At 37.2% G+C, this 72,089-nt stretch overlaps 2 pseudogenes; both read right to left on the bottom strand.

The window, feature by feature from the left end:
* Window positions 1–50,036: 50,036 nt before the first annotated feature.
* LOC101429670 (DNA-directed RNA polymerases I, II, and III subunit RPABC3-like) lies at window positions 50,037–50,507 on the bottom strand (annotated as a pseudogene).
* Window positions 50,508–53,915: 3,408 nt separating this feature from the next.
* Window positions 53,916–54,873, bottom strand: LOC101430125 (protein O-glucosyltransferase 1 pseudogene; annotated as a pseudogene).
* Window positions 54,874–72,089: the final 17,216 nt, after the last annotated feature.

The following is a 72,089-nucleotide window of genomic DNA, read 5'->3' as shown; positions in this document are numbered from 1 at the left end:
TCATATTTTGTTTGTATTATTTTTTTTTCACTTCTATTTTTGTTGGTCTTACACTCTCCTCCAACTCTGTCTGTCCTGTTTTTTCCTTTCTTCCTGCAGAACTCCCTTTAGAATTTCTTGAAGGGGAGGTTTCTTGTTGGTATAATCTTTCAGTTTCTGTTTATCTGTGAATATTTTCAACTCTCCATCATTTTTGAATGCTAGTTTAGCTGGATAGAGTATTCTTGGTTGAAAATTTTTTTCCTTTAGTACCTTGACTATTCATACCACTGCCTTCTTGCCTCCATGGTTTCAGATGAGAAATCAGCACTTAATCTTATGGAGCTTCCCTTGTATGTGATGGTTTTCTTTTCTCTTGCTGGTTTTAGAACTTTCTCTTTGTCTTCAGCATTGGATAATTTGACAAGTATATGTCTTGGGGTGGGTCTGTTGGGGTTTATGACCAGTGGAGTGCGCTGTGCTTCTTGGATTTGTATATCTGTGTCTTTCAGTAGATTTGGGAATTTTTCAGCCATTATTTCCTGCAACACTCCTTCTGATCCCTTTCCCTTCTCTTCTCCTTCTGGGATGCCTATAATACATATGTTTGAGTGTTTTGCATTATCATTCAGGTCCCTAAGTCCTATCTGGATTTTTTCTATCTTTTTATTGACCACTTCTACTATCTGTTTGATTTCCAATGCACTGTCTTTCACATCACTAATTCTCTGCTCTGCCTCTTCTAGTCTGCTGGTATTTGCTGCAAGTGTGTTTTTGATTTCTTGAATTGTGGTGTTCATTTCCATCATATCTGTTACTTTTTTGCGTATGTCTGCAATTTCCCCTCCAAGTGTTGTCTTCATGTTGTTAACCTCTTCCATTACTTTATCAAATTTGTCGGTGATAAATGTTCTGAGATCTTTCATTGCTTGTGCGAAGTTTTGCTCCCCTTCCAGATTTTTAGTTTGTTGATTGGATTCAGCTATGTTTTCCTGATTACCGGTTTGGTTTGTAGATTTTTGTTGATGTCTGGTCATCATTTTTTTTTTCTTGACGGGTTTAATCAGTTCCTTAGCTTCTTTGTCTAGTCTTGGAGATTAATTAGCTGTTGTTTTTGTGTAAGTGGTATATCTTCTCTTTGTCACTTCGTTCTTCTTATTCTAATTTCTTATTGCTGGTTAAGTTCACTTTAAAGGAAAGTATTAGTGCTGGGGAGAGGCAATTGTGTAAGGAAGGAAAAAGTGTAAAGTAGTATTGGTGATATATGTTAACAAAGTAACAATATGAGTTCTGGGGGGATGAAGGTTAGATTCATGTACATTGTGTAGAGTTATAGCAGTAGGTAGAGTACCTATAAGGAGGTAGGTGACTGAATATGGGAGGAATATGGTATGTACTAAGAAGCTATTGTTTTCGTGAGAAAGGGAAAGAGAAAAGAAGGGTAATAGTTTCAAGAGTGGATACCAGACAGAAAACAAAACAAAGGTATTAGAAATTAAGAGTTAGACACTTTGTGGATCAAAGAAAGGGAGGTGGAATATAGGAGAAATAGTAAATGGTGGAGGTAATCAAGATGTAGGGGAAAGGGGATAGTGTAGATAGCCAAAATCTATTCACAGAGAAATGAGGCAGTGGAAGATGAGGAAACCCATCCAATGTGAGATGTTTCCTGCAGGACCTATTGTATTGTTAAGATAAAATAGAAGAAAAAGAAGATGGGGGACAAGAAAGAGAGGAAAAAAAAAAGAGACTTTGGGGGATACGCTGGGAGAAGAGACTAGGGGTTAATGCAATGCCAAGAATCAGAACATTAAAAAAATATAGAATAAAAAATAGAAATAGAATATCAATAGAAACACAACAAAACCAAACAAAAAAGAAAAAAACGCAAACGTTGAGGGCTAGGACATTTAAGGACCTCAGATGGACTTCAGGGCGTGATGGATTCAGGGATGGAAAGTCTGAGTTATTGAGGACTCAAGAAGTTTGAGTCCCTGGGGTGTGGGCCACCAGAGTCCAGGGAACTCGGACCTGGCAACCTCAAGTCTGGTTAACAGGATGCCTGGAAGCACCACAGTGCATCACAGCCTTCAAGGATCCCTGCAGCTGGGTGCCAGCCCTATGAGTGAGGTCCCATCCACAAGCTCTGTCTTGTGTTCTGTATCCTACAATTCACTCACTTACTAGGGACTATTGTGTGGGTATATCACCAATTGACTTCAGGAACTCTCTCACCCTTTGGTCCCCCAGAACAGCCACCTGGGGGCACCTCTAGGCTGCAGCCAATTTAATGACTCAGATCAATATCCAGGTCCAGGGAAGGGGCTCCAGCCCAAAACGCTAATTACTGAGTCCAAACCCGAAATTCCCACTCTTTGCAAAATATTCCCCTAATCAGCTTCCAAACATCTCCCACAGTATGAGACCCTGGTAGCGTCTGTTTGTTGCTATCACTTTAAGACTTCTGTAGGACAACAGCCAGGCTTGGGGGGGGGCATGGCTCTAGGTGGAAATGCTATTGTTTGTGTCCGCACTCAAAAATTCCCCGCTTTGCCATAAAATTCCCGTTTGTCTGCCCAAATCGGTCTGCAAGCACCTCCTGTCACACCAACCCCCCCAATAGGCCGCCCAGGGCCCAAGAACTCCCCAGTACTGCAGAGTCTCCAGAAAAAAGAAAAAAGAAAAAGAAAAAAACAAAAACAAAAAAACCCCTACCGCCCTGCGCCCGCCGCTGCAGGTCCCCGCGCCCGCCGCCACTGCTGCCGCTGCCGCTCCCCGCACCCGCCGCCGCCGCGGCTCCACCCACCCAAAGAGGGAATCTTCCACCGCAACTGGGATCTCCGTGTATATTTCACAGACTTATCCTCTCTGTTGCCTTCCCTCCAAATCGATGTCCAGACACCTCCCTACCAGCAAAAATCCCGAAACAGCCCGGTCCCAAAGAGCCTACAACACCGCCCAGCCGACTCCCTGCAGGAGATATTATCAGGGAAGTTCACTCAGCTGCCATCTTCCTCAATCCACCTGAAAACTTCTAAACATGGTTTTTTCTTTCCAGCCTCTATGGTTTTTTTCCTAGAAATCTCAGGTTTGGATTTATTTGCGTATAACTTTTTCATTATAAACTTTTCTCCCATTTCAATCAAATAAATATTTTTTGTACTTAAATCTTAGTGGAAAATAGTTCAAAATAAATACAACATAAAACACTTCAACAAATTGCAAAACATGTATTATCAAGTTTTAATAGTGTAATCACTGTAACACATTTAGGTAGTGACAACTTTTTAGGCTACAAGATTTTGAAAATGGCATTTCCATAAGACATCTCCATGACTTGATAAAATTTGATGGGACATGAAGAGGTATGTCAGAAATAATTTCATTTCTAAGCAAATGCAGTGAGACATTTAACTTGAATTTTAATAAAATGTACACATAGTCATTGTTGTTTTGCTAATTCACAAACATAGTGCCTATTTGGAGAAAGATTAATTGGTTTTAAATCACTGCTCTAAGGTCTGGTTACACAACAACATAACAGATTATCTGCTTTGAAAGTAGGAACAAAATGGAGTTAAAAGGCTGTATTGAATTACCAAACCCTTATACTCTTGATTCTATCTCATAAAACAGATGAAATATATGTAAACTTGAAAGTCTTTTTAAAAAGTAAATCATACTTATAAATTTAGTTCACTAGAGTCCAAAATTTCATGGAATCTATAGGGTTTTATTTCTTCAATTTTTTGAAGAAATCCATGATATTGAAAATAACTAGAATACATTATTTGGACTGAAAATTTTTATAAATTTTAGAAATTCAGTAAGCTTAAGATCGTGTTGACCAGTTCACTGGGAAAACTATAATTTAAAATATAATGTGTTAAAAGAAAGAAAAGAAACTACAACAGATATGAGCTTTCTTTCTGTTGGAGACGCTAAACCAGAGTTTCTTCAAATATAATCCTAGACAAGAATCATCAAGACCTGGGAACTTGTTATAAATGCAAAATAGTGAACCTTACTCTAATCTAACTACAATATTCAATCTAAGTTTGTGATAAGCCTTTTAGGTAATATTGATGTACATTAATATTTTTAGTACTCTATGTTTAAGATTATCAGATTTAGAAAATGGGATAAACTGTAGCCCAGAAATGGATGGTTAATTTAAGAGCTACATTTGGGATAGATGCTCTAGTTTGTCAAGAACACTCTTAAACATAGATTAACTGGTTCCATTATTTGTTCCACTACAGATCCCTGAGAACTGTTGCAATATTCAAAAATTCCAGTTACTTCATAACTGCTCCAGCACTCGGTTGTGTCTTTTTTGTTTTGTTTTTGTTTTTTCCCCCCACAGTCTAGTAGATGGTTCCTTTATGTTTTGATTTGCATTTAACTGGTGATTAATGATGATGAGCATCTTTTGTATGTGCTTTTGTATGTGTTTACCGTTTGTATAGATGCTTTGGTGAAATGGTTGTTCAAATCATTTGCCCAATTAAGTGTGTCCCCACAATTCAGTTGTGAGAATTTTTAATGTATTCTGGATAGAAATATTTTATCAAATGTGTTTTGAAAATGTTTTCTTCCATTCTTTCAATACTCTCTTCACTGTCTTAATAGGATCTTACAAAAAGAAGAAATTTTAATTTTGATTAGATTCAAAATAGAATTCTTTGATTTGGCCTACTTTTTGTGCCCTAAGAAATCTTTGTCTAACCAAACATAAAAATAAATCAGTTATTTTTTCCAGAAATATTACATTTTTTACATCTATCATCTTGGTCAAATACCCATTTTGAATTAAATATTTTTGCGTAGTGCAAAGGATGAGTCATGTTTATTTGTATATTGATGTCTAATTGTTTCAGCAATATGTCTCCATTGATTTGCTCCTGCAATCTGGATATTCTACTTTCTTTTCTTTTCCCACAGTAATTTTGTTTTGTATTGCATTAAATGTACATGTGAATTTAGGGAGAATGGACAGGTTTTTTTCTATATGCTCTTCTGACAATATGATTTCATTTCTCCTCTCTTCTAATTTGCTGATTTATTCTTTTATCTGCCTGGTGAAGTCTACTGTTTTATGTTTCTCCTGTATTGTTTTATATATATATATATATATACACATAACAGTGCCAGACAGAGATAATAGAGATGGAGGAGGGAAGGCAGTAACAGGCAGTAACTAACCCCCAAAAATCACAAGATATATCTTTAATGTTAGGTATATGAAGGCAATAGAGTATTGCAATGTATACATTGCCAAATGTAATGAATGAAAAATAAATCCACAAAATCTTTCCAGATTGCTCTAACTCAATTCTGTTTTTTTGATTGTAGATCTAAAGAATGCCAGAACTCTAGCTACGACATCCAATTCCCAATCAGTAGGAGAAGAAAATTTAAAAACAACAATCGAAAAAACACTTTTTTTTTTTTGCAGTCCCTAAAACAAATAAACACTTTTAAAGAAACATCCCTGAAGTTTATCACATGGCATTAGCCAGCGTTTAGGCTCATTAATATTTTAACAAAATTATTATTAATAAATATTTACTTTTAAGGAAGTATATTTTTGTAAAAATAAAGGGCAAGTGCAAAACACTAAATGAAAATTTGGAAATGCTTTCAATTTTTAAAAAAGTTAATTGGTGGGGAAATATGTATCATGCAAATGAATAATAACCAAAAGAGAATTATTGTGAATCATCCAACAGTTTTCTTTTTTCTATCTATTTATGACAGTGGTGTCAAGACGTCTCTATTAATATAGAGGGGGTCTCATTCTCTCTTCATTTTTGCTAGTGTTTGCCTTACGTATTTTGGTTAGGTGCATAAATATTTATGAATGTTATTTCTCCTTGTAGAGTACCCCTTTTCTTAATATATAGTGTTCTTGTCTCATAACAGCTTTTAATTTAGTCTATTTTATCTCATATTGCTATAGCAACCCTAGTTACTTTTGGTATAAAAAAATTTCCTGGAATATCTTTTTCTAACTTTTCACTTTCAACCAATTTTTGTCCTTGTGTCTAAGGTGAGTCTTTTATTTTTTTTATTTTTATTTTTATTTTTTTAAAGATTTATTTTTTATTTATTTCTCTCCCCTTCCTCCCCCAACCCCCCGGTTGTCTGCTCTTTGTGTCCATTTGCTGTGTGTTCTTCTTTGTCCGCTTCTGTTGTTGTCAGCGGCACGGGAATCTGTGTTTCTTTTTGTTGCGTCATCTTGCTGCATCAGCTCTCTGTGTGTGCGGCGCCATTCCTGGGCAGGCTGCATTTTCTTTTGTGCTGGACATCTCTCCTTACAGGGTGCACTCCTTGCACTTGGGGCTCCCCTATGCGGGGACACCCCTGCGTGGGACGGCACTCCTTGCACACATCAGCACTGCACATGGGCCAGCTCCACATAGGTCAAGGAGGCCCGGGGTTTGAACCGTGGACCTCCCATGTGGTAGGCGATGCCCTATCCACTGGGCCAAGTCCACTTCCTGGTGAGTCTCTTTTAAACTACAAATAGTTGGATTGTGCTTTTTGCCCATTCCACCAGTGTGTGTCTTTTGATTGGGGAGTTTAATCCATTATGTTCTGTGTTATTACTGTAAAGACAATACTGACATCAGCCATTTAGTCCTTTTGTTTATATCGGTTACATGTTTTTAGTCTCTTTTCCTTTACTGTAACCTCCTTTTCTATATAAATGATCTTTTGTGAAGTATCTGACTGATCTCTTTTTTATTTCTGTTTCTGCATATTTTTAAAATACTTTTTTTGTGGGAAAGCTGATGTAGCTCAGTGGTTAAGTGCCTGCTGCCCATGTATGAGCGGTTCCAGGTTCAATCCCTGGTACCTCCTAAAAACAAACAAACAAAAAACCCAACTCTTTAGAGAGCATATGTAGCTCAGTGGTTGAGTGCATGCTTCCCATAGATGAAGACCTGGTTGCATTCCCTGTTACCTCAAAAAACAACCACCACCATCACACACAAAAAAACTTACCTGGTTGCATTCCCTGTTACCTCAAAAAACAACCACCACCACCACACACAAAAAAACTTACTTTGTGCTTACCCAGGGTTTTATATTGTGCAACCTACCTCTATTACCTACTAATTTGAAAAGATACCAAATTAGCTGCAATAGTATTCATGTTCTCTGTTCTCATTTCCCTTTTTCCTATGTTATGCTGATTTTTCCTACTTTCCTACTTTATATGTTGAATGCCCATTAACCAAAAGTATGCCTTTATCTTGATGAACTGCATTCTGACTCTTATAATAAAGAGTAGGGTTGTATACTGAGGATATGGCACTATTGGGTTTTGCATTTACTCTCTTAATTACCTGCATTCACCCATTTAGTCATCCTTATTGATAATCTTCATTTCTTCCCATTACTTCAGGGTACTCTCTCCTGTCTTTTCCTTTCAACCTACAGAACTTCCTTTAGTTTTTCTTGTAGGGCATGCCTTTTGTTGACAAACTCTGTTTTGGTGAATATTTTCAATGCTTTCCATTTTTGAAGGTCTGTTTTGCCTGACAAAGTATTTTTAGCTGACAGTTTTTTATCTCTTTTAGTACCTAAATTATATATTTAGAAATATATCATATCACTGCCTTCTTGCCTCCATGTTTTCGATGAGAAATCAGAACTTAGTCTTATTGAGTGTCCCTTGTATGTGGTGAATTGCTATTCTCTTGCTGCTTTCAAATCTTTTTATATTTGGCATTTGACATTGTGATAAGTATGTGTCTCAGAAAAGGTCTATTAGTATTTATTCTATTTGGAGTATGTTGTGCTTCTTGGGCATGTATATTTTTTCTTAAGAGCTGGGAAAATTTCAACCATTATTTCTTCAAAAATTCTTTCTGCCCCTTTTCCCTTCTCTTCTTCTGGGACACCCATGATGCATATGTTTGTGCTCTATATGCTGACACTCAAATCCTTGAGACAATCCTCAATTTTATTTTCCATTTTTTCTCTATCTGCTCTTCTGACAATATGATTTCATTTATCCTTTCTTCTAATTTGCTGATTTATTCTTTCTCCTGCCTGGTCAAATCTACTGTTTTTTGTTTCTCCTATATTTTTAATCTCTACTATTATGCCTTCCATCCCATAATTTCTCTTATGTTTCTTTTTATACTTTCCAATATTTCTTTATGCTCACATATTAGCTTCTTTTATCTGAATTTTCAGGGGTTGTTTTATATTTCCATGTTTATGATGCCACCTATACCTGTGTCCTTTGTACAATTTCTGCCTCTTCCTTGATATTCTCTATTTGGTGAGCTATCATTCTCTTGGGTTTCCTTTACTTCCCTTCCCAAAATTTCCTTTAGCACTCTGAGCATATTTAAGATGGTTGACATAAAATCTTCATAGTATACCCCAGATCATAACTTTCTCAGGTACAGTTTCTGATAGTTTTGGCTAGCTATGTCATTACTTCAGGGGATGAACATGTCCTTGAATCTTCTCCACCATCTCAGTGATTCACTCTCCTCTCCTCTTCACTTTTATTTATTTATTTTTGAAAATTTTTATTAGAGAAGTTATGAACTTATAAAACAATCATGCACAAGTGTGGAATTCCCATAGAACATATCTCCACCAAACACTACATTGTTGTGGAATATTTGCTACAAATTATGAGGTATCATCAGACTACTAATTATCACTAACTATGGGCTATAGTGTACATTTTGTATATTTTTTCCATACCCCCATATTATTAATGCAGTATAACTTTGGCATTGATGCAAGAAGATTACAGTATTGCTGTTCACTATAGTCCATAGGCTGCATTATTTGTATTTTCCCATGCTTCTCCATATCTTACCATGTTGCAATAGTGCTGTAATTTGTTCTAGTTCATAGAAAGACACTCTTATATTTGTACTATTAACTAAAATTCTCATCCACCTCTGGGTTCGCTATGTTGTTCAATCCCTATATTATTCTCTAGCTTTCTTTCAGTTGACATTTGCATCCTTTGACTCCCCTTTCCAGACACAATCCCATTTGTAAATCAGCTGTGTTAATTCTACTGACTATAATTTGTTACCATCAATTCTATCCATTTACAACTTTTACAGTCAAGTTAGTTAAAACTTTTATGTACAGTAAGCATCAGTTCCCCTCCTGAGCCCTCTTCTTATCTCTTGATTACCTGTACTCTAGGTTTAACTCCATGCATTTATTCTTCATATGCAGTTCATATTAGTGAGACCATGAATTATTTGTCCTTTCGTGCCTGGCTTATTTCAGTAAGCATAATGTCTTCAGGGTTCATCCATGTTATCATGTGTCCTAATTTCATTTCTTCTTACAGCAGCATAGTATTCCATCCTATGTATATACAACATTTTGTTTATCCATTTGTCATTTTATGGGCATTTGGGTTGTTTCCTCCTTTGGCAATTGAAAATAATGCTGCTATGAATATCGGAGGGCAAATGTCTGTTTGTATCACAGTTTTCAGTTCTTTGGGATATATTCCTAGTAGAGAAATTGCTGGATCAAATGGCAGTTCTAAATTTAGCTTCCTAAGGAAGTGCTAAACTGTATTCCACGGAGGCTGCATCATTTTACATTCCCACCAACAGTGAAGGAGTGTTCTTATTTCTCCATATCCTCTCCAATACTCGTTTTCTATGTTTTTGGTAATGGCTATTCTGTGCAGTGTGAGATGATATCTTATTGTTGTTTTGATTTGCATTTCTCTAATAGTGATAGTGAACATTTTATCCTGTGATTTTTGGCCATTTGTATTTCCTCTTTGAAGAAATGTCTATTTAAGTCTTTTGCCCATTTTAAAATTGGATTGCTTGCTCTATTATTGCAGAGGTGTATGATCTCTTTATGTAGAATGGATATCCAACCCTTATTGGATATGCGCTTTACAAGTATTTTCTACCAATGAGTGGACTGCCTTTTAACCTTCTTGATGAAGTCCTTGAATCACAAGTGATTAAGATTGAGGAGGCCCCATTTATCTATGTTTTCTTTCATTGCCTGTGCTTTCAGTGTAAAGTTTAAAAATCAGCCACCTATTATGAGGTTTTGAAGATGTTTTCCTTCATTTTCTTCTAGGACCTTTACGGTTCTATTTTGTATTTAGGTCTTTGATCTATTTTGAGTTAATTTTTGTGTAAGGTGAGAGATAGGGTTTCTCTTTTTCTTTTGTATGTGGATATCTAGTTCTCCCAGTACCATTTGTTGAAAAGAGTGTTTTGACACAACTGGGAGTGATTGACAGCCTTCTGAAAAATCCATTGACCATTGATATAAGAGTCTGTTTTTGAACCATCAATTTGGTTCTATTGGTCTATGTGTCTATACGCCAGTAGCATCCTGTTTTTACCACTGTGGGTAGGTAGACGATTTAAAGTCTGAAAGTGAGTGTCCTCCAATGTTTTGCTCTTTTTAAGATCCTTTTGACTATTGGGGGCACCCTTTCAAATAAATTTGATAATGGTGTTTTCCATTTCTTTAAAAAATGCTGATGGAATTTTTATGAAGATTTCATTGAATCTGTGTATAAGTTTGGGTAGAATTGACATCTTAATGATATTTAGTCTTCCAATCCATGAGCATGGAATATTCTTCCATTTATTTATGTCTTTCTGATTTCTTTTAGCAATGTATTGTATTTTTCTGAATACAAGTTCTTTATATCATTGGTTAGGTTTTTTCCTAAATATTTGATTCTTTTAGTTGCTATTGTAAATGGATTTTTTTTCCTGATTTCCTTCTCAGATTATGCAATAATAGTGAATTAAAACACTACTGGTCTTGGGGTATTAGTCTTGTATCCTGCCACTACTGAAATGTTTATTAGCTCTAGCAACTTCTTTTTTGGGACTTCCTAGGTATAGGATCATATCTGCAATTAGGGAAAGTTTTACTTCTTCCTTATGATTTGGATGCCTTTTATTATTTTTTTTCTTGCCTGATTTCTGTACCTAGAGCCTCTAGCACCATATTGAACAGCAGTGGTGACAGTAGACATCCTTATCTGATTCTCAGTCTCAACAAGAATGCTTTCAGTCTTTCACCATTGAGTCCAATGTTTGCTGTGGGTTTTTCATTTTTGGCTTTTATCATGTTGAGAAATTTCCTTCAATTCCTATCATTTGTAGTATTTTTATCATGAAAGAGTGTGGTATTTTGTCAAATGCCTGTTCTGTGTGAATAAGATCATGTGATTTTTCTTCTTTGATTTATTAATGTGGTGTATTATGCTGATTGATTTTCTTTTGTTAGACCACACTTGCATGCCTGGTATAAAACCCACTTAATTATGATGAATAACTCTCTTCTAATGTGTTGTTGGATTCAAATAGCAAGTGTTTTGTGGAGGATTTTTGCATCTCTATTCATTTGGAAAATGTGTCCGTGTTTTACTTTTTTTAAAATATCATTTTCTAGCTTGGTATTATGGTGATATTGGTTTCATAGAATGACTTTGCTATTGCTCTTTCTTCAATTTCTTTTGGAAGAGTTTGAGTAAGCTTAGTATTACATATTCTTTGAATGCTTGGTGGAACGCACCAGTGAAACAATCTGGTCCTGTGCTCTTCATTTTGGGAAGTTATTCTATTCTTTTTGGTTTGTTGAGGTCTTCTATTTATTCTAGGGTCATTGTAAGCTGTTCGTACATTCCTAGGAATTTTTCCATTCCATTACATTGTCCAACTTGTTGGCATACAGTTGTTCATAATATCCACTAATGATCTGTTTTATTTTTGTGGGGTCAGTAGTAATGTCCCCTTTTTCATTTTTTATTTTATTTTATTTATTTACATAATATTTTATCAGTCTAGTTAAGGGTTCATTAATTTTGTTAATCTTGATGAACCAACTTTTGATGTTGATTTTCTCTACTGATTTTTTGTTCTCAATTTCAATTATTTCTGCTCTGACCTTTGTTATTTCATTTCTTCTCCTTGATTTGGGAATAGTTTGCTGTTCCTTTTCAAGTTTCTTCAGCTGAGTAGTTAGGTCATTGATTTTCATTGTTTATTCTTTCTTAATATAAGTATCGAGGGCTCTAATTTACCCTCAGCACTGCTTCTCTGCATCCCATAGATTCTGATATATTGCTTTCTCATTTTCATTCATCTTGAGATATTTATTGATTTCTCATAATTTCTTCTGTGTTGTTTCATCTCTATATATTGGTGAATTTTCCCTCTGCCTGTTGTTGATTTCCAACTTTATTCCATTATTATCAGGGAAGTGTTTTGTATAATTTTGTTCTTGTTCAATTTATTGAGATCAGCTTTGTGACCCAACATACGGTCTATCCTAGAGAAAGATCCATGAGAACTTATGAAGAATGAATATTTTGATGTTTTGGGGTATAATGTTCTATATATGTCTATTAGGTTTAGCCCGTTTATCATGTTATTCAAGCTCTGTTTCTTTATTGATCCTATGGTGAGAGTTGTATATTGAAATCTCCAACTATTATTGTAGAGACATCTATTTTTCCATTCAGTTTTGTCTGTGTTTGCCTCTAATTTCAGGCATCCTGGTTAGGTGCATATACATTTATGATTGCTATTTCTTTCTGGTGAATTGCCCATTTTATTAGCATATAATGTCCCCCCTTTTCTCTAATAGCTGTTTTTCTTTTAAAGTCTATTTCATCTGGTATAAATATATTTATTCCAGCTTATTTTTTATTATTGCACATGTTCAATATCTTTTTCCAGCCTCTCCCTTTCAATTTATTAGTATCCTTGTGTCTAAGGTGGGTATCTTTTAAATAGCTCATATTTTCTTATCCATTCCATCAGTCACTGTGTTGTGATTGGGGAATTTAATCCATTAACATTCAATTATATTGCTGTAAAAGCAGTTCTACTTCACCCATTTTGCACTTTGGGTTTTATCTACTGTATTTTATTTTCACCACTCTTTTTACAATTTTATTTACTTTTACTGATATTATCTTCATCTCTAGACTCTGTTCCAAGCCTCTCTCCCTGTCTATTTTTTCAGGCTGTGGCCTGAAACTCTCTCAGTTTGTTTATCTGTGAATAATCTAAACTTAGAAGTACTTTTTTTTTTGCATGTGTGTGTGTGTGTGTGTTTTGTATAAAATGTAATTTTATAGGAGAAAAGAATCAGTCACTATAACATGGCAAATATATGCAATAATCACAGAACAATTTTGTGAATTTTAGGAATTAAAGAATTTAAAAACTGAAAGTCAGCTTTCAATTATCGTGAGAGAAATGAATTATATCCTGTAATAATGCAATACTTTGTATAGGGAAAAACATAAAAGGGTGAACTTTCATCCATGATGTCTCAAAAAACATTTCTATTCATATATATTCACCCCGTTCTCGGCTTCTAAGATGGCTCACTCATCTGTTTGTTCATTGTTTCTTGCTCATTGTTTAGGCTCATTGTCTTTTTTTTTTTTAAGATTTACTTATTTCTCTCCCCTTTCCCCCCACCCCCCTCCCCCAGTTGTCTGTTCTCTGTATCTATTTGCTGTGTCTTCTTTGTCCGCTTCTGTTGTTGTCAGCAGCATGGGAATCTGTGTTTCTATTTTTTTGTTGTGTCATCTTGTTGTGTCAGTTCTCTGTGTGTGCGGCACCATTCCTGGGCAGGCTGCACATTCTTTCGCATTGGGTGGCTCTCCTTATGTGGCACGCTTCTTGTGCATGGGGCTCCCCTGCACGGGGGACACCCCTGCATGGCACAGCACTCCTTGAGCGCATCAGCACTGCGTATGGGCCAGCTCCACTCAGGTCAAGGAGGACCAGGGTTTGAACCGCGGACCTCCCATGTGGTAGACGGATGCCCTAACGACTGGGAGAAGTCTGCTGCCCCCTCATCGCCTTTTGTTCTTTCTTTAGGAGGCACTGGTAACTGAACCCAAGACCTCCCATGTGGCAGGCAGGTGTTTAACTGCTTGAGCCACATCTGTTCCCTGTTTCTTTATTAAATTTATTGGAGTATATCACTCACATAAACATACATAAACAACAAGTGTATAGTATTAGTTGTGAACTTACAAAACAAACATACATATCATCATACAAGACTCTAATAACTTACCCTACCACCAATACCCTGCATTGTTGTTAAACATTTTAAATTAATGATTAAAGAACATTGTCAAAATATTACAACTAACCAAAGTATTTTCCCCCAACTCACCCTATTATTATTATCTTTATATCATTTATATATGAACATACATAAACAATAAGTTATAGTAAAAGTTGTGAACTTACAAAGCAAACATGCATAACATTATACAGGGGTCCCATTCATCAAACCTCCACCAACACCTTGCATTGTCATGAGACATTACTTATGGATTATAAAAGAATATTGTCAAACTCTTACTACTATTTATAGTTCTTATCTTACTTTGGTGTATTTTCCCCCTAAACCACCCTACTATTATCTTTTAAATATGTTTTTTATGACAGAAGTTGTAAACTTACAAAACAATCATGCACATGTGCAGAATTCTCAAACAATGTCCATCTATCAGCACACCACACTGTGGTGGGACATTTGTTACAGAAAAAATAATATCCTCTGATTGTTACCACATCCATAATGTACATTTGGCATACATTCTCCATACTACCCCATTGTCAACCCAATATATCTTTGGCATAGATGCAAGCATATTACATTATTACTGCTAACCACAGTCCATAGGTCATTCCAGTTGTATTTTTCCCATGTTTCTCTGCATTCCCACCACCCTGCAGTAGTAATGTACATTTGCTCTATCTCAAAAAGGACACTCTTGCATTTGTACCATCAACCACGATTCTCATGCATCTCTTGGTTTACTGTGCTACTCAGTTTCTAAATTATTCTCTAGCATTCTGTCAATTGGCACTTACACCCCTAAACAACCATTTTCAGCCACATCCCCATTTATAAACTAACTGTTACTCACTATTTATTACCATGCACTCTATACTTTTCCACACTTTTACAGTAAAGCTGATTAAAACTTCTACATACATTAAGCATCAGTAGTCCATCTCAGTCCTCCTATTACTTTCTTTAAGAATCCACTATCTACCACCAGGGCTTGTAGGTATTTTCCTACAATTTTTTTCTAGAAGCCTTATGGTTCTTGCTTTTATATTTAGGTTTTGATCCATTTTGAGTTAATTTTTGGAGATGGTGTGAGATAGGGGTCCTCTTTCCTTCTTTCACCTATGGATATCCAATTTGTTGGCATCATTTGTTGAATGGATTTTTCTTCCCAAGCCAAGTGAGTTTGACAGGCTAGTCAAAAATCACTTGACCATACCTGTGAGGGTCTGTTTCTGAACCATAAATTTGGCTCCATTGGTCTGTTGTATCTGTCTTTAGGCCAGCACCATGCTGTTTTTGCCAATATAGGTAGGTATTATGATTTAAAGTCTGGAAATGAGGGTTTGCTTTTCCTTTTTATGATGTTTCTGGCTGTTTAGGATTCCTTACCCTTCCAAATAAATGTAATGACCAGGTTTTCAATTTTTTCTTTAATGCTGGTGGAATTTTTATTGGGATTGCTTTAAATCTGTATACCAATTTGAGTAGAATTGTCTTCTTTATAATATTTAGTCTTCCAATCCATGAGCATGGGAATGTTCTTCCAGTTATTTAGGACTTTTTTGATTTCTCTTAACACTGAGTTGCAGTTTTCTGAATACAAGTGCTTTATATCATTGGCTAAGTTTATTCCTATTTGAGTTTTATCTGTCATATTTTATTCTCCCCCTCTTTTGATGCTTTTGGTTACTTTTTTTGATATAATTTTCATTTCTCAACTCTCTTCCAGGTCTCTCCTGTCTTTTCTTTTCAGGCTCTAGCACATCCTTTAGTATTTCCTGAAAATCTGGTGTCTTGGGCAGAAATTCTCTCTATTTCTGTTTATCTGTGAATGTCTTAATATCACCCTCATTTTTGAAAGACAGTCTTGCCAAATAAAAGATTCTCGGCTGGAAGTTTTTCTCATATTGTATCTTAAATATGTCATACCACTCTTCTTGCCTTGGATTCTGGTGAGAAATCAGCACTTAATCTTTTTAGGTAACCCTTATATATTATGCATTGCTTTTCTCTTGCTGTTCTAAGAATTCTCTCTTTGACTTTGGTATTTGACATTCTAATTAGTATGTGTCTCGGAGTTGGTCTATTTGGATTTTTTCAGATAGGAGTATGTTGTGCTTCTTGGACATGAATATCAATGTCCTTCAATAGGGTTGGGAGATTTTCTACCATTATTTCTTCAAATATTCCTTCTTCCCCTTTTCCCTTCTCCTCTCTTTCTGGGATATCCATGGCATGTATATTTGCATGTCTTTTGCTGTCTTTAAATTCCCTGAAACCTTGTTTAATTTTTTCCATTCTTTTCTTCATCTGTTCTTTTGTATGTTAACTTTCAGGGCCCATTTCTTATGGCTTACCAATTCTTTCTTCTGCTTCCTCAAATCTGCCATTAAATGATTTCAATGTTTTTTAAATTTCATTTATTGTACATTTCATTCCCATAAGATCTGCTATTTTCTATGTATGCTTTCAAATTCTTCTTTGTGCTCATCCAATGTCTTCTTTTTTTATAAGAAAGTCTTTTTTTAAAATTAATTAATTTATTTCTCTCCCCCTTCCCCCCTCCCCAGGTTGTCTGTTCTCTATGTCTATTTGCTGCATCTTCTTTGTCCGCTTCTGTTGTTGTCAGTGGCATGGGAATCTGTGTTTCTTTTTGTTGCGTCATCTTGTTGTGTCAGCTCTCCATGTGTGTGGCAACATTCCTGGGAAGACTGAACTTTCTTTCATGCTGGGTGGCTCTCCTTATGGGGCGCACTCCTTGCGCGTGGGGCTCCCCCTATGCGAGGGACACCCCTGCATGTCACAGCACTCCTTTCACACATCAGTACTGCACGTGGGCCAGCTCCACATGGGTCAAGAAGGTCCGGGGTTTGAACCACGGACCTCCCATGTGGCAGGCAGATGCCCTAACCACTGGGCCAAGTTTGCCACCCCCAGTGTCTTCTTAATATCCTTAATCTCTTTAGGCATCTCATTGAATTTATTAAGGAGATTTATTTGAACATCTATGATTAGTTGTCTCAACTACTTTATGTCATCTGGAGCCTTATCTTGTTCTTGTTCTGTTAGCTGGGCCATAGCTTCCTGTTTCTTGGTGTGGATTGTAATTTTTTGTTGGTGTCTTTGCATCTAGCTTACTAGAGTATTCTAGGTGCAGTGTTTCTCTTTTTTTTAAGGGTTTCCTGCCATTTCTCCCTTACTGGTTGTGCAATAGAAGCCAAGGATGTAGTTGGTGCTATAAGCTGTGGAGGCTCAAGTTGCCCTCATTGCCCAGGGACTGATGAAGCTTCTCCCAACTTTCTCCTTTGCCAGGGTCAGGACAGATTCACAGCTGTATGGAATAATCCATGTCATGCAGGCCTAGACTTTAGTTGCCCAGAGAGACTGATGAGGCTTCACACCCCTTTCTCCCCTGCCTGGGGCAGGGATGGAGCTGCAGACATGGTCAGCAGTCTATGCAGTGTAGGTTCAAGATGACTGCATTTGCCCTAGCAGACTTCCAATTATTCAGTCTGTGCCAACCAAAGTTACCTGAATTTACCTGGATAGGCTGGTGTAGGGTCTGCCAGCCTCCTTCCTACCTGAGTTGGAACGGAAGTCTACACTAGGGCTGTAAGGAGATCTGGGTGAAAAAAAACAGTTCTTGGCATCACTGTGATTTTTGGTCAGCCTGGCTTCCCCTCAGGCTGGGGGTATATCACAATTGCAGTTCTCACTTGGACAGACACCCAAGCTGTTCCTAGGGCTATACCTTAACCAGCTAAGTCTACTAATCAGTAGCCAAAATCAGTGGCCAATCATCTCCTCTCCCCTGTTTTTGGGAAATGGAGCTTTGAATTCCAGCCACAGAATAGCTCCTGGGGCAGTTTGTGCTGCCAAAGTAGGACAATCACCAGCCTCTGCTGCTTGGCTGATAATTTCCCAGAGAGGCTGGTGCAGGTTCCCCCAGTTTCCTCCCTCCTAGAGGTGGGGCTGGGCTTAGACTAGACCTGCAATCTGATCTGGATGGTGAGAAGTCAGTCCCTACTAGCACTGTGATTTTCAATCCGCCCCGCTTCCCTTCATGCCAAGTGTGGAGTTAAGATGGTGGCTACTGGCCTTTTTCTGACTTGGATGGGTTCAAACTTTTGCTGTTCTCAGGATTATACTTTAGCCCACCAAATTTACTCATTAGTATCTGAAGTTGGTGCCCAACTGTTTCTTTCTTCCCCATTTTTGGGCAGTGGAGCTTTCAATTCCAGCTACAGAATAGCAACCAAGGTGGCTTGTGCCTCCAGTGAATGATCAGCACCAACCTCTATGGTGTGGAGTGCTCTACTTATGAATCTTCTCTAGAGATGGGCAGTCTCTTCCTTCCATTCCTTCAAGCATGTGGCAGGATGCTCTTCTGGTCTCCTGAAGCCCCCAAACAGGTGCTTCAGCTATCTCCAGATAGCTCTGGGTATTTACTAACTTCCCTGTAGCAGGAGCCTTCTCTAGGAGCTCCTTACTCTGCCACCATCTTGCTGGTTGTTGTCTACACATATGTTTGGAAGATAATCTTAGTGAATATAAGATTCTTGGCTGTAATTTTTTCTCTTGCAATATGTTAAATATATCATACCACTGCCTTCTTGCCTCCACGTTTCTGATGAGAAATTGGCACTTAATCTTACTGGGTATCCCTTATATTTTATATATCACGTTTCTTTTGCTGCTCTCAGAATTCTCTGTCTTTGGCTTTTGACATTCTGAATAGTATGTATCTCAGATTAGTCAGTGAAAAGGGGTGCTGATGCAAAATACCAGAAATTGGTTGGTTTTTATAAAGAGGATTTATTTGGGGTAGGAACTTACAGATACCAGGCCATAAAGCATAAGTTACTTCCCTCACCAAAGTCTATTTGGAGCAAGATGGCTGCTGATGTCTGTGAGGGTTCAGGCTTCCTGTGTTGGTACATTCCTGGTGCTTGCTCTTCTCTTGGTTCAAGTTTCCTTTCTTCCTGGGGCTGGCTTTTCTCTCCTCTGTGAGCTTACTTCCTGGGGCTCCAGCTTAAATCTTCCACCATCAAACTCCAACATCAAAACTGTAACATCAGAAGCCCCTCACCGCTGTTCTTCACCATGCCTTTTATCTGTGAGTCACAACCCACCAAGGGGTGGGGACTCAACGCCCTAATCATAACTCAATCCTGCCCAGGTACAGATCAGATTACAAGCATAATCCAATATTTCTTTTTGGAATTCATCAATTATATCAAACTGTTACAGGCATGTTCAGATTTATTCATATGGGAGTATACTGTACTGCTTGATCACAGTTATCTATGTCCTTCAATAGGGTTGGAAAATTTTCTACCATTATTTTTTTAAATATTCCTTTTGCCCCATTTTCTTTCTCATTTCCATCTGGCATTTCCTTGACACATATATTTACATGTCCCTTGCCATAATTTACATCCTTGAGTCCCTACTCATTTTTTTCCATTCTTTTCTCTTTTTTTGAATGTTTGCTTTTGGAAGCTATGTCCTCAGGCTCACTGATCCTTTCTTCTGCCTTATCAAATCTTCTGTTTTATGACTCCAGTGTATTTTTTATTTCATTTATTGTGCCTTTCATTCCTATAAGATCAGCTATTTTTCTATGTATGCTTTCAAATTCTTTGTGCTTATGCAGTGTCATCTTAATATCCTTAATCTCTTTAGTTGCCTCATTGAATTTATTAAGGAGATTTGTTTAAACATCTATGATTAGTTGCTGCAGCTCCTTTATGTCATCAAGGGATTTTTTTTTTCCCTTTGACTGGGCCATATCTTCCTATCTCTTGGTGAGGACTGTAATTTTTTGTTTGTCTCTTAGCCTCTGGCTTATTAGATGTATTTATTCTGGGTGCAGTTTTTCTCTATAGTTTAGGGCATTCTTTCCTTTCCTCCCTTCCCGATTGTATAGTTGGAACTGATAATGTAGTTGGTATTATAAGCTCTGGAGACTGAAGCACCCACCTTACCCCAGGAACTGATGAAGCATCTCCAGCCTTTATCCATTGCCCAGTGTAGGGATGGATCTCCATCTGTGTGTAGTAATCCAGGCCTTGCAGACAAATGCCATCTGTAGTTGCCTGGAGAGACTGATGAAACTTTATGCCCCTTCCTCTCCTGCCTGGGCAAGGATGGAGCTGCATGTGTGGACAGCAAACTTAATTGTACAGGTCAAAACTGACTACAGTTTACCAGGTAGACTAATGTATCTCCCATCTCCTCCTTCCCTGCCAGGTTAGGGATGGACCCTCTGGAGTGCCCAACAGTCTAGTCCATGTGGGTGAAAGTGCCTGTGGTTGCTTGGAGAGGCTGCGGAAACTCCTATCCTATGACAGTGGAAGTAGTGGAGCCTGGTACTCAACAAACCATTCTATGTGGGCTGAAAGTGCTTCCAGTTTTCCAGAGATGCTGGGAAAAACCACCTGCATCTTGCCTTTCAGGACTTTTGCCCAAAGAGTCTGAGGAAACACAACCCCCCTCCTGTCATCTTGGGGGCAGGGATGGAGCTATTAGTGTGCAAGTATCCGGTCTGTGTAGATTGAAAGGACTTGCAGTTGCCCAGAATGACTGAAGAAACACCAGCTGCCTCCTATCCTATGGGATGGGCAGGGGTGGCGCCCCAGTCATTCAGCAAACCTGTCCATGCAGGTTGAAAGCACTCACAGTTGCCCAGAGAAGCCAAGAAATCACAGTTCTCCTCCTATCCTATTGGGGGCAGGGATGGGGGCATTTGTCCAGCTATCCATTCTGTACTGGCTGAAAGCAGTTGCTTGGAGAGTCTGGTGCAGGTCCTGCCAGCTTCCAACCTGTGGTGGTAGGACTGAGGCCTATGCTAGGGCTTCAGTCTGATTTTGGTTGGAAAGAAGCATGGCCCTACCATCACAGTGATTTTTAGTCAGCCTTGCTTCCCCTCATGCTAGGGGCAGAGTTAAAATGGTGGCTACCAACCTCTTTCCAATTTAGATAGCTTCAAACTTTAGCTATTTTAAGGGTTATATTTGAGCTAGCCAAACGTACTAATCAGTAGCTGCAATAGGTGCTGTACTACTTCTTCCCCCATTTTTGGGAAATGGAGCTTCCAACTCCAGTCACAGAATAGCTCCTGAGTCAGCTTGTGCTGCCAGTGGAGGATGGGCACTGGCCTCTATGGCATGGCATGCTCTACCCATGAATATTCTCTGCAGATGGGTAGTCTCCTCTTTCCATTCTTCCAAGGATGTTGAAGATGCTGTCTTGGTCTCCTGGGCCCCCAAACAGGTGATTTAGATAACTCTGGGTGATTACTAACTGCCACTGCCACTACCCTGTAGGATGAGTTGACTCTAGGTGCTCCTTAGTCAGTCACCGTCTTGCCCCTCCCAACCCCACTTTAGGGCTTTTGTTTTGACTTAATCTGTGAGACATGACTCAGATTGAGTCCTCTGCCCCTTTGCTGAGCCTAATACAAATGGAGACACAGTGTCAGACAGATACAGGAAAAGAAAGCTGCCATGTTTGATCTTGCCACATAAGAGGAGGACTGTACTCTTCATTTTTTAACTCATCCTGAAGTTTGGTGAGTAAGGAGTAGGAAGAAATGGGAAGATTTGGAGGAGAACATTATCAAATACGGCATATATCAATATATTGCCACAATGAAGAGATAAGCATTATTTAGTGGCTTTCTTAAATCATTGTTTTCACTTTTAGCTGAATGGTCTTGAAACCCCTGCCTTAAACACTGAAGTATTATTCTTTACTATAAATCTATACACAGTAGTTATACCTTGAGTTCTCCCTAATTTCAGGATGAATATATCAGAAATTAGCAAAATTATACAGATCACATAAAGTAACTGTGGCAGTTTGATATTATTTATGAATTCCAAAAAGAGATATTGATTGTTTGTAAACTGGTCTGTTCCTCTGGGCATGATATCCTTTGATTGATATAAAAGCAAAGACTTTATATTTACTTGATTAACTCAAGTTTAGGGCATGCAGAGTTGAGTCCCCACCCTATTGGTGGGCTATATAAATGGACAATCACATAAAAGTAGATATACAGAGAAGATACAGAGTAATAGAGTTTGAAAGACACAGAAGAGGATAGAAATTTTCAACTTTGATGCTCCAGCCCTGGGAAGAGTGTTGAGCCATTCACGTTAAAGTTTACAGCTGACCTTGAGAAGAGACCAGAGCAGATGAGCCGAGAAAGACATAAGCCATCCAGCCTATAGCTGATATGGGAAGAAGCTGGGCCCACAGAGCCTTAAGAGGAAAGAGAAAGGCTAAACCCTTGCAGATATCAGCAGCCATGTTGCTTCAACATGTGGGAAGACATTTGGTGAGAAAGAACCTCTTATGGTACCATGAGTTGGACTCAGTGGTAATAACAATTGAGATTTATAATGTCCCCTCTCTCTTTGGTGATACCAAATATGTTCTCTAAAATTTCTATCTCTTCTCCAGGGATAGCTACATTTCAGCTCCTTTTCTTATTGCTACCAATCTGTCACTATGGATTTTCCTATTCTGGATATTTCATATAAATGGAATCATATAATATGTGACCTGTTGTGTCTGGTTCCTTTTAGCATAATGTTTTCCAGCTTAATTTTATTTTAAAGACAAGGGGGTAAGGTAAGTAGGTGTAGCTCAGTGGTGGAGCACGTGATTCCCATGTATGAGGTGCCAGGATTACTACCCAGTACCTCCTAAAATTTTTTTTTTAAAAGACAAAAGGTTCACTTAAAAGACTTTCTTTAAGAGAAAGAAAGCAAGGACTCAGTTGCTCTCTTGTGATTAGGCAGTATAGCATGATGATTAAGTAGTTGAAGTTGTGGAATTAGATGGGCCTGGATTAGAACAGATTTCTGTGTCTGCCACTTAGAGTATGACTTCAGGCATATCGTTTAACTTTTCATCTTCAAAATAGGAATGATACTGTTACTGATAGCAGTTTTTTTTTGCATGTGTTCAATGAGATAATTTATATATTAGATTGCATCTGGTACATGGTAAGTACAAATAAAAGTAGCTATTGTTTTCATCACCATCACAATAATTATATTTTTACTTTGGAAATATCACTTTGAATGCAATTCAGAGAATGCTTTGTAGAATAGCTAGATGGAGGAGGAGACCACTTTAGATGCCCTTGATATGTACAGATAAGAAATCAGGAAAACTTGAAAGAAGCCAATGATAGAAAGCATCTAGAAAGGGTCGAGATCAAGTGATAGTTGGTAAGTAGCTATGTTAGGTTTTATTGACTAAGCATATCAGGAAAAATGAAGGAAAGGGTTTCATTTTTCTGTATTTGAAAACTACTTGAATATATTAGTCACTGTTATATAAGCACAAGAATAAGAGCAGATTTATGATAGAATGTAGTAAATTCAGTTTTGAACTTATAAGACAGTTGAGTAAAATTATTCATCAGTGGTAGAATATATGGGACCACAGCTCAGAATAGAGGATGGAATGGGGCATGTAGATTTGAAAGTTAGCATGAATGTTGGGGGAGAAAGGAATTTCATTTCCATTGTACAGATTGGTGGGAAAGGGATTTCGTTTTCTGTGGAGGGAATCTATTTCTGCAACTCTGCTCCCCACAATCTGTCTACTCACTTGTGTTTGATTATCATTTGAAAGGAAAAACTGGGCATATGAAGCACAGCATCTTTTGCCTTTTATCTTGGGCACCAGCCTGTCTACAAAGAGCGTGATATGCTCTTGAGTGTTCTTTGCCATATGATATGCTTGGGAGGAAAACCATGTTTCCAAGGAGCAGCCTAATAGTGGACCAGTGCTGTCAATGAATAGATGGATAGCTCTCTGTAATTTGGGGCTTCATTGTTAGGTTTTCATCTTACCAAACAAGACAAACCAATGATATCAGAATTTTTCTAATTTTCCTCTCTCTTAGTGTTTGTCTTATTTCTCTAAGTAGATAAGAAATCAACTGGGGAGAAAGGTATCATTTATTGAACCATTTCTAGAGTTCTAAACAGCCTGTAGGGAGTAGAGCAGTCGAATTATTAGTATGAAAGGAGGAAAAACTTCCAGAAGTACATTAAAAGAGCAGAGGAGATAAAAAGGAGGTGTGCAGAGAGATGAGTTAAACTGAAGAAAAAAAGAGATGGCCCAATTCTCACGGAAATAAAACAGTGAAGAACCAGGACAGTAATATTAATATTAGGAGAAGGAAACCCCAAGATAGGATGGCTAGAGATGAGAGTTAGAAAGCAGTAGAGAAACAGGAACCATCCAGAGAGAACTCTCTCTCAAAAAAATTAAAATAAAATGACAAGAGTATAAAGAACAGCCAATACTACCAAATACTGAATAATCATATAGTTAAAGAAAATGTGTAGCCCTTCTCTTGTATAAGATTTGTAGATGCAATTGGTTACCTTAACAAGAGTGTTCAGGTGAAAACTAGGGTAGGATAAGGTGGGGCCAGGAGCAGTGGGCTGGCCCAGACTGTGGTGTTCTTGCAATACAATTATGTATACTTATTTGTGTTCATGTGTATGTAAACAAATAGATGTATGTCAATTATCATATTCTTCATTTTACATTTTTTTGAATGAGAGAAAAATCTTATGATTCTTGTTACAAGTCTTTTGGTTCAGGCTTTATATTTTCATCTAGTAGACAGTGATATAAAATGTATGTCTTCTCTCTTTTCCTATCACACTGATAGCTTTAACCTTAACCAGACATACTAATTCAATACCAATAAAGACAAAACATATTTCAGCTGATTTTAGCCAACCACAGAAATAAATTGTACAGGAAAAATACCAGTAAAATAGGAGATTGAAAAAACATGTTTTGTCATTTTTAGATATTAAAAGGTCTTTGCTTTGCTCAGGAATATTTTTGCTCGGAACCATTATGTGGAATAGCAGTTTCAAGCTGACCAAGATGGTGGCATGAAATCCTTCAGGGTGCTGTTCTCCCACAGAATCTTTGAACAACTAGCAAAAGCTGACAGAGGTTTAGGCCTATCTATTTGTAAACTTACTGATTTTAACTGACTAATGCAATGACCATAGACAGATGACTTATTCAACCTTCTACTCACATATATTGAAGTTTCGATATGTGTCCTGTGCTGTGGTAGCCTCTGCTAATACTTGTAGTACCAACTTTATTTATTTTTTTAAATTTCTCTCCCTTTCCCCTTCCCCTCCCCCTCTGTTGTCCGCTCTCTGTGTCCATTCGCTGTGTGTTCTTCTGTGACCGCTTCTATCCTTATCAGGGGCACCGGGAATCTGTGTTTCTTTTTGTTGCATCATCTTGTTGTGTCAGCTCTCCATGTGTGCAGCACCATTCCTGGGCAGGCTGCACTTTCTTTCGTACTGGGCAGCTTGCCTTACGGGGCACACTCCTTGCGCATGGGGCTCCCTTATGTAGGGGATACCCCTGTGTGGCACAGCACTCCTTGCGCGCATCAGCACTGCACATGGGCCAGCTCCACACAGGTCAAGGAGGCCCCAGGTGGTAGGTGGATGCCCTATCCATTGGGCCAAGTCTGCTTCCCTGTAGTACCAACTTTAAAAAGTCCAAGAAGCAAAGCTCTCATTACTGGTCTGACTTATTGTATATAATGGTGAACCTTTATATTTACTCAAAATAAAAAAAAAAAAGATAAATAGTGATAATAGGTTATCCTTCTAAAGAGTGTTGTTTCTGGAACACTGAGCCCACTGTTTCTCAAGGAGCACACGAATACAAATGCACATGGTTGGACCATAGTGTAATTTATGGGTGAGTCTAAAACAATTTTAAAAGCTTAACGCTGTAAAGGTCCTTTGGGGTATTCATCCTGTCAGCTTGATTGCAAATCAGAACATTGATAGCTTTATTATGAAGGCATGTGAAATATTAAATACAAGGATTGGATAGAATGCTTAACTCCTTTATTAGGTGACCAGAAACTGCTGACTGACTTGTAGGTTTAACTCCAGCTGAATTTGTCCCTTTAATTGCCTTAAGAATATTGTACTAAATAATTTAAAGGGACTAGGCCTAAAAGAAAGAAATACTTGAATGCAAATGGGTTGTATTTAAAAAAGAAAGTGATTCTGAGGCAGGACTTGATATAAAATGGATTAATATGTCAAACATACTTAAAAACTAAAACATGAAAACTGATTAAAAGAGAAGAGACAAATGAATTTTTAACTCAGAAATGTCCTATTCCTTTATCATTCAGATGATGCTCTATGTTTACAGTACATTTTTATCAAATCAAATCATTCTTAGCAAAGTATTAGGTACCTGGTGGCAAGTCAATAAAAAAGTTGTATAAAAAGTATGTATTTATTGAATATCAATGTGCCAGGCATTTTTTTAGATACTCAATATACTGCGGTGAATAAAAATAACAACCCCTGCTTAAAATAAGGTTACATATCTCAGATACAGAAATACTGAAATAAATGCATTTTGAGGATGTTTATAGATTTTTGTCATTTTATGATTTTTAAAGTAACTTTTCAAAAAGGACTTAAGACATGTAAATGCAAATCAAACATCAATATGAAGAAATTAAACAAAGGTAGTGATCTGCAATGAAGATAGGCATGAAGTTAGAACACCAAATACATGTTGCAAAATTCTTTAAACATGCTAGTGATGAACCATTAAATTGGCTTTAAGCTTTCTGGCATCATAATTTGTTGATATTTTGTAGACTAATTGTGGGCTTATTTTAGTAATCATCTTTAGCACTGAGTGTGATTTTTTAAATTAGAAAGAATTTATATTATGTCTTTAATATTTCTTCTCAATCTTTATGTTCTGTATTTATATTAGGAATTTGTTCTACTTTCTGGAACTCATCTTTGTATATCTTAAATTTTACTTTTGTTTTCCAATTCTGTTCTCCTTAAATTATCTGAAATTTCTTCCACCTTATATACGAATATTACTCTAGCCTTGAATGGTAACCAATGTTTCATTTTCACCTTTTCTATTCAAATATTTCAATCTAGGCAAGAATTTTCATTTTTATTTCCAACTGTTCATTTTAGCTTCTTCATATTTTACCAATATTTTATAATTTGAAATAATTGTTAATATGTGATGATAGATTATGCTGTGTTGAGGCAACATTCTAAGAGTTACTACTTGAGTTACTTCCTGCATCAACTCCATGAGCTAGCTTATTTTACAGATTGGGATCTTGAATGGGGAGGGGTTAAGTTAAATGCCTAAGGTGGTGCAGATAGTGGGTAATCTATACTCTTAAGTTTTCAAAACTGTTATACAAATTTTTCTCATCTGGCTTCCCATTTCTTTCTTTTGCTTTGTGGATGCTACTAGTCGCTTTATTTCTTTACACATCTCAAATATTTATTTCAATGTCTCTCTCAGGCTGCTCTTATATCTCTAATTCCCAAGCATAAATCCTCCCCAGTACTCAATTAATGATTGTCTTTCCTAGCACTTATCTTTTTCATATATCCACTGGTTATAAATATATCTGGTCTATGAGTTCAAATTCCATGGGGTTACATTCTTAGGAGTATCTGGTGACCATGGGTCATGGAAATCTTCCAGAGAATGGTTTACTGATTGACTCTGCTGCTCTCCAAATAACTTCACCAGTTCTGAAATAGGTGGTTTGTGAGATTTTTAGTCTTAGGATTTCTACACCATATGGTTTGTTCAAAGTTCAGCCACACAATTGTGTGTCTTATGCACAGAGTTTCACTTGTTTACAATTTCATTTTCCATTAATTTGAAAATATGACTCATATGACATTCATATATGGGGCTGCCATTTCCTGAAATCCAGCTCCATACTGGGAGCCTTGTTTTTACTATTTTATGCGCCCAGTGTTTACAGTTCTATACTCTACCCACATATCTCCCCACACAGTATGTCACAAGCTGCTTAGCTTCAGATCTTGGTTAGCAATATGGTTATTAGGTATTTTTTGATTGTTTTTATTTATATTGATTTGTTTTCAAGGTACCTAGGCATTTCATTTTCTTGTCTTCCTGCTAAGAGAAGTATTTTAAATATTTCAAATATAAGTCATCTGGATTTCTGAGATTGTAGCAGGACGATGTTTTCCAATCTGTTTAATATGACATCTTGGTAAGTCTATCCTTTTAAATTTAAATCTGCAGCACAGTAAACATTATCTAGACCCAGATCACCAAAACTTTCCTGTGTGAACAACTGTGATTTTGAGTGTGACAGAGCCTTCAAAATTTTCCTTTCTCCTGACACCAAGAGAAAAGATGCATCTTTTTTATGCAGTGTTTTAATATTTTTCTTTGCCATTTGAAATTTAAGCAGGAGCCAATGGCAGCTCAACCTAGACAATGGGAAAATACAGTACAATTGCTCATGTTATTATTTCATAGATATGAATTTTTTTAAGATTTATTTTTTATTTATCTCTCCCCTTCCCTCCCCCTCCCCCCTGCCCCAGTTGTTTGCTCTCTGTGTCTATTCGCTGCATGTTCTTCCATGTCTGTTTCCATTGTTGTATTGTTGTCAGCGGCACCAGGAATCTGTGTTTATTCTTGTTGTATCATCTTGTTATGTCAGCTCTTTCTGTGTGCAGTGCCATTCATAGAGAGGCTGCACTTTCTTTCACGCTGGGCGGCTCTCCTTATGGGGTGCACTCCTTGCATGTGGGGCTCCCCTATGCAGGGAGACACCCCTGCATGGCACAGCACTCCCTGTGCACATCAGCACTTTGCATGGGCCAGCTCCACATGGGTCAAGGAGACCCGGGGTTTGAACCGCGGACCTCCCATGTGGTAGGCGGATGCCCTATCCGTTGGGCCAAGTCTGCTTCCCGATATGAATATTTTTAATTCATTTTACTCCATTGACTTAGATACTATGGAATCGGACAAGATGCCTTACCCACAGAAATGCACACACAAATGGTTGGCTTTTAGTAAAATCTGTGTAGGGAGTGTTTATCTATACAAATGCTATCTGTGTCTCTAAAGGGTAAGAGCAGTTTCATTATGTCAGTCTGAATATGGGCCTTAGAAATTTGAAAAATATTTCCAGAAGTCTTTTTTTTTTTTTAGAAATTGATTCTTTTTTTTTTGTTTAAATTTATTTATTTATTTATCTCCCCTTCTCCCCCACCCTGGTTGTCTGTTCTCTGTGTCTATTTGCTGTGTCTTCTTTGTCCACTTCTGTTGTTGTCAACAGCACAGGAATCTGTGTTTCTTTTTGTTGCTCATCTTGTGTCAGCTCTCCATGTGCGGCACCATTCCTGGGCAGGCTGCACTTTCTTTCGCGCTGGGTGGCTCTGCTTACGGGGCACACTCCTTGCACATGGGGCTCCCCTACACAGGGGACGCCCCTGTATGACAGGGCACTCCTTGCGCGCATCAGCACTGCGCATGGGCCAGCTCCACACAGGTCAAGGAGGCCCAGAGTTTGAACTGCGGACCTCCCATGTGGTAGATGGACGCCCTAACCACTGAGTCAAGTCCGCCGCCTCCAGAAGTCTTATAATTGCAAAGAAAAAGAAAGTTCAGCCAATTGTTTTCTTATTACTGTTTTCCTTTATTTTCATAAAATATCTGCCAATATCACTATACATAGAATTATATAGGAAAAATATTCTCAACTGGTCCTTTGATTAAGAATCCTGTCAGTAGACCATTAAGGAAAGGCAGGGCAGTATATCATCTTTGAAATAATCTCAGAATGCTGAGAGGCTCCTGCAGTGGCCAAAACCTAGTGTATTATAATGTCTCAAACTTCCATACCTCAAAATAAACCTGTAAATTATGGTGTGCCACTTAGATCCAAGATACAGCTTTATTAAGAATCTTAGTTTAGAGGCCCACAAAAGGTTCAATAGAAAAACATTCCTAAGTGCTCTACTTCAAGAGGTCCTCACATGAAAACTAAGAAATCTTTCACTACTGGATTGATTTCCTTGTTCAATGTTATGGCAAGTATAGAGAAAATTTGGAACTGGCAAATCATCAGTTTAATTTGACAAACACTTATTTAATGGGAACTCTGTGTCAGGCCTCCTGATAGGTTTTCTAAATGAATAAGATAGAGTCTGTGCTTTGAGAAAGCTCCTGCATTTATGGATGAGATTTATGTATAATCAATGTTAAAACAATGTACTAAGTGTTATAATAGCAGACTATAAAAATGCTTTAGAGTAGAGATGAAGAGTTGATTAGGCTTGTTTCAGGGAAATCAGGGTCTAATCAGTAAAGCACTTGAGAAGGGAGAGGTTAAATTATATTCATGACTCCAAATATTCTGATACGTCTCTTGTGAGGTGGAGGAGGTAGGCTGTGCTTCCCCTACTAGTGAGAATAATTTCCTTTTGCCACACTGATTTGCTATAATTGATGGGAGCATGTTACATCTGTCGGGTATGACAGACCCACATAAAAATAAACTATGGCCACAATATCTCAATATGAGAGAACTGAAAACCTGGATAAAGGAAGTCATATACTTGGAGAAATTGTGGAGCATTTTCAAATCACTTGTTCCTATAATTCATTCATTTATTCAACACCTATTATGATCCATTATGTTGAATTAGTCTCCCACTTGATGCAAGTATGCTCTTGTAAAATAACATCCTTCTTCACTCATTAATACTTAAATCTGCTTTATTTTTAGCACTACCTGATATATTATAAATACTTCACGAGTTACTCATCTCCTTTCTAGTAGAATACAAGCTCCCTGAGGACAGGAATTACATTTGTTCTCATAACTGCTGTGTACTCCAGGCTTTGAACAATTCCTGCACATAATAGGAACTCAATATGTATTTGTAGAATGGCTGACTGACCAACTTAATTATATTGTTGAATTCCTATTAAATGCCAGATATTATGCTAATATTGTGAAGCCTAAAATAACAATTTCTTGAATTGTCGGGGGGATCATTTAAATGGACTTTTTAGACTTTGCAAGCAACTGGAAGGTAGACCATGAAAATTACTATAAGGTAGATTTCAAATAAATGGTACTTTGAAGGCATAGGGAGAGAAATGACTTTTAAGCCTAGGAAAACTGGGGAAGACCTCAAAGACCAATTTGCACTGAGACCTGATGGGTGAATAGCACTTCAATACATGAGAAGCATAAAGTCATTACAGCAGAAGAAGGAGCTTATGAAAGTTCCTTTAAAAATTGAATATTTCTGAGCAATAATTAGAAATAAAAAGTAACTGGAATACAGTTTACATAAGTGGGATTATCTGGAAATAAGATATATTAGGAATAAGCTAAAAAGACCTGCACTAAGTATGGGGCTTTGTTGTAGCAAACATTGATTTTTTTTTTTTTTAAAGATACATGATACCTTAAAGCATATAGGCCATCAAACTACAGCTCCTGAACAAATGCTTTTTTTTTTGTTTTATTGGCCCACAGCCACATCCATTTATTTACATATTGACTATGGTTACTGTAGCAGTTTGATATGATTTATGAATTCCAAAAATAGATATTGGATTATCTTTGTAAACTGGTCTGTACCTGGGCATGATTAAGTTGTGATTAGGGCTTTGATTGGTCACATCAGTAGGGTGTTGAGTTCCCGTCCTTGGTGGGTGGGGACTCAGATAACAGACATGGCAAAGGACAGAGTTAGAGTTTTTTGCTTTTTTCTTCTTTGGCCCTTATTTTTTTTAATGTTACATTAGAAAAATATGAGGTCCCCATACACTCCCCACCCCCTTCACCCCACTCCTCTCACAACAACCCCCTCCATCATCATGGGACATCCAGTGCACTTGGTGAACACATCTCTGTGAACTGCTGCACCACATGGTCAGTGGTCCACATTATAGTTTACACTCTCCCCCAGTCCATCCAGTGGGCCATGGGAGGACAGACAATGTCCAGTAACTGTCCCTGCAGTACCACCCAGGACAACTCCAAGTCCTGAAAATGCCCCCACATCACATCTCTTCTTCCTACTCCCTACCCTCAGCAGCTACCTTAGCCAGTTTCTCCACATCACTGCTACATTTACTTCCATTACTAATCACGATAGTTACAGAATAGAATATCAGTAAATCCACTCTAATCCATACTCTCTTCCTCCATCCTGTGGACCCTGGGATGGTTATGTCCACTCCACCTCTGTATCAAGAGGGGGCTTACACTCCACATGAATGATGGATGCAATTCTCTTGCTTGCAGTTGTAGGCACTCTTGGCTCTGTGGTGTGGTGGTTGACTTTCTTTACCTCCCAGTTAGATGGCTGGGGTAAGTCCAATAAACCAAAGGGTAGGAGTTGCAAGTCTGTTGAGGCTCAGGGCCTGGCTATTATATGGACAGTCCAGAGATTCAGGTCCCCTGAGTATACACTAAACCCCAGTGCCAACCACAAGTCCAGTAAAAGTAACAGGAGAGGTTTGTGAACAAAGATCACATCTGAGTCCAACTCCATCACACTCAGGAATACAAACTCCAAAGTAGGGCCAACTGACATGGCACTGAACTCCATCTGCCATGACCATAGAACCTGTGGGTCTCTGTAGCCCTCAGAAGAACCAATACCTGGGGTTGTGTCTATTTTAGCTGTCTCTGGGATTCTACTGAGGTGTGCATAAGGGTGACCCCTCTGATGACCTCCTGGCTCTTTTTTGCAGACTCATAGCCATATAAATTCATTTGTCCTTTCCATTCCCCCCTTTTATTCAAGGTCAAAAACATTTTTTACTCCTGATATTACATGTAGGCTGAGATATTCTGCTGGTCTAAGTTGACCCTTTTATTCAATGTCATTTTCTAGTTGCATCATCAGCTGGTACTTGGTAGTAATCCCTTGGTGCCAGGAGGCTCATCGCTGGGAGTCATGTCCCATGCTGGGGGGAAGGCAATGCATTTACATGCTGAGTTTGGCTTCAAGACTGGCCACACTTGAGCAACATGGAAGCTCTCAAGAGGTAGCTGTTAAGCACCCTGCAGCTCTAGGCCTAGTTCTTATTTCAGGTGCACAGGCTCACAAGCATAGTCATTAGTATCAAGGGCTCATTGTTGGACCATCCTTCTTTTTTGGTCTTTGCCTTTGCACTTGGGGGATTGCGGCTGTTCCATTAGGGAATGTGATAGAGCTCCGCTGGCTAGGAACTCAGCACTCCCTCAGTTGTCCTTTTTAACTATAACCACTATGAAAATATCCAGACATTTTTATGTACCCTGGACATATGCCTTGGAGAACTCCCTCCCAACCATGGGTCCTCTTATCAATAACATCCCATACCAGTATTCCTCCCCTGCCATTGTTGAACCTCTCTGTGATCCAAAACTTCTTTGAAAATGAAGCCTTATATATTGCAAGGTTCCATTAACAGTAAAATGGGATATAGTGATGGGTTTAAAGGTTAGGTATAGAATACATACTAATTTAGAAAAATTAAAGTAAAAATAAATTGGGGTATCAAAAAATTAAAAAATGAAAGAGCTTTATTTTTGATGTTTTGCCTTCCATCACAGCAATGTGTTGCCCTGTATGCACATTGGCAAGGCAACTTCTTCCATCTCTTCCTCAGTGTCTACGTCCTTTCTTTTTCTTTTCTTATTTTTTTTTAATTATTAAGCTTGTCTTCACAAAAATTTTAGATCACAATAATTCATATATGCAATATACAGTTCTCCCACATATCCAACATAAGACACTTTGTCTCTTCCCCAGCAATAATCTTTTTACATATTCATTCCATATTTACCACAACTGATATACAGATATCGAGACAATAGCTTTCAAACAAGGTTACACTTGGGTTTACATTATGGCTTATATTTTAGACTATACAATTTTCTAAATTTTTAGTTATCTTATGTTTTACATTATGATTTAGATTTTAGCCTATAGGCCCCTATACATTTTTGGTGTAATTTAACATGTCCTATATCCATCCTTGCATAATCTTGTGGAACGCTTCCATTGCCCCACAGTTACACTGATTCCATTTATTCAGTATCTCTTTCCCCCTCCCCTCAGGGCCCACAGTGACAATCAATCTTCATTGCTTGAAGGGCCATGTTCAGAGATACTCACAACAATGTTGAGGGCTTGACATACTCGACTGCCCTAACACATTGGGAGCCACCATTTCTCTCGAGAGATACAATTCCCTCTATTTGAGAACATCAGTCCTCCCCAGGATGTGGGTATCCCTTCACTCTAATTGTATGGGTCTCCATCCAATGATATAACCCACTGTCACAAAATGAGCACTCGCACACTCCCTAGAAGCCTGTCCTGTGTCAGATTCTCCCCTTCAAGCATCTTAAACAGGTAACCTTCTTCATTATATTTTTGAAAAATTTTCTCAACATTATACTCTCAACCACATACCCACCCATCTCCTTTGTTCATATGTTCCCCCACCCTCCCCCCAATTTCTTGGGCCATATTACCTATCCTCCCATCCCTAGCCCCCTCAAACCCTCAAAGCCCCACCCAAAGGTATCCCTATGCCCCCATTTTATCCCTTCCCTGTACAAATACTTACCTCCAGCTTATCATAGATTTCACCCAGGTAGGTGTCAGCTCACAACCTTCCTCTAACCCCCCCCAAAGTCCTTTAAGCCTATCATTCAGTCTCTAGCTCTCTGAGGCAGCTTGGTTTACTTATTTCATATTATTGAGGTCATGCAGTATTTGTCCTTCAATGCCTGGGTTGCTTCACTCAATATAAGGTTCACAAGATTCACCCATGTTATCACATGTGTTTGTAGTGTATTTGTTCTTAAAGCTGACTAGTATTCCCTTGTATGTATATATCATATTTTATTTATCCATTCATCTGTTGATTGATGGGCATTTGGGTTGATTCCAACTTTTGGCAATAGTGAACAATGCTGCTATGAACATTGGGGTGCATATATCAGTTTGTGTCCTTGTTTTCAGTTCTACTGGGTATATGCCCAGCAGTGGAATTGCTGGGTCATATGGCAAATCTAGCTAGTTTTTTGAGAAACTGCCACACTGTCCTCCAGAATGGCTAGATCCTTCTGCATTCCCAACAGCTGTGGATGAGTGTTTCCATTCTTCCACATCCTCTGCAGCACTTGTAGTCTTCTGTTTTTTTCATAGCTGCCAACCTTATGGGAGTAAAATGGTATCTCATTGTAGTTTTGATTTGCATTTCCATAATAACTAGACATTTGGGGCATTTTTTAATGTACTTTTTAGCCATTTATATTTCTTCTTTGGAGAAGTATCTCCAAAGTGTCTGTTTTAATCTTTTTCCCATTTTTTAAATGGGTTTTTTGTCTTTTTATTTTCAAGATATAGGAGTTCTTTATATATGCATGATATAAGTCTCCTATCAGATATATGGTCACGAAATATTTTCTCCCATTGTGTAGGCTCTCTTTTCACTTTCTTGGCAGACTTTGAGGTGCAGAAGGCTTTAATTTTGAGGAAGTCCCATTTATCTATTCTTTTGCTGCTTGTGTTTTGGGTGTGAAGTTCATGGAGCCATTTCCTATTACAAGGCCCTGTAGATGGTTCCCTACATTGCTTTCCAAAGTCTTTTTGGTCTTACTCTTATATTTTGGTCTTTGATCCATCTTGAGTTGATTTTTGTATAAGGTTTGATTTGGTAATCCTCTTTCATTCTTTTACATATGGATATCCAGTTCTCCAGGCACCATTTGTTGTAGAGGACATTCTCTCCCAGTTGAGAGGGTTTGGTGGCTTTATCGAATATTATATGACTGTATATGTGAGGATCTATATCGGAACTTTCAATTTGGTTCCATTCTTCTGTGTGTCTATCCTTGTGCCGATACCATGCTGTTTTCACTAGTGTAGCTTTGTAGTATGTTTTGAAGTCAGGTAGTGTGATTCCTCCAATTTCATTTTTCTTTTTCAATGTATCTTTGACTATTCAGTGCCTCTTTCCTTTCCAAGTAAATTTCATAGCTAGATTTTCTAGTTCATTTTTATTGGGATTGCATTGAATGTGTAGATCAGTTTTGGTAGGATAGACATCTTAATAATATTTAGTCTTCCTATCAATGAGCAGGGAATATTCTTCCATTTATTTAGGTCTTCTTTGATTTCATTGAACAGTGTTGTGTAGTTTTCTGTATATAAGTCAATTTCTTCTTTTGTCAATATAGGCTGCTTATGTGTTTCTAGGAATTTGTCTATTTCTTCTAAATTCTCCTTCTTATTGGAATATAGTTTTTCAAAGTATCATCTTATGATAGTCTTTATTTCTGTGAGGTCAGTGGTGATACCTTTTTTCTTATTTCTTATTTTGTGTACTTGCATCTTCTCTCTTTTTTTCTTTGTTAGTCTAGCTAAGGGCTTGTCGATTTTATTGATCTTCTCAAAGAACCAGCTCTTGGTTTTATCTTTTCAAGTGCTTTCTTATTTTCTATTTCATTTAATTCTGCTCTTATCTTTGTTATTTCTTTCTTTCTTCTTCCTTTGGGGTTACTTTGTTGTTTGTTTACTAATTCCTCCAAGTGTGCAGTTAGTAGTTCTTCAATTTTAGCTCTTTCTTCTTTTTTGATGTATGAATCTATGGCTATAAATTTCCGTCTCAGTACTGCTTTTGCTGCATACCTTAAGTTTTGGAATATTGTGTTATCATTTTCATTATTTCAAGGTAGTTATTAATTTCTTTTTTGATTTCCTCCTTGACCCACTGTTTTTCTAAGAGTGTGCTGTTTAATTTCCATATCTTGGTGCAAAATGTGGGCCTCTGGCCCTTACAGATTTCCAGCTTCACTCCACTCTGGCCAGATAAATTATTTTGTATGATTTTGATCTTTCTGAATTCATTGAGACTTTCTTTTTTGGCCTAGCATATGGTCAATCTTGGAGAATGATCTATGTGCACTTGAGAAAAATGTATATCCTGCTGTATTCAGGTGTAATGTTCTGTATGTGTCTATTAGGTCCAGTTCCTCTAATATACTGTTCAAAGTTTTTTTCCTTTATTGATTCTCTTTTGAAATGTTCTGTCCAAAGTTGATAGTGTTGTATTGAAGTCCCCCATTATAATTGTAGAGGCATGTATTCTTTCACTTAGTTTTTCCAGTGTTTGCTTCATGTATTTGGAGGCACCCTTGTTAGGAGCATAAATGTTTATGATTGTTCATTCTTCTTGAAAGATTATCCCTTTCATTAATATGTAGTGTCCACCTTTGTCTCTCACAATTGTTTTGCATTTAAAATCTATTTTGTCTGATATTAATACAGCTACTCCTGCCCTTTTTTGGTTATTGTTTGCTTGTAAGATTGTTTTCCAGCCAGTCACTTTCAATCTCCTTGAATCCTTGGGTCTAAGATGTGTTTCTTGTAGAAGCATATAGATGGTCATAATTCCTTATTCAATCTTCCAATCTGAATTTTTTGACAGGTGAGTTTAATCCACTGGCATTCAGTGTTATTACATTCAAGAAATTATTTATGTTAGCCATATTTTTTTGGACTTTTGTTTGTCATATTTTGTTTGTTTGTTTCTTCTCTTTTTGTCTTTTTAGTTGCTCTTACACTCTCCTCCAACTCTGTTTCTCCTGTTTTTTTTTTTCTTTCTTCCTGCAGAACTCCTTTTAGTATTTCCTGAAGGGCAGGGTTCTTGTTGGCATACTCTCTTAGTTTCTGCTTATCTGTGAATATTTTGAACTCTCCATCATTTTTTAATGCTAGTTTAACTGGATAGAGTATTCTTGGTTGGAAATTTTTTCTTTTAGTACCTTGACTATGTCATACCACTGCCTTCTTGCCTCCATGGTTTCAGATGAGAAATCACCACTTAATCTTATGGAACCTCCTTTGTGTGTGATGGTTCTCTTTCCTCTTGTTGCTTTTAGAATTTTCTCTTTGTCTTGAGCATTGGGTAATTTGACATTTATATGTCTTGGAGTAGGTCTGTTGGGATTTATGCCGTTTGGGGTATGTTGTGTTCCTGGACATGTGCATCCATCTCCCTCAGTAGATTTGGGAAGTTTTCAGCCATTGTTTTCTCCAACACCTCTTCTGTCCCCTTTCCCTTCTCTTCTCCTTCTGTGATGCCTATAATGTGTATGTTTGTGCATTTTGCATTGTCATTCATGTCCCTAAGTCCCAGGTGGATTTTTTCTGTCTTTTTATCAATCAGTTCTACTATCTGTTTGATTTCAGATGTACTCTCTTCCACATCACTAATTATCTCCTCTGCCTCTTCTAATCTGCTGTTATTTGCTGAGAGTGTATTTTGATTTCTTGAATTGTGCTGTTCATCACCATCATATCCTTTATCTTTTTGTGTTGATTGCAATTTCTTCTGTATTCTGTCCAATTGTTTTCTTCATATTCTTAATCTCTTCCTTTACTTCATTAAATTGGTTGCTATTATATGTTTTGAGAGTTTTAATTACTTGTTTGATGTTCTGTTCCTCTTCCTGGTTTTTAGTTTGTTCATTGGATTGGGCCATGTTTCCCTGATTATTGGTTTGGTTTGTAGTTTTTTGTTGCTCTCTGGTCATCATTTTATCTTGACAGGTTTAATCAGTTCCTTATCTTCTTTGTCTAGTCTTGGGGTTTAATCAGTTGTTGCTTTTGCATATGTGTTATGTCCTCTCTTTTTCACTTTGTTCTTATTCTATTTTCTTGTTGCTGGCTAAGTTCACTTTGAAGGAAAATATTAGGGCCAGGCAAAGCAAAATGAGTAAGAAAAGAAAATGTATAAAGTAATATTGATAGTAAATGTTAACAGAGGAACCATGTGAGATCTAGGAGAATGGACATTAGACTCATGAAAGCTGTGTAGAGTTATAACAGTAAATAGAGTACCTATAATGAGACAGTCAACTGAATATGGGGAGAAATATAGTATGAATTAAAGGCCAGTGTTTTCATGAGAGAGGGAAAGAGAAAAGAAAGGCAATAATATAAAGAGTGAATAAAAGACAGAAAACAGAATAAAGGTATTAGAAATAAAAAGTCAGACAATTTGGGGGCCAATTAAATTGAGGTGGAATGTAAGAGAAACAATAGATGATGGAGGATAGAAAGATGTAGAGGAAAGGAGGTAGTGTTGGTGACCAAAATCAGTGCACACAGAAAAGAGGAAATGGAGGATGAGGAAACTCAGCAAATGTCAAAGTTTCCTGCAGCATGTATTATATTTTAAAAAATTTTTAAAAAAGGAAGAGAAAGGAAGAAAAAGAGAAAAAAACGGTGTGGGGGGGACAACAAAGGGGGGAAGCAAGCAAGAAAAAGAAAAAGAGAAAAAAAGAAAAGAAAAGAAAAGAATAGAAAAAAGCCTTGGGGGAATAAAGAGGAGGGAAAAAACAGGAGACAAAGCAGCAATAATAAAAACAGCAAAACAAAACAAAACAAAACCAAAGTTTCAAACTAGGAATCCTCTTTGCAGTTAAATAAAACACTTAGGAATCTAACATTCGCCCTTTTTCCCTTCCTCACCATCCTCTCTCCCAGGGCAGTAGGAGATTCAAGTGAGTCCTTGGTGAACCAACTCAACACAGAAGACAGTGACTCTTTATTTCCTGCAAGAGAATACCTACACCAAATATGCTATTGGAAGCTTGGGAAGTGTGTCCTACAGTCCCTCTTCCTTAGGTGTGCTAGGGGAGGGCTAATTGATTTTCTGACTCCACCTTCTCCCAGACCAAGTTTCCTATCTCAGGGCGTTTAGGTAAATTGGGCTTTCTTAGTAGATTCATCTCTCCTTTCTTCCCAGGCTCTCCCCAAGTCAGCTGGTATGCTCCTCCAGGCTCAAAAAAAAAAGGCAGAGTGTTAGGGTAATCACAGACCTCAGAATGACCTCAGGACACACTGGATTCAGGAATGGGAAGTCTGGGATATTGCAGACTCAAGGTATGTAAGTCTGTGGAGCATGGGCTATGGGGGTTTAGTGGATACAGACCTGGGAACCATGCATCCGGTAATCACAGGGTTTGGGAATGCCACAGTACAACCAACAGTTTTCAGGGCTCACTGCTGCCACCAGCCCTAGGGGGAAGGGTCCCACCCACAACTTCTGACCTCCGTGTCAGAAACCCAAAATTCTACCTCTTTCAAGAACCTCTTCTGTTACTGTCTCACCAAATCGGTATCCAGAATCCTTCTGCCCTGCAAGCCCCTGAAACAGCCTGCTCTGCCAGGACTCTGACCCTACTCAGCCGCTTCTTTGCAAGAGAGATTATGAGGTGCACTCACTCAGATGCCATCTTGCCCCACCTCTAGAGTTGGAGTTTTGATGCTGGAGTCTTGAGCTGGAGTCCTGGGAAGTAAGCACATAGATGAGCTTGGTTGTGAGGAAAGAGAAGTAAGCCTCAGGAAGGGAGGAACCCTGAACTCAGAGAGAAGCAAGCCCTGGGAAGAGAAGAACCCAGGAAGGCTGACCCTGGCAGATGATGGCAGCCATCTTGCTCCAACATGTGGCAAAAGACTTTGGTGAGGGAAATAACTTATGCTTCATGGGCTGGTAACTGTAAGCTTTTACCCCAAATAAATACCCTTTATAAAAACCAGCTAATTTCTGGTATTTTGAATCAGCATCAGTTTGACTGACTGATACAGTTACTTTCATACTACTATGGCGCCTTTGAGTGGTTGCTCTGAGAGACACGTATGGCACACAAAACAGAAAATTTTTACAATCTGTCCCTTTCAAAAATTTTTTGCCAACTTGAGAGAAGAGAAAATAGAGGCAGGAGACTGTTGCAATGGTTTTGGCAAGCATGAATGATGGTTTGAATTGAGTGAGATAGACTTGAAAAAACATCGTTGAATAAGTGATTGTGGCAATGCCGAGTAGGAAAAAATAAGCATGGTTGAGACATTTTAGATCATCTGTGTTTGCATTCATAGAAGAAAGACAGTTTTTCCCTAGAAAATTCTGTGATAACATGTGCATGCTCTGCAGATGATACAAATTAAATAAATGTTCTTACCTGGTAACTAGATATTTCATTTTTCCTACTGGGATCCACTTTCATCCTCAAATGTGTCCTAGTGCCATGTATTTCTTCAACAGTCTTTCCTCTCAAAAGGCTGCCTTTTATTTAGATGGAGTACTAAAGTAAAGATACTGGTGTCAAGTGACTTCGTGCTGCTGAAAAGACATCTATGGATTTAGCACAATAAGAGCAATTCACTGAATGAACTGGAAACTTAGTAAAGACAGATCCCATAGGATCCCTGGGAAAATCAGGAGAGTTCCCACAACGACAGTTTACACTGAGAAGGAAATCATTCAGTGTGGCCAAAGAATAAATGGCCATGAAATGATTTATGTTTTTATTCCATATATTAAAAAACAATCATAAACCTAATTTTGAAAGTTAATTCACAATATATTTAAAATTAAATATATAGTGTCTTCTTTGGCATTGACGCATGAATAATACAATATTGCTTTTAACTGTAGTACAGAAGTTACATGGAACACCATATGCTTATCACCTTGTGATAGTGATATACATTTGTTTGAGTTCATAAATGAACATTCTTATATTTATTCTATTAATCACAGTCCTCATCTACCTTGGGTTCACTATATCATTCAGTACCTAGATTATTCTCTCGTTTTCTTTCAATTGACATTTACATTCCTAGACCACCCCTTTTAGCCACAACCCCATTTATAAACCAGCCATGTCAGTTGTATTAATATGCTATGATGTTACCATCAGCTCTATTTCTGATCTTTTCTTGTCAAGCTAACTAAAAATTCTAACATTCATTAAGCATCAGTACCCCTTCTCAGCTCTTATCCTATTCCACAGCAACCGCCACTCGAAGTTTTAACTGCGTTTATTCTTCATATTTAGTTCATGTTACTGAAACCATACAATATTTGTCCTTTTGTGTCTGAATTATTTCACTCAGCATAATGTGCCCAAAGTTCATTCATGTTATCATATGTGTCCCAATTTCATTTCTTCTTACAGTAATGTAATATTCTATCATGTGCATATATGACATTTCATTTATCCATTCATTGATTGATGGACATTTGGGTTGTTTCTATCTTTTGGTAATATCAACTCTAAGCATCAATAATAGGGGGCATTGGAAAGTTTTCTTTTGGACTACAGAAAAATTTCATAAATTTACTGAGACAATGAGTGTACAATGCTGATGATAAATGTGAGAGCCACTGAGTGTACACTTTGGATAGATTATAAAGTCATGGGATTCTATAACATAATGAACCATGTGGAAGATGGACTGTGGTTAACATTTCAAATATGAGAGTGTTCTTTCATGAACTATAACAAATGTACAATACTAAAACATCATGTTAATAATAGGGGGAGAATGGAAAAATGCACCAAGTGTATGTTATGAACCATAGTTATTAATAGTCTGATGATATTCTTTCATAACCTGTAACAAATGTTCCACAACAATGTAAGGTGTTTGTGGAGGGGTGATGTATAGGAATTCTGCATATTATGCATGATTGTTTTGTAAGCTCACAACTTCTCTAAAGAAAAAAATATATTAAAAAATTTTTTGAAGTTGAATAGACTGTCTTATAAAAATTTTAATAAGAAAAATAAAATAGAAGGTAAAGTAAATATAAAGCTAATTAATAGAACTTTCCCCATTCCAAGAATGAATGGTTGGCAAGACTACCACTATATTTAAATTTCAATGTATTCTGAAATCACCATTAAAAAACTACATTTTTATATCTTCATTTCTGTGAACTTTTATTGCTGAGCTGAGCTATCAGTAGGTAGGAGAATTAAATTACTAACTTAAAATTTCTAGTTCCTGGTTGCATCATTGTCCCAATGATGCCTTGAGAAAATTATCTGCCTGCCATATCAAGGTGTTTTCTCTCTGCACTTAAAGAGAAAATCATGTGAGATTTATTATTCTTCATGAAACACAAAACATAGGGCCTTGTATTCAGAGGATGTGACTCTTGGAGCTTGGAGAAATGTCATAAAGAATTTCATTTAAGAGTACAGAATTTTGCCATAAAGCATCATGTTTAAGAGTATAGGGATTGAAAAAAGACCCGGGAGGTTATCAGAGGGGTTGCCCTTATGCACACCTGAGCAGAGTCCCAGAGACAGATAAAGTAGATAAAACCCCAGGTATTGGTTCTTCTGAGGGCTACAGAGACCCACAGGTTCTATGGTCATGGCAGATGGAGTTCAGTGCCATGTCAGTTGGCCCTTCTTTGGAGTTGGTGTTTCTGCGTGATGGAGCTGGACTCAGGTGTGATCTCTTTTCACAAGCCTTTCCTGTTACTTTACCAGAATTGTAGTTGGTGCTGGGGTTTAAGATATACCCAGGGGATCTGAATCTCTGGACTGACCATATGATAGCCAGGCCCTGAGCCTCAACAGACTTCAGCTCCTACACTCTGGTTTATTGGACTTACCCCACTCAGCTAACATGGAGTTGAAGAATGTCAACCACCACACCATGGAGCCAAGAGTTCCTACAACTGAAAGCAGGAGGATTGCATCCAGCATCCATGTGGAATCTAAGCCCCCTCTTGACATAGATGTGGAATGGACACAACCAGTCCAAGGTCCACAGGATGGAGGAATAGAATATAGATTAGAATGGACTTACTGATATTCTATTCATGAACTATTGTGGTTAGTAATCGAAGAAAATGTGGCATTGGTGTGGAAAAAGTGACCATGGTGGCTACAGGGTGTGGGGAATGGGAGGAAGAGATGAGATGTGGAGGCATTTTCAGGACTTGGAGTTGTCCTGGGTGGTGCTGCAGGGACAATTACCAGACTCGGTAGGTCCTCCCATGGCCCGCTGGATGGAATGTGGGAGAGTGTGGGCTATGATGTGGACCATTGACCATGAGGTGCAGTGATGCTCAGAGATGTATTCAACAAATGCAATGAATGTCTCATGATGATGAAGGAGATTGTTGCTATGGGGGGAGTATTGGGGTGAGTGAGGTGGGGGGTACATGGGGACCTCATTTTTTTAAATGTAATATTGAAAAAAATGAATTAAAAAAAAAGAGTATAGGGATTGAATCATGTACCCCACAAAAAACATGTCCCCATCTTTTTTTTAAGATTTATTTATTTATTTATTTTCCCTTCCCCTCCCCCCTGCTGCAGTTGTCTGCTCTCTGTGTCCATTTGCTGTGTGTTCTTCTGTGACTGCTTCTATCCTTATCAACAGCACCAGAAATCTGTGCTTCTTTTTGTTGCATCATCTTGTTGTGTCAGCTCTCTGGGTGTGCAGTGCCATTCTTGGGCAGGCTGCACTTTCTTTCACACTGGGCGGTCTCTTATGGGGTGCACTCCTTGCACGTGAGGCTTCCCTTCATGGGGGCACCCCTGTGTGGCACAACACTCCTTGCACGCAACAGCACTGCGCATGGGTCAGCTCCACATGGGTCAAGGAGGCCCGGGTTTGAACCACAGACCTCCCATGTGGTAGGCGGATGCCCTATCCATTGGGCAAAGTCCACTTCCCCATGTCCCCATCTTAATCTCCATTCCTGTAGGTGTGAACCAATCTGTGAATAGGTCCTTTCAATATGGTATTATTAGTTCAAGTGTGGACTCATTTGTGAATAAGATCTTTGAAGATTTTATTTCGGTGAGGCCAAATCAAATCAAGGGAAGTCGTAATGCAAATCATTGGAGTTCTTATAAGACAGAGGAATCTCAGGCAGAGTGAGTTAGAAGAAGCCAGAAGTTAGCAGAAGCCACAAATCAGTGGAAAAGAAAGAGACCCAAGGAGAGAAAGATTTGCCATGTGATGGAGGAATGCATGGACATAGCAAACTCTGGGAAAAAGCAAACCCTGTCAATACTTTGAGGTTGTACTTCTAGCCTCCAGAACCATGAGACATTGTATTCCCATTGTTTCAGCCAAACCATTTGTGGTGTTTTTTCTTAGCAGCCCTGCTAAGCTGACACACCATATTATCCATTCAGCGGATTACTTAAATGCCCTGAGCCTCCATTTTTATCTGTAAAATATAGACACCAAATTTTATTTCCTACAGTTGATATGGAGATTAAACCAGAGTTTGTACATGAATACAAAAGTTCAGGTTTTGGTACATAGATTTGTAATAAAAATAGCTTATACAATTATTGGTCCCAACTTTTTCTGACTTTCCATTTTCAGACTCAGCTAGCTCTTCTGGCACCTTGGTACTTTTTCACTCTTTCCCAGGTCATGACATCTCGTTTCTGCTTTCTATCTGGAGGTGTTATTTTTTGCTTGGTCTTCCTCCCTATCAACCCACCCAGTATCCTTGGCCTGTTCCTCTCTTGATTGAACCTATGGTTATATATGCCACATCTCCTCTACTTTGCTACTCCCAGAAGACCCTAAATATTTGCATCTAATTCCTCTCGTGCTGCCAGAATCTATCCACTATGGAACTTGTCCTCTCCAAAAGTGTGGCGACCATAAAATTCAAAAATCAAATGGGGGTAATTTGGGGATCAAAGAATGCTATTAATAATGACAACAAGGTGTGTGGAATAAGCCAGGGCTTTCCTAGGAAACTGGTAGGCATGGTTACCTTACATATAAGTTACTGCTGAAATTTTACTTCAAAAGCACAGTCCAGTGCATTTCCTCATTGCCATTTATCATTCAGGACCTTGCAAATTGTTTCATTCTCCAAAAAAGTGCTGATTGTTATGGTTTCTGCATGCTCAGATCAGCTTTATGTAGTGAAATGGGAACTGGCTCAGTGCCCCAAATGCTTGCAATCAAAAGATGCAGGTGATAGTTCCAACAGCAGAAAACCCAGAGGAAATATAAAGCCAGGTAATCACTGACTTTCTGTTACAAAATCCCATCAACCATTGTGACAGTGGGGTTTAAAGTGATTCATTTAGTGTTCCAAATAAAGATTGATACAGATGGCCAAAAATGCCCCTAGTTTTGCTCACCAAAATGCAAACAGTGCCAAACCTCATGAATGACTGCAGCAGCAATTAATCTGAATCACACCAGATAGCTCTGGTCGGTGCTGTTTCTCTGTGCATACACTGGGTTTAATTTAAAATGGCAAAGCAAGGACAAACAAATCGATATGTTGTTCTTCTAGATTTCTGTTGTGTATTGAATAGCTGAGTGCTAGAATTGGGAGAAGTCCCCTTTAAATCAAAGAACGTTCTTTGAGCAGATACTAATGTGGCAGGCACAGTGCTAGTCACTTGCGACACTGTCCTTTGTGCTAGAGAAAAAGTAAAGCAAAGCAAACACCTTGGGATGCCTGTCACTTCACATCACACAGGTTGCAGGAACACACTTATCTGCTCCAGTTTTTTTCAAATGTTACACCTGTAGGGTTTGGGGCTCTTGTACCATTCACCTTTGATAACAGGACTAAATCATTTGGTAACTGGAGGGAAACTGGCAATATTTTTTAGTCAACTGAAAACTAAAAAGAAGTTTGTCTTTTGGGATCTCTCCTCCTCGGAATTCTTTGTTGCTGGAAACTCCTCTATTGACTCAGATATAACCCATCAACCACAATCCCATACCACAGGTCTTCCCGCCTGCTGGATAGATGATTTGAATCCAGGATTTGGCTCTTTCCTCTTTGTAGAACAATCACACCTTCTTGAGAACTAATGTTCTCCTCCATAAATTTAACTTTATTCCTATTATAATTTGGATAGCCAGGCTACTATACTGAACTTTGTGATTTGTTCCATCCACTCAGAATTCTGGTAATTATCCAGATTTTTCTCCTCTGTAACAATATAAAATTGTTTCAGAGGCATAGAGTCCCTGGTCAGTCTATGCTATCTGGATCTATTACTGAACAGCAGGCTTTCAGGGAACCTGTAGAATAAAATAAGGCAAACTTCCCTCCTTTCAAAGTCTTGCCTAATACCTCCAAGAACAGTGAATCTCTGTTCACTTATACGTATGCCTGCGATTACAGTCTTTTCCATGAGTTATATTTGTGTATTTGTCTGTATCCCACTCTAGGAGGAGGTCTTTAGGGAGCAGTGTGATAGAGAAAAAAAATAAGGTGGACTGTGAAAAGAGAATCATTTTGAGTTCGAATTTCTTGACTGACGATGGGAGGTTTGCTGTCCAGTAATTCTGAACTGATGGTTACTCAGTCAGGGCTCCCTCCAATCTTATGAGGAGAAGACCTTGATGAAGCTCACAGAACTGAAAGAAAGGCTGTAACTCAGACACCTGGCTAAACTTCAGCCACCTGTGGAGACTGGACCTGCAGCCAGGATAAAACAATCACAGCAGTAATACTAGTTTCTCCAACAGACCAGCGCAGTGAGGGCCAGGTGGGTAAACAAAATCCCCCATTGACCAAAGACAGTCTTAACTTTAACCTGTGGTGAGCAGCCTCTAAAGTGAGAGAGGAAAGGAATGGGCTGAATACTTACAGGAAAAGGAGTTAAAAGCTACTAGCCTGTTATACTTTTTTTTTTTCCTCCGTATTTCTGGATGATGTCCCCAGAAGGGAGAAAATAGCAGGTAAATTTGTTTAGTCGTCTTACAAACATGCTGATATTTACTTCCTGGAAAACAGACTAATGATATTTGCTGGGAGGATAGTGCTTATTTATGGAATAATCTTTGGAGGATATCCCTGGTTTAGGATAAATTATGATAAACAATCCTAAAACCTATGGAAAATGTCATGTAAGCTAAGCAATTATTTATGCTATTTAAAAAAGATGTTTCACTGTCTAAATGCTCCCCACTGTGAGAGATCATTTTCTTCCATTACTCTGGACTGTGGAGGAAAGACCATAGAAGAAAGGACCATGTGGATGCTCCACCCTCTCCCTGCTTTGCCTGTGCTACTCATTACTTGTTTCCTTGAAATTATTTGTAAAGCTTAATACAGGGGAGGGTATCTGATCTGGGTGAGTTTGTTTTGTTAATATGATCATCTGTGTAAGCTCTTCAGCTTTATTTTAGGTAGAACCTTCAGGAATATCATCACTTTGGGTACAACAACAAAAACAAAAAAAAAAAAAGGCAAAGGAAAGGCATAAGTAAGGACATCCATAGTTTGTTCTAAAATGATTAGGATTTTGTATTTGGAATTCACTATAGAAAAATAACTATTGATGCGTACATATTCTTTAGGAAGTTTGTGGGATTAAAGAGACATTTGGGTAGTTTCCAGTTTGGAGTTATGCCAAATATCACTGCTTTGTACATTTTATTTTTATTTTTTTTATTTTATTTTTATTTTTATTTTTTTTTTGTACATTTTAATACACACCCTTCAGTGACATGTGTACTTAGAGTAATTTCTGGGTTGCAAGGTGTTGCTATATTTAACTTCCTCCTCCGCTTTTATCTTTTTTTGCTCTTTTCTTTGTCTTTATTGTCCCAGTTATGCTCAAGTTAGATTACATCCTCACCTGTTTCTCTTTCCCATGGGGCTTTTTCATGGAAGGGAATTCGGGCCATGAGTTCAGGGGTCTAGACTATTCCAGCTCCTTCACATCTTGCCACAGCTCTTGCACTCAGCTGTTAAGGGCATATGTAAATTCTTTCAAGTTTCAGCTATTGTTTTCAGGTTGGCACCCTGATTTTTTCCAATGAATGCCTTTTAATTACTGGGTTCGCCATTGCTTCCTCTTGCACAGATGCTGCTATGATGTAGCTCTTGTAGCATTTGGTGAATTGTACCAGTCCAATGATATTTTAGGGTTCATTGGTTTATAATTTGCCACCTACTTTTGTTGTAGATGTAGGCTATGCATCTTTGAGTTTGCCACTATAGTTGGTCTGTATTTTTTGAGGATCTTATGGACAGTCAAGTGCAGCAAAATGGACAGACAGAGAAAGTGTTTGAAAGAAAATTTATTGTACTGATAGGTCCTAGAGACAGAGTCACTGGATGCTTTGCAGGCCCACCTAGGGAACAAGTCTGGAGTGGGAAGTTCAGCCAAGCAAGTGGGGGAGGGCAAAGGAGAGCATGTGGACCTGGGGATGATGCCTTTTATAGCAACAGAGGGTAAGATTTTAGCCCTTGGTTAGTTAGGTATATGATTAGGAAGTGTTTATTTGAATTTAGCCACCCTGTGAAACCAGACAGAGCTCTGGGCTAGTGGGGCAGGAAGTCTTGGGGTATGTTACCTGTCAGGGACAGCTTGAGGATTCACTAATGGGAAGGGACATTAATAATCCAGGGGTATGTGTAAAAAGGACCTAAGATGGGTGAGGCATCATTGACCAAGTATGAGCTCTTGGTTTTGTTATGGTCATGATAATCTTTGTTATTAGAGTAAGGGTTTAATGAGATTAATAATCTATGCTCTCTCTACTACCATCTTTCCTGAAATATTTTTTAGGGGTGCAATGCTTTACTTTGAATACCAAACTACCAGACCTCCTGTAAGAAAATTTGAAGTGACAGTTTGAGTCTTTAGACAATGTTATCTTTTTCTAGTATTGACTCTGCTCCAGCAGGCAACTAGAGTGTGGGATGATCATATAGATTTAATCAACTATTGAGTTGAATAGGACTTCATTTTCTATGAAAGCTGTTCTATTTATTGCTCACACTTCTTCCTGGGTTGTGGTCATTGAGGCGATCCAAAGGAAATCCTGGAAGTTTGCTAGTATCCCTCTTCTTTAGCAGGTCCACACCTTCATATTTGCATCCAACCATCCCAACCATGTAAGACTTCCAGTAGCCTTTCAGCCACTGCTTTTAATTTTTTTTTCTGCAAAAGTAAAGTTTAATTTAAAAATCATATACATAAAACAACTTCTAATTCACTTTAAGCATTCCCAATGACTCTTTGAAATCCAGTTCCCATTGAGTCCAGACCACCTAAAGGAGCACTGAGGCCAGCCCCTCCCTAACAGGTAGACAACAGCAAATGCAACTCAGGTGTGAATGAAGTTGTCTGGATGGTGATGCCCTCAAGAAGACAAGTCAGATGGGAGGTTAGGACAGAAATAGACAAAATGCCCATGACCTGAGTGATTAAATGGCAAGATTGGCTTCCTCGGTAGTTCAAAAGGTCAATTTCTTCATCAGCAGGTAAACTCTGGAATCCACCTCAAATCCATGCATGTTGTTGGCATCACCCTGTAGCCTCATGAGCAGACCCCCATAGGAAACGTAGGCAGAGAGATGTGTTGCTGCTTCAGTAGAAGTTTCATCTCCCTCAATCCTGTGCACTTTACCGTACATTACATACTCAAATTGTTCAGCCCTGGAAGGCTGGTTATCTGTGGGGTAGTATTCACCATCATCCAGTGTACCATCTTCATACGAGGTACTGGCTATGACCAGTCAGAACTTATCACCCAAGTCTACGGGGGTAAATCTGAATGTTTACATCTAAGATGAGATCCATCTTGAAAGATTCACTCTCACAATGCAGTCGAGACACTTAACTCAACTCAGTCAAACTTCTTGCCTTCCGGGTCAATGTCTTTCACATTGAAAATATCCTCAAACAGGATGCCCGCCATTGTGAAAGGTCCACGAGAGCAGCAGAGGTGCTGAGCACGCGACTATGAGTGGAGGGTCCCCGAACACCCTTGCGTAGATTACAGGAGTCAGGAGAAAGGATGCCCAGCCACTGCTTTTAAATTAGGAAATGTCCAGTTCAGATGATGAGTGTCCCTTAGATATTTGGTAACTTTCCTAAGTCTTCACAATTTTGGAAAATTTTAAAGTCATTGGTGGACTGGTTGGTCTGAAACAAGCTAGAGAAACTATTTCTTAATGTAGATATCCTATTTTTTTTAATGAAGCATTTTTTCAAATTTTATAACAGAGCAATCAGAAACAGAAAAGGTATAGTCTGTACCAGAATATTTTAAATGAATTTAAATGAATAATTGTGATGTATTTTGTGGTTGTTTTGCAATATTTCACATTGACTCTGGTAAAGAGTTTTATTTACGTGATATAAAGTGGGTAAATTAAATAAATCTTAATTATATCAATTAGCTTCTCCATATATTAATGTAATTATCTAATTTGTCAAGGACCACAATGCAGCAGATAAAATATCAGACTACCACAGTGCCATTTCATACTCACCCTTCTCTCTCCCCTCAGTAATATTGAAAGTACATTGTTTCTTTTAATTGTATACACATATGCACACATGTAAAAATCTATTTTAAAGGTCATCTTTAATCATAGATATCCTCAATTATCCACTTTAGAAATAGGATTGCATATATTGCTCTTCATTATAATAGAAGAGGAAATTAGCACATTCATACTTTAATTTCATTCATCTCCTTAAATTCCAGGTTTTGTTGTCTATTCAGTGTGCTGGTTCATAAAAGTGATGAGAGAGGGCATCCTTTCCTTTTCCCCAGTCTTTGGGGAAAGACTTCAGTCTCTCACCAATAACTATAACTTCAGCTGGAGACTTTTCTTTTATACCCTAGGTGAGATTGGTGTGGTTTCCTTCCGTCTAGTTTTATGTGAGTCTTTATCATGAATGAGTTTTGATTATTGTTAAGTGTTTCTATGCATAACTATTAATATGATAATTTTTTTCTTATTTGGACTTTTAAGATGATTAATGATATCAATGATTTATAATGGTTGAATCATTTGTTCATTTCTAGAATGAACTACACTTAGTGATGCAATTATTGTTATAGCTTACTGGATTTGATTTGCAAATACTTTGTGAAGGGTTTTTGTGTCTATGTTCATGATACATGATGCAGAATTATTGCTCTGTAATTTTCTGGTAATGTTTTGGTCTGGTTTTGGTATTAAGGTAATGCTGGCTTCAAAATGAGTTAAGAAGTTTTTCCTCTTCTAAATTTTGAGATTATATAGAAATTATAACAAATCATTAAATGTTTGTTAGTATTCACCAGTAAAGACATCTGAACCATGCATATTTTGCTGTTATTATTTGCTTTACTTATGGAATGTATTTAACTATTAATTCATTTATATAGGTGTCATTAGGTTAATCTATTCAGGTGAATCTTGGTAGTTTGTGACTTTCAAAAAATTAGTCCATTAATCTAAATCATCAAATTCATGGAGAGAGATTTGTTCATATTATTTCCTTATAATTCTCCTAATTTCTGTGGTTTCATGACCTCTCTTTCATTTTTGATGCTGATGATTTGTGTCTTCCCTTTCTTTTTCTTGGCTTCCCTGGAAAGAGGTTTATCAATTTTGCTGGTATTTTTAAAAGAACAAGGTATATGTTTTTGTTAAATTTCTTTAGGCTTTTCCTGTTGTCAGCATTATTGATTTCAGCTTTACTTTTTATTACCTTCTGTTTTACTTTGCTAAAAACTTGCTCGGAGCAATATACCATAAAATGAGTCCGCTTTAATAATGGGGAATTATTAGGTTAACAGCTTACAGTCCCAAGGCTGTGAAAATGTCCAGATCAAGGCTTCATCAGGTGATGCTTTTCTCACTGAAGACCAGCTAACAGTGATCCTGGATTCTTCTCATCTGGCAGGGCTCAATGAGGGAACCTACTGGTCTCAGTCTCTGCCTTCTCTGAGCCTCATTGCTTTCAGCATCTTGCTCTTGTGACATTCTCTCTCCTGAGTTCCTCTCTGTCTCTGTAGCTTTTTACTGTATCTGTGACATTTTATCCCTCTGTTTATAAAGGGCTCCAGTAAGAGGATTAAGATCCCCATTTCTACAATCCCAGCCCCTCCCTGCAATCTAATCAAAGACACTTAACAAACAATTTAATCAAAAGATCCCACCTGCAGTAGGTTTATATGCACAGAAGTTAATTAGCTTTAAGAAGAGGATTTTCTTGGGTACACAAAAGCTTCAATCTGCCACATCTTCTTTCTGTTTGCCCATTTTTCTCCATATTGGTTTTATGCTTAATTCTGCTATGGTCTGTATTTTATCTTGTTTTTATTCTTTTGTATTTGTTAAGACATGCTTTATGTCCCAGAGGGTGGTTTATCTTGGTGAGTGTACTATGTGCTAAAGAAAAATAGGAATTCTTCCATTATTTGGAGTATTCTATAAATTTAGGGCAAGGTGATAGATAGTTCTGTTCAGGTCATCTATATCCTTATTCATCTTTCTGCTTGATCTATCAAAAAACAAAAGAGGAATATTGAAATCTCTAAATATATTAGAGGATTTGTCTTTTTATGTCTCATGTATGTTGACATTTGTTTTTAGATACTACATATTTAGGATTCTTATGTCTTTCTTGAGAATTTATGTCTTTATCATTGTATGTCCTCATTATCCCTGAAAATATTCCTTGATCAGAAATCTATTTTGTCTGAAATTCATATGGTGTTCCAACTTTTTTGATATTTTTAGTATGGTGTATCTTATTGCATTTTTTACTTTTGACATGTGTGCTCTTTTATATTTAATGTTGGCTTCAGGTAGATATTTATTTTGGTTCATTACTCAATCTATCTCTGCTTCTTAATTGGTGTGTTTAAATTATTTACATTTAAAATGACTTTTTAAAATATACTAAGGTCAAAATCCACCATCTAACTCTTTTCTACTCATTGCATTTTTTCATTGTTTCTTTTTATTACTCTTTTTCTACCTTCTCTAGTTTTAATTGAGAATGTTTGCTTCCATTTTATTGAATCACATGACATAATGTATACTTAGAAAACATTCTAGTGGTTGTTTTGTGATTTACAATATAGATTTTGAAATAATCTGTCCATCTGAAAATAGTACTATACTGCTTCATATCTGTATTATACACATTTTGGATCTTTCTTGAGAGTTGTTCTGAGAGCAGCATGGTAAGGAAAACCAGACATTTGGCTTGCTAAAAGGTATTCATTCAAAGTATAGATACCTTACTCATGGTAAACTTCTCACCAGAGACATCTGAGATCCTGCTGCCATTAGAGAGATCTATGGTCCCACAATGCCTACTAGAATTCTGTTTTCAAGATTTTGGAGATGATCTGATCATAGCCTTTCCTTCCTATTACATTACAAGACAGGTATTTAGAGTATTCAGTCAATAGGTCCTCCTAATAACAGGTGGTGTCATCTATCTGCACTGGCATCCCCTTTCAGCAATTTCTTGGGCTACACCATCATTTACTTTTACAAATTGCAATAGCTCCTGGATATTGGAGCGATCTGTTTTGACTAGGATAGAGAGTACCCACTGCTTCATTTGTGGACAGCAGAATTCTAGTCATTCTTTAACAACATGTAACACAAGTGTAAGATCCTTCCCATCCCTTGTGACCACACGGGAATAAATCTTTGAATGAGAAACTTGCAGTTATACCCTGAAAACGAAACAGATGCCTTTCTTTACAGTGATCCACTAGATTGGCATCCTTAGTGGTTGGTTTTACCAAGATACCTTTTATAGATTTCCAGTCCTGATTTTTGATGTAATCTGCATCAACAAGTTTTGGATTTTTCCAAGACTGAAAAACTAGAGGATTTCTTCCTGGACTTGTCCTTGATCCTCAGAAATATGTGTAGATTTTTCTTTATCCATAGCCACTGTACTTCTGACCTTGCCATATCTTCTCTGAAGAGGTCCCACTGTCCAAGTCCTGTAGGATAAATTGGCCAAACAGCAGTGTCCCCTTCCCAAAAAGTGCAAGCAGGATTCATGATATCATAATACTCTCATGTCTGACTGAAGGAGAATACTGGAATGGAAGGCTTTACCCACTTAGGAACTTGAGGATAATATTATATGTGGATGACCATCTCCATATCAGGGAGGCACTCAATAACCTTCAAAATAAAATGTCCAACACCACTATACCCTCAGGGGAACATGAAGTTATTTTCCTGATATAATCTGTTCTTAATGATCTGATAGTGAGCCCCTAGCTTCTATCTGACCACCTCTACCATCATCTCCGCATTTCTGAATCTAATTCTAGGCTTGATATTTATTGTCATATTTTAATGTAGGAATCCCTCTAGGGTTTGTGAAAAAATAATAGGGAACCATTTCCTAGAAGTTCTATGGAAGCAGTAGCAGTGTCATGCAATGTTGTAGGAGTTCTCTTTTGTAAAAGCATAAAGTTTTGGATAATCAGGAGGTTTCTGTAACACCACATAGAAAGAGACCAATTGCATGAGTAATTTTTGCAATTGGATTTCATATTCCCTTTTGTGCCTTCATACCCTTTTTATTTTCTTTCTAAGGGGGGGGCAAAGAAAACAGAAAACACCTCTTAATAAATTCAGGAAGAAGTCTTTACTCTTTCTGCCTGAAATAGTTGCACTTAGTCACCCTTTGCACCCCCTTCCCAATAGTTTTCTTTTTTAAACTGGTAGCAGTGTGCAGAAGTTTTCCACATGCACGGTGTCTTCTGGGAACTTCAGGGAGTTCTCAGAAGTGAGTATTACAATAAATTGGGTGTTCAAAGCATTCAACTGAACGTTTACTTACATTTGAGATACTTGTTTTAATGCAGGTCCATTGTGGAATACCTCCTTTTTCATTAAAAAAAAAAACACAAGACATTTGGATAACAGCTTAATCTCTCAGGATGTTCTCTGTAACACTGTCAAAAATGAAGAAAAAATTTTAGATTAAAACTCATATAGTTTGATGACTTAAAATTGTTCTTGTCCCTTAGGCTCAACTTTTCTGCAGTGAAATCAACTCTCTTCTTTTGCCTTTTAAGAACTGTTTAACATTAACTGGTTCAAAATTAGTCAATGTGAGGTTTAGTCACATAAAATAAGGAATTTTATTCCATTTTCAGAAATATATTTTAACCTTTTAGCCCCTTCTACAAAATTTTAAGTCTAAGTATCTTCTTAGAGGAGTTGGAGATCCTTGGTAAGATCATTCCATGGAATAAGACTGATGTTTAAAGTTGGATTTTTTTGAGTATTAAAAATTCAAAGTGATTGTGTCCCTAAGTCCTTTAGGTCTAAAGATGGGCACTCTGGATTTCTGAGTTATACTGAGATTGAGTCTTGTCACTATGAGGACCTTGTACTTGCTACCATTTTCTCTATATTTTACTTTTCCTTTCAGTAAAATAAGAACAAAATTAGCTGTGCTTTGGATTAGGAGCTATGATGGTTCAGTTCATGTGTCAACCTGGTCAGGTTATGGTGTTCACTTGTTTGGTCAAGCAAGCATTGGCCTGATTATTACTATGCATGGACTTAAATCATCAGGAAGTGATTGCATCTATGGCTGATTACATCTGTAATCAACTAAGGAGATCATCTTCAACAATTAGGGGATTCTCATCCAATCACTTGAAGGCTTTTAAAGGAGAAATGATGATTTCAGCAGTCAGAAGAATGAATTTCCAGCTCTTTTCAGTCAGCTAGCTTCTCCTATGGAATTCATTGAAAACCTTTATCAGAATTCCCACCTTGTGGCTTGCCCTACAGAATTTGGTCTTGCCCAGTCCCACAGTTGTGTGAGACAATGCTTATAAAAATTTCACAATGTTATATATATATATATATATATATATATATATAATATCCTGTCAGTTCTGTTTCCCTAGAGAATCGTGACTAATACAGGAGCTTAAATTGCATTTCCCTGAGAGAGTTTTCAATTTAGTGTCAAGTTCCAGTTCAAGAATTACCTCCTCTATGAATCCCTTCTCTCAATCCTCTAGGAAGTTAGGGGCTTACCATATTTCGCTTAAGGCTGTACTACATGATATCACATTGCAGTGTAGTAATTTGTGTTTCTCCTACTATTCTGTGAGGTTTTTGATGGGTAAGAATCATGTCTTACTCATTTTGATGTCTTCAATACTGAGCACAGTGCCTGACATGGAGTGGATGCTAAGGAACTATTGGATGAGTGGGTGCGTAGGTGGATGGATGGATGGATGGATATAGTTCACTTAACTAGATCCTTTTTAGAGATTTCCCAGATACTGACTCCCAGGGGAACTGGACAAGACAGTAATAATTGGATCACTGCAAATCTTCACCTGCCCTTTGAAGAGTCAATGAGAGCATCTTTATATTTAAATGCAGCAAATATTATTGAGATTTTATACTTTTTTATCTGCTTACCTAAGTGTAGATGCTATGAAGATGGAGTACCACAATATGTATGTTTTTGAAAATTTTATCTCCATAACTTGAGGGATTTTTTTGCTATATGTTGTTATTGATGTTAATACTAGATGAACTGAAGACTTACCCTTACTTCCTCAGAGGGTTGAAAGCCACACTGTTCTTTCAGGAAAGATAATAATTTGGTTTATTTGAGTAAAGTAGAATTCTTGGATAACAACAAAACTAAATCAATGGAAAAACTACAGCAAGAGACCTTAGGCAGAACTGCGAATGGCCCAGACCCTTCAGGAATGATTTTTTTGGGTCACCTCATAAAAAGAAAGGAACCATGACCAGCTAGGTTGCATGCAGAGAGCAAAAGGATGGGACAGAATTTTTACATGGAGAATGTAGCTATCTATAACAACTACCTCCACCTGATCATTTGAAGAAATAAGGACTACAATAGTTATATTAGAATTATGTATTATATATTATAATATCAGGAATATTTCTGCTTTTCCTGGGATTTTGTATATATAATCTAAATATTTTTGTTTTCTGCCCTTATGCCATCTACTTATCTATCATGAGATTTGTTACTACTAGTTAACTTTTTATCTCTGTATTTAATACGAAATGGGTAGTGTCATCAGAAGAAGTGAACATCTCTCAAAGACAAAGAAAGAAACTATGACATCTTCTGGGGAAAGGGATCCATGCTCTTGGCTGTATGTGAGATAGTTGTATTAATATTGTGTGAGGTGGAAGCATAACTTTACTCTTACCTTTATTAAGCATGATTTAAGGAGATGTTAATTGGTTTCAACAAGGTGTATCTTGTGGAGACTTTATGTGTTAACTTGTCTAGATTGAACTCACTTTCCCAGAATGATATTCCCTGGTTTTGGTTAGGGTGGATTACAAGACAGATTCTTGAGCAAGATTTGTAGGATAGAAGGGAAGCAGCAGCCAAATTTGACCCTCATATACATTGGTATTTTATCTCTTTGTTGCCCTCATTTATAGCACAAGGCAGCAGCTGCCTGCACATGCCCTGCCTTTCCCCCAGGATTATTGTTTAGCCTGCCAGACTCATGGGCTAGATGTATGTGTCTAGCTCCATGAATAGGAGCTCTACCTTCTGTAATACACCCATACCATCAAGGTCAGAGCCAATGAGAACTAATGTCTAGCTCATGCTTGTGGTCCCAGATTTATTTTGCTGTCCCCAACTCTGCATTCATCTTCACTTCCTGTTCTAGAGACTTCATGCTCCAGCATCTGGAGGCAAGAACAGCAGCCTTACAGATACTTCATAAGTAATTTTATAATGACACAAGGACAAAGTCTTTTATACATTCTGTGCCCAAACAGGAGGTAGAAACCACACAGTAGTTTGAACAGGGCAAGATTAATATAAGTAATTATAACTGTAATAAAGTAAATAGAAGGAAATTCTATACAGGTACTTGAGGGTTGAGAGAGATTACCCAAGAAAGGACAAACTTGGAAGATTCAGACATCATTGAAGAAAATGTGGTTTGGCCCAATTTTGACAGTTTGAAGCTTTTTGTTGATCCCACAAAAGATGTCTTTAGAGCTAATCCATTACTGTTTTTGCACTCCTATTGTAAGTGGACATTCCTAATTACTTTTGTAAAGACCTTTGATTAGATTGTGTGACCCAGGGTGGGTCTTAATCCTCTTACTTGAGTCCTTTGTAATTGGAGGACGAAAAGCAAACTGAGAAAAAATCCTCAAGAGGCTTTGAAACCCCAAGAGGCCGAAAGAGAGAGATGATGGAGGCTGGAATCAGTGGAGCTCAGAAGCACAGAAAGAGGTTCCCTGAGGGGCTGAAAGAGAAAATGTCCAGAGGAGAGAGATAAGCCATATGCCTGGATTGCCCACAGGTGATATCGGAGAGAAAGTAATCCTGGAGAAGAAGAAATTGGCAGAGACACCATTATACTCTGCCATATGCCTGATTGATCATAGCTATAGCTTAGGTGAGACAACATCTCTTGATGCCTTGATTTGGCATCAGAACTGTAAACTTTTAACTTAATATATTCCCATTATAAAAATCAGCCCATTTCTGGTATATTGTTCCCAGCAGCTTTAGGCAAACTAAAACACTATTAGATAGCCATGTTCTTCAAGAAGAAGCTAGTCTGGAGTTGCTGAGCACACATTAGGCTACTGTAGAGTACAGGTAGTGAAACAGGCAGTCAGCAACTGGAGACATGGACATGTGCAAGTCTTGGATGATGGGGCCAAGAGATCTTCAGATCTGGGACTTGCAGAAGGAACAGCAGCTCAGTGTATGACCCTCAAGGTCACAGGCAACTGGCTGCTTATAGCCCGTATGAGATAGTCCAGGAGCAGAAGTCCCAGGCTCCTGAGGAAAGGTTATACAAGGTTGCAAAATTACCACATTCTGGGCATGGCTGGGCTGAATCCACCAGATGTCCTTCCACCCAACTGCTGACTGCCAGCTGGCTGTAAATGGCAGGAAGGCTTTTTCTTCCTATGATAATAACCCTCCATTGCCTTCTACTGACAAAGCTTAACATTGTACTCACTGTAAAGGAAAAATACTCAAAAAGAATTCTATTATTTACCACAGAGCATATATTGAGTGGGGAATTTGGAACTGAGAGGCAATAAATTGATAACTGACACACCCTATAACAAACTCTTTAATATAAATCTCCTAGTGATTCTGTTTCTCTAATTAAATTCTGAACTGATACATTGTCTCATTGGGATATGATGGATTGTGTACAATCTATGGCATGTTATTAGAGCTCAATAAATTGTAGATCTTGGTATTAATAAAAATAAACTAATGTGTTATAACAAAGTTTATGACATTACTGGAAAATGATACAGGATTGTGAATGTGATTCCTTTTTCATTCTAAAATGGTGCTTTCTGGAAATACCTCAAAATAAAAACCACCTGTGTGATTCCAAAGACAGGTTCTAGATCCACCCCTTTTTCTCCTGCTGATTTAGAATATCTGGGGGGAAGGGCTTGGGTATCTGTATGCTAAGGACTTTAGGTTAGTCTTAAGCTCAGCCAAGTTTGGGACATGCTATCCTAAAGATGTTGCATATTCAACATGTATCTTTAAATGAAAATGGAGGTAACATTTTCTGTTGTGGAAATAAGCTGAGTAAAACTTATCCATAGTGTTTAGGGGATACATTGGTTTACTAGCACCCCAATGAAAGTGTCTAATAATTCTCTAAAATGGATTAGTTAGTTAATTCTCTATCATTGGTCATTTTGGAATTTGAGATTTCTTATCTGTGTAAGTCTCATAAAATATTAGATCGTGATATTGAATCTAGGAAATAAAATTCATATGTAAAAAATTCTTCCCTCTTTTCAAAACTATATTCCCAAACCTTGTATTATTCTCTTCCCCCAAGTGTAACTATTTTTTCCTAACTTTCATCTTTCACCCCATCCTCATATGTATCATACAAAATTCTCATGCAGTGAACTCTGTCCTTTGGAAAACTTTCCTGGCCTAGTTCATGACTTTGTTTGAGCCATTTGGGAAGTAATTAAAATTGTCATGGAGAAGATGATCTTTGTTTCCACCTCCCATGTTTCTCTCTCACAAAAGGCAAAAAGAATAAATGCATGCAATTTACATTTCATTAAAACAAGCTGTGACAATTTGAGGTTATTTTATGAATTCCCAAAGGAGAGAGATTATGTTTTTAAACTATTCCACTGAAAGTGTTACCCTTTGATTGTATTGAATTCAGTTGAGGGTCCTTAGATTAGATTACTTGATAAGATCTCTTTAGGGCTCTTGATTGGACTCTATCCATGAGGAATGAGCCAGCTTGGGTCTCCAATATCTGGATAGGTCTGATATAAAAAGGCACACCAAGAGACAGACACAGACAAAAGAAAAGGATGCCACCATATTCAATCCTTTCATGTGAGAGAAAGCTTTTTCCCACAGCTGAGCTACAAGGAGAGAAGTTGCTAGAGGGTCAGAGAGCTGAGGCTCAAAGAGAAAGGAGCCATGTGCCTGGTAGCTTACAGCTAAACTCAGTTAAGAGAGCAGAGTCACTGAGACTGAGTGAGGAGTTCCTATAAGAGACAAGCCCTGTGCCAGGTTTGCCTATTGCTGCAGAAAGGCGGTGACCTCTGGAGAGATGGGTGGCCATCTTGCTTCCCCACATGGCAACTGATTTGGTGAGAAAGTACCTACTAGGTACCTTGAGTTGGACTTTTCATGGCCTTGGAACTGTAAGCTTTTACCCCAAATAAATCCACTTTATAAAAGCCAACACATTTCTGGTACTTTGCATCGGCAGTCCTTCAGAAAACTGAAACACAAGCTCATAAACAGGAGACAGTTGACTTATGGCTTGGATGTTTTTTAATATTAACATGGTAATGAATTAGAGCATTTATTGCATATTTGCACAGCATTTAGCATTCTACCCAATCTAATTGTATATTAATAAGATGTAAATTGTTTAATTAGGGACAAGCTAAACTTTGGTTGAATTTTTTTTGCTTAATTTTATTGGCTGTCAAAATCTATTGTCTTCTTGAAATCTTATATTGAACTCTTCTTGAACATCTTAAAATTAAGTTTAGTCACTTCATAGTTTGTTCTGGTTACATGCTTAGCATTTCTCATTCTTTACTGTTTTTCTCTAAAACAAAATTTTTTGATACAATCATTTTTCACCAGCGAAGTTAAATGTCACTTATGAACACAGTGTATTTTACAAATCTGAATAGCAGAAAGAATTCTTTCAAATCCAAATGGTTTCTTTTCTTCAAAAGTCACTCATAATTCAAAAGTCACTTGTAATTTACTGGGATATTCTCTGTAAAATTGATTTTAATCAATTTGCTTGTTCTCTTTGTACAGTCCATAAAGGTGTTTTGAGTTCCAAAGCCTTTTTACATTTGATCATATAAGATTCTTGCAAATGTAGTGCTATGAAGTTTCTGTGAACCACCTTTACATTTGGGGAAACCTTTGCCAAGGGAGGAAGCTTTCTTAATTTATATGGATGAAATAATCCTAAAAAAATTTAACTGAAAACACTTCATGGTACAAACTATCAACCTAAGGATATATGAAGAAAATACTTTAACAAACAATGATTTTACAATATATTACAACATAAGAAAATCAAAGAAACAAATATTTTACAATCTTACAAATCAGTATATTTTAGTATATTTTCTCCTCTTATTTTTCCACGTACCTTAGAAACTTTCAAATTGATAACACTTATTTGTAATGTACAGTGCTTTCAAATTGATAATACCATTAGGTGATAATTATCCAAATCTCATTCTTTATCAGACATCTTCTAAGCCCTTTTGTGTATTAATCTATTTGAATCACAACAGCACTTATAAGTACAGTGACATCTCCATTTTACAGACAAGGAAACAGAATTACAAAGGATCTCATAACTTGTGCATTGTCATATAAATAGTAAGTGGGAAAACCATAACTCAAACCCAGACAGACTAGCTCAGGAATCCAAGTTGTCACCGGAAGTTTCTACAACCTCAAACCACCAAGTGAACCTTAGCTGATATTAACAGGAAACTATTACTTTTGTTATTTTTGTCACAGAGTTACCTCCTCGATAATATATTAATGACAAAAAAGTTAATAAGTAAAATACATAGTAAAATGTCTATATATTTTAGTAATGCATGTTACTTTTACTCCTTAGCGAAATGGTCTCATTATAGAGCTAAGTTTGTCCAAATTAATTGTTCAAATGAATTTTGTCAAAATTACTTATTCAATGGAAGAACTGAAGAGATGAAAGAGAAAAGGGCAAAAAGGAAGTAAGAATGAGAAAGCGATTAAGTTTTCAATTCTCAGACTTCAAAGTGTATTTGAAAATTTAACCTGTAGATTTACATTGCAAAGTTTCTGCAAGAATTCAGGAAACAAGGGGAGGGAGGGAGCAAAATCAAGTAAGAGAATGAAGAAAACTTTAAACAAAATAAGCAAATGAAATCAAAAGGAGAGAATTTCTGAACTCAGTTTTTTATCAAAGTGAAGAGAAATATCTCTCCTTCCCTCCCTTGTTTGAAGTTTACTCTGCTTTTAATGTTCTTTTCTTTTGTATGATTTAGGATAATTTTATAAGCCTAATGCTTAATAATGCTAAGGAAGAAAAATAAATTGAAACAAATTCTGAAACAACAATCTATGATGTATCCAAAGAATAGCTAAAATGTAAAAGCCCAGAAGTAATTTGAGTTGAAATTTATTATTTGTATGTAAGATCTCCTTGGAGATATATATATATATATATATATATATATATATATATATATATTTTACAACTTTTTATATTTCTTAATGATTTTCATCTGTGGCAGAATTTTCAAGTTACTACAGTACAGTTTTACAGAGAATGCCCAAGACCTTTTTAATATGTGGCTTACACTCTGGTAGGAAATTACCTTGTTGCCACGGTTCACTTGATAGCACTCGGTGGGCCAGCAGGTCATGGTTTCAGGACTTACACCATAATGGTAATTCATAACCAGTTCTTCCTGCACTTCCGCATGGCTCTGGGTCAAATGCACCATTATCCTTCACTTCAAGTTCATACATTTTTCAACCCATCACTTTTACTTTGCTAAATTCTTCTCTTGAGAGGAGAAAGTGCTATTTATACTGGAAAGATATGTGTGAGGTTATGCACAATGGATAAGGAATCACTCTCACTCATCTAAACAAAGCTCAGTTCCTTTAAGTGTGGCCCCATTTAGCCCACACACGCACAAACACACATCCTCAAGCACATCCACAGAAAACCTCAAAATATGGGGGACTGTGAGTGCTAGGTAACACAACTGACCACTCACTTTTAATTCTTTGAAATCACTATATGATATATTTTCTCCATTCAAGTCACGCTCTTACCAACTCCTCAGCTGACACTACATATATTTTATTGAGAAAATGGAAGTACTTAGAAGCTCTCTTCTTTATACTATGCCCATGAACATATTCCCTTTTTTTAACTCTTCTCCAATGGGGAAAAGAAAATCTTCCTCCTGCCAGTTGAAACTCCTTGTGCTTTGTAATGGGTCCCAACACCTCTTCCCACACCTTAACAAGGATTTCAGTCTTCCACTTACCCCTTTTTGTTTTATATATATTTCTCTCTTTATCTTAAATCCTTCCTATCAGCTGACAACAAATACTGGTGCCCAAAATCGAGCAATCAATCAGTTAAACAAACAAATCACTTAACAAACAAATATAACCCCTTTCAACCCTTTGACTCTTCTGTTACTCCTTCATTTCTATGCTTCCTTTTTTAGAAAAAATAACTATTGAAAGAGGGACTTACATTTGTTAGCTCTGAATCATGCTCAAATTTATATTTTAAACTAAACCTGAAAAGTCAAATAAATCTAGACTATCCTCTAGGCAAATATTTTCATGACCTTGAAGTATGCAAAGTTTTGTTAAACAGAATACACATAGAACTAATCATAAAAGAAAATATTGATAAATTTCACTACATGAAAAATTAAAGTCATCTGTTCATAATAAGACCCTATTGAGAGTGAAGAGACAAGCTAAATTATGTGAGAAGAATGTTACAAATCATAAACCTGAAAAAAGTCTTGTATATAGAATATGTAAAGAGAGTCTATTTGTCAATATGAAAAAGGCAGGCAACTCAATATAGGTGGGCAAAACACTTAAACTGGCACTTCATATTAAGGATATCTGCCATATTAAGGATATCTGAAAGGAAAATATTCATAGAACTAGTGCTTAAATTTGTTAATCAGGGAGTGGAATAAAAACCACAATGCAATACCAACTCACCCCTACCAGAAAGACTAAAAGTAAAAATGACAGTACCAAGTGTTGACAAGGGTGAGGAGTCACTTGGATTTGAGTATATTGGTAGTGGGAATGTAAATTAGCACATAGAATCACCTTGCAAAAGTACATGGCATTATTTCTTAGTAAAGTGTTTCCACCAGTCCTAGGTATATAAGGGAAATAAATGTACCAATTAGGTACCAAAATATTATATATACCAAAAATACTTAGAACAGCATTATTTTAAATTTGAAATAAGCCAAATGGATAAAGCAACTGTAGTGTATTCATTCAATAAAATACTCTCCAACACCTGTGAAAATGAACCATTGATCTATGAATTTATGTATTTCCTCAGTCAGTGAACCAATGCACAAAGCAATGCATGTATGATTCTAATTATATTACATTTCAAAAAGGTAAATACTGCCCAACCTTCTAAAACCATAAATTTGTTTTATATAAATCGTTAAGTGTAAACCCCAGGAATTATTATACACTGATCACACCTGTGTAACTACTAACCAGGTTGAGCTCTCTCTATTCCTGCTCCCAATATTACCTTTCTGTTGTGACTTGGACATCTGTATCTCCATTTGCAGCAATTGGCTGAACTTTCTATCCATTGCCAATGCCAATGCCAATGCCATTAACAAACAAATGAAACTTACTATGGAAGAGTAATCAGGGATAATCACTGATTACCTTAGTGATTTTCAAAAAGAACATGAAAGAGAACTAATTAGCAAGAGAAGCACTCCAGACTTAATGTGCTCCCTATATGTGATCTTTGTCCATGGCTTCAAATACCTACTCAATTCTGCCAAGTAAGGATCATTTAACATTAGATACATGAGACATTTTAATGTTATTAGCATCTAGACAGGTGGCAGAAGAAAATATCTTTGCAAATATATGTAATTCATTATATCTTCTGTGCTTTGCATGATTGAGGTTTGCTCCTGATGGTTGATGGATAACATCTTGCTCATCCACCTGGACCTAGAAATTGTGGCTCTTCATGGATAATGTCTTAATATACTTTTTCAACATACCATCCCATCAGTTAGAATTTATTACTCACATTTTAAATGTGAGAGGACAAGTCAAGATAAATCTATAGCTAATAAATGGTATGTTTGAGTTTGGAAAGTTTTTTTTTTTAACTTGAATGCTCTTACTGCTAATTATTACAATCTAGATTACACCGGGATTTATTTCTGATTTGTTCACCTTATCTACAAATAAGGTTATTCTACTAATTTTAATATCCTTTACAATGTGTCTAGTCATTTATACCAACAATAGTTATTGAGCATTCCTTGTGGATAATCTTCTAGGTATTAGGGACTCAAAACTAATATCCTGGAACTCTTGCAGTTTATATTGTACTGGGGAAAGATGGAAGAAAAAGAAATTCAGTAAAAAATTAACAAGTAAATTATTTTTAATATTAAGAAGTGAAATACTGTAGAAAAATATCAGAATAAGAAGACCGGAAATTCTAAAGAAGGCATTGAATTTTTAAATGGGGTAGTCACCTGGGTCTCTGAAGAAAGATACAACTGTGTAAGAGATGAAGGAGGAAGAGTGAACTCTGCAGATATCTGAAGAAAGAATGTTCCAGGAAGAAGAAACTTCCCAAGGCCAGAAGGTACTGGTATAGTTGTAACAGGTAAGGAAGAGATGAAGTCAGAAATATAAAGTAGGATCAAGTGTGGCAATATTTTATGTCACTGTAATTTTTATTTTTAAAGAAACAGTAGTAGATGGTTCTGAGCAGAAAGATATATGATATAACAGAAGATATAGGTTTTAACAGAATAATCTGGCTGAAAATATTTTTGAGGGGATCAAGAATGAAAGCAAGGGACTGGATAAAGTCCTAACTCAACAATCCGGGTATGACTTATGACTTGATTGGTAGTGTTAGAAGCAGTGAAACCTTCTTATATTTTGAAAATAAACCAGAAGTATTTCCTGATAGATTAGATGGAGGGAGTGGGGGAAAAAAAAATTCAAGGTCACTCCATGTTATCTAGCTTGAGAAAATTGAAGAGGTGGTTGTCATTGATAGATGGGTTTCATGTTGTGGCTGGAGCTGGTTGAAGGGAAGCATCATTTTGGGGCATGTTGAGTTTGAGATGTGAGTTAGATATTGGATTGGTGATGGTGGCGTTGAGGTTGGGCCTATGACTCTAGGTTTTAGGAGAGTGGTTCATGCTGGAGATATGAATTTGGGAAACATTAACAGATAGATGATATTTATAGTTATGAGAAATGGACGAGATTACCAAACAAGCGAATGAAGATAAGTAAAGAAGAGAAGAGGCCCTAGAACTATCTCTTTGGGCCCCTCAAACTTAAAAGGTATGAGAGAATGAGATGAACTGGGAAATGAGACAAAGGAGCACTAAAGAGGTAAGAGGAAAACCAGGATGGTGTCCTAGACACCTTAGTATAATTGCTGCTTCTAAGTCAAGTAAAATTGGGACTAAGAATGGAACAATGGTTCTAATAATATGGAAATTATTTCTATTTTTGAATAGTAGAGTGCAGTAGAGTCTTGGGAAGAATGCCTGAGTAGAATAGGTTTAAGAGAGAATGTGACAACAGTTACTGACTATATAGAGAGATAAATGCAATACTTTAATTAAGGGAATAGAGAATTAGAGAGCTGGAGAAGAAAGTGGGTTCCAGATGTATGCTATTTTACACTTATTTTAGAAAATGAAGTAACAGCATGTTTGTGTCTTGATGAGAATTATACGGGTAGAAGAAAACTTATTAATGTAGAAAAGAACAGAGACAAATACTTGTGGGTGAAAGGAGTGAGTTCTAGTGCCATGCTTACTTTCCTGTACAGGTTTTCCTATTCATCTCAGCCATTGTCAAACTCTTCCTTATCAATGTGATTTTCCTATGTTACCTGTTACTTGATGTCTGATTGTGGTTCCCTCTTTGGAAGCCATGTTAAAGGCTTTGCAAGTTCACATTCTATCACTTGGTAATCATTACTGAAGCAAAAGGGGCCACTTCTAGAACATTATAGAATATTCTCCCTGGATTTATGGCAGGTATTAAAAAAGTAGACTAACCAACACTGAGTCCCAATTGGAATTGCCATTTGAGTCTTTTTCTCCTTTTATCCAAACAATGGGATAATGCCTGTGGCCAGCTAGCTGATAATTAAACCACTTCAAATTGACAGAGATGGTCAACCCAGACCATGCCTAATACCATTTACCTCTTTGTATGTGAAATTAAAAGGGTTTCCATGCTCCCTGCTGCATCTACAGAGAGCACATAATTCACAGTATCCTATTCCAGTCATCCCAAAACTTTGTTCTATAGGGTCTCTTTCAATCTGATAATACCATGCATGACTCCTATAGTTTCCTAGGCTGCTCTAAGCAAATATCAGGTTAAACAATGGGAATTTATTTGCTCAACATTTTGAGGCTGGGATAATGTCCAAATTAGGGTATCAAGAGGTGCTTTCTTCCTAAAGATCAGCTGCTGGTGATCCTTGGTACTTCTGTCACTTGGCAAGGCATGTGGCAGCATCTGATGGTCTCTCCCTTTTCTTCTGTGTTTCACTGACTGCAGTTTCTTCTATGGCTTTCTCTTACTCTGATTGAATTTCATTCTTATAAGGACTCTGATAGTAGGATTAAAACCCATCCTGGAAGAAGACAACATGAATTAACCTATAGGAGATTCTTTTGAGTGAAGCAGGACAGACACAAAAGGGCAAATAGCATATGATTGTGTTATTATGAACCAAATATATTGTGTAACATATTGTATGATAAAAAAACAATTTCTATGTAACCAGTACATTTAATTGAGAATTGTACTTTTTTATTCAATTGTGTTTGCTTTCTCTTTTTAAATTATTGCTTATATCTCCAATTTTTAAATGGACAAAATAGAGTTAAAAATAATAAATGCAATGGGAAGCCTCTGGCAGGATTGGTGGCTCAGCAAAAAAAAAACAACAACACTAAAACCCATCCAGTTTGAAGTGGGACATGCTTTACTGAAGTAATCTCATTGTACTTAAAATAGGTTTGCACCCATGGGAATGGATGAGATTTAAGAACATGTTTTTCTGAGGTACATAAGCTTCAAACCACTACAATAACTATCTTTAAAAAATCAACATCATGTACTGGTGTTCAGGACTGGCTTTTATGACAGTCTTCCTTTACGATCCTTCAGTAATTTTTGAGCATTCCGTTAAATGAGTCAGGATAAACCATTTCCACAATGCTGTGGAGAGACGAGTGAAATCCTTAAGAGGGGGGTTGGGGGTATATGAGGACCTCATATTTTTTTAATGTAACATTAAAAAAATAAAGGCAAAAAAAAAAAAAGAGCTCACTGAAAAAAATCTACTTGAGGGGTGCTGGCTGTTTGTGTTCCAACAAAGGCCCTCCCCCTCTGCTTCCCACAGGTTCTATCCAGATCCTTCGTCTATGGCTAACCCTTCCTTTAGACTACCATATCTGCTCTTCTACTTGAGAACTATAATATTCCCTTACATTCTTCCCTGGTTAGACACTACCACCTTTCCTTCACCCCTGTAACTTTCTCCATTTCATTATCTAGCTATAAGCATGATGCCCCACAATACTTCCTCGGATGGAGTAGGGTAGATTAGGGGTGGGGAGACACATTATGAAAAGGAAAACCATTGAGATTTCATCTTTTGACTTTATTAAAAACATTGGGGAAAATCTATGTGTATATAAAAATGCTGTTTCCATATCATTTTGTAGTAGCAGCAGTAGTAGTAATAGCTGTTTACTGAGCATTTACTATGTCCTAGGCACAAAGTTAAATGCATTGTAATGTTATTATCTAATGTCATAACATATATACAAAGTAATTGAGATTATCTCAATTTTTAAAGAAATTAAAGACAGATTACTTTTGTCCATTATGCACATCTGGGAAGTAATATAACTTAATTCTAGGAACATTCTTTGTACTAAAAGTGACACTCTGTATCCTACTGTTGTCTGCATTTCCTGGAGATAGTCCTTTGGCTGATTATCTTAGACCACTTTCTACTTCTGTCCAGTTTCCCTGTGACCTTCATTTAGCTCATTTGACCATCCCAGTGAAAATATGGCTTTGTGGGATATACAATGTATGAGACTCTCTATTAAGTCTCTTGAATTTGCTTAATTATGAAATACAAAAGTGAAGAGGAATTTTAACTATGTGACTGGAACAAGGCCCTAATGAAAGAGTTTGGCAAGTCTGTCAAGAAAGGAAGACTATTTGCTCCTTGGTGGATAGTGAATATTATAAATGTTTAAAATGTCAGTCTCATTTAAGTTCATTTCCTTCCCTAGGTCATAAATTCATTCTTCAGTACTGACTTCTGAATTCTCTATTCTTTCCCTTCTTTTCCAGAACCTCCTTATTGACTAATTCATATAGTATTTTAATCATAATCAAAATGCAAAGACAATCTAGCTAAAGCTTCTTTGATTGCAACAGACTTCTTCCTATCCAAGGGGAGATCTGAGAAAGCTATTATCTTTATATCCAGCTTTGTTTGTTACAATCAAAGCAAAGCAAAGAATCACAGGTAGTAAGGTAATTGCAGGATTTTAGGGGGAAAAATTGCATTTCTCTGAAGGGGAGATCTGAAGACATATTTATGTTAGCAGTCGGGATAAGAAGGAAAGGGAGAGAAGTTTTTTTGTTTTGTTTTTGTTTTTAATGATTTTTCATTCAGCATTTCAGATATTATGACATGGAAAAGACATTAACTTACTGCAACCTCTGGACATTTACACATACATGCAAGCTTTATCAGGCTCAAAGAGTACCTTTCAGTACCAAGGATGATATTCCACGGTACATAGTAAGTAGTACACTCAGCATTACTGGACTATGCCTCATTTGAATTTCATAAAACACCATTGATAAAGCAAACTCTCTTTTTCTTTTTACTTCATATATTTTTCAAGTCAAATTACAAAGCAAGAAATGATAAGAGGTTAATTATTGGGTGGTAATGAAGGGAATAAATGAAAAATGAATTATGAAAGTATTTGATAAGTAAGAAATACTAAAAATTAAAGAGTGAAAACTATGGGGCCATGACTAACCTTATTTTGGCCGTAGGCCTTACTTTGATTTTATTGATTTCCAAACTGAATGAAAGTGTTCTTAACCCAAAGATCTACCCATTGTAAATATTCAGTGCTAGTTATTTCTTAGATGACTTAATAAAGTTATTCTATATCTTTCTTTTCGCTATAGTCTAGAAAAGTTCAGTCAATGCAACAATTGCATAAACAACCAGGCTGGAGGCTGGGCTTTGGTTTTTCAATATCTTCCTATGCTGTATTTCTAATTATTTTTCTGAAATATATTTTCAGAATTAATTTAATTGCCATTATTTCCATTTGTTTCATATCCATTGACAATACAATAACATTTGAAATTTTAGTTAGATTCATTTCTCTAATTGAAAGCTAAAATGGAAATAGCTGAGTGTTTTAAAGAATATGCTATTTTAATGATTATATATTTGCTAGTTATTTTCAATATGTGAGCTATGTCTATTATTTGTTAGTAAAACACATTTTAAAATCATCCCAATATTACTGACAAATGAGATAACTATGATTTTACTAGAAGCCATTAAAGTAAAGGTTTATACTTTACTGAAGGTGAAATTCTTCAAACTACTTTTCAATTCATATATCCTCTTGAAGAAAGTATTTGGAATTGATATTCAATAATACATACCTCTAAATTCATCATACCCTGAACAGTTTTAAAACAAGAAGGAAAATTGATTTCATATAATTCTTAAAAGAATACGCAGACTCAGCTTAGAGAATATAAATGCAAAGCATGAAAGAAAACAATTGATGACATTTATGAAAGTAGTAGCTACCAATCTGACTGGTCTAAGCTTATCAACCCTCAAATAGAAAAATGGCACTGTGTGAGCCATTAAAAAATTAAATCAGGGGATGGGGCAAGCTCAAAGATTGCACAGGGATTCTCGAGATGGGGACTGTTTCTACTGTTTTAATATCTGGAGTGATCGTTTTGCTCTAGTTATTTATATGATGAAAAATAACCAAAGGCTATATTCACACACATTTCCAGACAAAAGAATGCAACTTTGCCTATGTCATTATTTAACAGAAAAATTGTTCCAGTCATTTTG

This window comes from Dasypus novemcinctus, chromosome 17 (assembly GCF_030445035.2).
Source record: "Dasypus novemcinctus isolate mDasNov1 chromosome 17, mDasNov1.1.hap2, whole genome shotgun sequence".
NCBI lineage: Eukaryota > Metazoa > Chordata > Mammalia > Cingulata > Dasypodidae > Dasypus > Dasypus novemcinctus.
Note: the sequence above shows the minus strand (reverse complement) of the source record. Positions and strands in the feature narration are given on the sequence as shown.